Below are 72,089 nucleotides of genomic sequence, written 5' to 3'. Positions count from 1 at the left end.
TTCTGCCTATTTCTTACACCGATACACATGGCGAAATATAAACTCAATCACATCATCCTGTGTTGCTGTGTTCGCCACAACTTCTAAGGAGAAATTCTTTCAACTATGCTGCCTCAGTTGGGCCTGAGGCCGGAATTCATATTAATGAACCAACCCTGATGGCGCTTGAAACTGGCCGTCCTGGCTTGCCTCCCCAGAGTGCCAGCGAGGTCCGTATAAGATACATGGAATGCTTTGCGGGTAGGGGGCCATCGATATGCCAGAAAATGTCTGAGACATTTTTAAAATAAAAATATATTTGAAACGGAACAAGTATTTGCTTTGATTTACTGCTTGGCTTTCTTTTAGCTGTCTCCTCGGTTATCTTTTATTAATGTTCTAATTTTTTGGCCTTTTTCTTCAACAGTGCAAACGAAATTTCGTTGACACATGAGGTGACAATCTCTTCTTCGGCTAACTATTATTATTATGTTGTGGGTATGCCACACACACACCTTGTTTTTTTTTGTTAATGTATGTAATGCATAACTGACAAAAATATTAATAATTTTCAACACCATGACCGAAATTTGGGTAGTCATGAAAATGGCGTGATTGTGTAAAATTAGAAAGCACTGTTGGGTGTTATTTACTAAACGAAAATACACTTTGCACTACAAGTGCACTTGAGACTGCACTGAAACTGCACTTGTAGTGCTAAGTGGATTTGCCTTTAGTAAATAACCCCCATTGTCACTGAAAACAACAACTTTACTACAAAAAATGCTTTTGAGCATTGAAAGAAGAAGCCACACATTGTTGATTATCAATCTTTTTAATCAAAGCACAATCACATGTGTATTTCTAAAAGGGTTTTTGAACAAACCAACATGTTTGTTGTATAACATTTTTAAAGGTCACATTAAGTAGAAATTGCCTTTTATTAAGGTAAAACAGGCATGTTTAAACCCATAAAACAATACACAACTCTGGAACTTACAAAGTTCAACTTTTATAAAGTGAAGGCAATATCAGACATGAGTATGTACAAACTGTGTTTGATATTGCGGTCAGCAGATGGGGTGATGTCACCCCTGTAAAAGCCAAATTTAGAAGATGCACACAAATTGCCTAATGTCAAGATGTGCTAGCTGCCATCATGGGGGATCAATGGACGTGTTTTGTGGGTGCAACCCCTTCCTCTCAGCTACTTTATTATTGAGGAAGGGGTTGCACCCACAAAACGTGTACATTGATCTCCCGTGATGGCAGATAGCACATGTTGACACACTGTGTGCATCTTCTAAATTTGGCTTTTAACATACGTAAAAAAAATTTTGTTACAAAAAAGAGAATAAATTTAGGGATTTCTGGGTGTTTTAGATTCTCCCTAAAACATCAATGATGTTCTTTATTTTGTTTTGAACATCATTGATGTTTTGCTTTATGTTTTCTAAATCTCGATTACACCCCATTATCTCCCGATGAGGATCTGGGCACTTTCACTGGTGAAATGACATTCCTCTTCCACAACATCCCGATCACCTACAAAAAAACAAAAAAACACACCATGTATTATAAATATGCAGGCATCCATCTCTTACCTGAAGCTGTGGTCACAGACACTCACCTGTTGGGGTGAAAATTTCTACAGTGTCTCCCTCCTCCTCCTCTGGTTGGGTTTGGGGGACATCCCCTTCTTCCTGAGGTGGGGGGGTCCCTGGTGTCCTCTGATGAGTGGTGTCCTCCGAGTCTTTTCACCCCTATGTGAACAAAAATAGGTATACTTAGCACTCAGATATTTGATGGCAGAAATAGGAATATGAAACATTGCCTGGAAGTGGGGTACAATTGTCTGTTTTGTCAGAGTTCCAAGCTAAAGAAATTTTTTTTGTCCTTTGTAAAGCTTGAATACTTACCTGTTTTGTGTAAGCTTCACAGATGGAGACACCCCTATAGTATCCACCGGAGAACCTGTGTGGGCCCCCTAATAAAAAGGGTGTTATTTTGTCCCACACTAGTGCTCCAGCGTCCAGATGTGTACACAGCTGCTGAGTGTCCTCTCCTTACACAGAATCTAGTTAGCATTTCATTCTAGTTACAAACCCATCTAGACAACAAACTTTTTTTAATAGAAGTAGGCCCGAAAAACCGTATTGAACTGCATCTGGCCAAAACATCGTATTTTAGTGGCCGAACGAACAATGTTTCCTACGATTAATGTGCCCATGAACATGAAAGTTGCCATTTTAAAATGTACAACAGTAAAGAAAAGCACGTGGAGCAGCACGAATGTCATAAAAAGTAAGAATAGGAACACAGGAAAACTACTTACTTTTTTGCAGCACTCTCCTGATCCTTCTATACTGATTGTGCTCACTTAATTTGAGGTCCGATCACCATTTCCTCAGTTGATCCTTGGATCGCTGTACCCCAAAATTCTTCTGCAGACTCTTTACAACTTTAGTCATGATTTTGGCCTTTCTCACATTTGGGTTGGGGTAAGGTCCATACTTCCCATCATAGTTGGCCCTCTTCAATATGTCCACCTTCTCAACAAAGGCCATATTTGAGGCCTTAAATAGCCTCCGGGATTGTGACGTTTCTGGCTCCGGGCTTTCCTCCTCCTCCTCGTTGCTGCTACAGTGGGGCAAAAAAGTATTTAGTCAGCCACCAATTGTGCAAGTTCTCCCACTTAAAAAGATGAGAGAGGCCTGTAATTGTCATCATAGGTATACCTCAACCATGAGAGACAAAATGTGGAGACAAATCCAGACAATCACATTGTCTGATTTTTGAAAGAATTTATTTGCAAATTATGGTGGAAAATAAGTATTTGGTCAATATCAAAAGTTCATCTCAATACTTTGTTATATATCCTTTGTTGGCAATGACAGAGGTCAAACGTTTTCTGTAAGTCTTCACAAGGTTGTCACACACTGTTGCTGGTATGTTGGCCCATTCCTCCATGCAGATCTCCTCTAGAGCAGTGAAGTTTTGGGGCTGTCGCTGGGCAACACGGACTTTCCACTCCCTCCAAAGGTTTTCTATGGGGTTGAGATCTGGAGACTGGCTAGGCTACTCCAGGACCTTGAAATGCTTCTTACGAAGCAACTCCTTCGTTGCCTGGGCGGTGTGTTTGGGATCATTGTCATGCTGAAATTCCGATGGAAAAAGTCCGATGGAGCCCACACACGGTCGGAATTTCCGACAACAAGCTCCGATCGCACATATTCCATCAGAAAGTCCAACCATGTGTACAGGGCATTACTATGCCTTGTTTGGGAAACCCACATGCTTGTTTTGTTCAGGGAATGATCTGAAACAGAAGACTACTTACCTTACTCAAACTGTCAGTTCTTTCCCCCCTTCTCCAGTGCCAGAATGCAAATGTTGACGTCCTTATGTACAATGTATGATCAGCGGTGGCCACTGCTCTGGCATTGTACATGATGATGTTGGAGACGAGCAAGAAGAGTGTCTTCACAACTGGTACCATTGGGGAGGAAAACTGTGGGACCATGGAGTAATCCTCTAATTTAGATCATTCCTAGACAAAATAAACATTATATTCTGAATTAACTGAGAATTGGGGGGATTTTGTTTATTTGATCTCTTGCCTGGAGTTAGGCTTTCAAATTGTGCCAACATGCTTGTGTGTGTCTGAATGCCAGGCAGTTCCTCCACCTTAAACCATCGCCTATGTGGCCAACCCCATAAGTCTAACCCTGACACAACTCCTTTCTTGGTCAAAAGGATCACAAAAACAAATTATTATTTTTGTTGCAGCAGTTAAGAGAATAGAGTGGAGAAGGTGGAACATTTACATAGACGCTGTATTTACTTTATTAAGTACATACTTATGCTTGACAGTAGCTAAATGTTTTAGCAATTTTTACCAACCAATCCATATATTACAGCTCATATGTACAGTATATTTTCCACCTAAATGTAATCTTGCTCTGTCTCATGTTAAATTACTAGTTCTTCATTGTCTTTAATTCTCTCACACACAGTATCTAACCAGCTTCCTTTTCATTCAGGCACTTTATTTCAAACAGGTGACCTGCTTTTTTCAGTCCACAATGTTCTCTTTTCCATTCCCACGAATTCCTTTGGAGAGGTTTACACAAAATTTGCATTCATTCCCTGGTCATCCAAGACTGTTATATTGTCCAAACCCCCAAGGATTTTCTTTCTTTACATGTTTTTCCTTCTTTCTTTTGTTTCTCTTTTTCTACTCCACTAATTCCCTCTGCACCCGCTGTCTGCTAATGTCTACCCCCCTCTCTATTAATCTCAGATTGCTCAGTGGCCAGAGGAGCTCAGGGGAATAGAATGTGTTGGATTTTATGTTCTGGCTCACAGAATAGAGCCTGATTATGTCCGGTGTTGTCACTTATTTTCTGTCGCCCTGATACATTAGTACAACCTGTATTGTAAGACAGTGAAGAACTATTCTTGAGATAAGACTGTTTTGGCCAAAAGAACTAACCACAGAATTATGTAGTTCTTATATACAGAGAAAATAGATATTAGGGTCAATTCAGAAAGGACATGGACTAAACAAATCTTAATTTTAATACTATATTTTATCTCCTTATATTCTGTCAAAAATGTTTTGTTCACCCTTCAACGTTATATATACCAGTCATTATGTGTTTGATATTTTTTCCACAAACAGTAGTATTTTATCTCCAGTTGCTTTCATTTACCTCCAGCTTTCTTTTTAATGCTAGTGAAATGCAATATGAGTCTCAGAAGCTTGGTAGTTGAGAGAGTTTTCTTCCTGTATATTGACTTAGATTAATGTGTCCTGCCAGCATGGTAAGCAGAGTTAGAAGGGAAGAAACACATAATGGGACTTCCTTTATTGGAGCTTTATAGTCAAGGTAGTGCAGTTAGTGGCTGCTGCAGAGCATTTTAAGGAGCCCTCAGTGTTCCCACTCAGTAAGATTTATGTGTTGCTGCCCTATGTGTGTGCTTTCAAAAGACACAACCACAACTAATACATTTTATGTGATCTGTAGGTTGACAGCCCTATCCCCAGGTTTGAACCCACAATTAAAAAAAATGTATTTAATTAATCTACCAAATCTCCACTAACCTCACTTCTTGTATAAAGCACAGTATTAGCTAACTGCACTGCACTGGAAAAGAGGATTGTGAGGATAATGAGGTTTTATAAATCCCAAACTGTGTGGAGAGAATGGGGGAGTAGTACTGAATATCATTCCACCTTCATTTTCTCCTGAATTGACTAGTAATTGACCATAATTGCCCCTTGTGAACAAGGCCTTAAAAAAAATGAAGGCCATCATAAACCTTCACCAACCCATCTTCAAAAGACTCCTGAGGACCTGTCAAAAAAGTGGGGTCATACACAATCTGTGAGTAGCTCAGGAATACACATCCGTGAGTCTGGGGGATTTTGACCTAAAATTGAACATTCCTATATCTCAAATCCTCAACTCTAATAATATTCCATAACTCCTACTGTAATAAAGTTACGTTCATGAAAAAGGTTATGCCAATGTATAATCAGTAAGACACCAAACACGTCTATATTTTATTGTCTAGAAGGCTAATAAGACACAATAGACTCGCCGAGAAAAAAGATACATAAGATCTAAATCATATTTGGTATCTAACAAATCATAATTTCATTCTGCTGAATGATATGCTAGTTGTTGGATTGTGGAACTCTAGATGTGTTCAGGATAATTAGCATGAAAATTGTGTCTTCTGAACATAATAGAATATGCTCTCTAACAAACCCTTTGGACCATTTGGATGGATGAAGTTGGCTCTGTGATACCTTCTCAAAAGTCAAGAATAAACTGTTGCATTAGTACAGGGGTAGGTGACCCCCGGCACAGGACCCACAAGCGGCACGCGAAGCCTCTTCTGCCGACACTTGACTCCCTCCGCATCAGCAGAGCAGCGCAGGGAAGTTTCAGTGAGACACTAATGCATTCCAATTTCAGAATTCCCCATGCCTACCTGCACTGAGGGGGAGGCACTGTGCCCCCCACACATTGTAAAAGATGGGAAACATTGTTTGGTTCTCTAGCTTTGCTGTAGCTGGGATCATCAGCTTTTGTGATGGGGAAGAGATTAGGTGCAGTTCTGCTGGGGGGCAGTCCCTGTTTCCAGATGGACTGTCATTGGCCACTGCTAAAGCCATTCACAGTCCTGCTAACCCTGTCCACCATCTGGAGGAAGATGACTTGCTTGATTGCCACTACCAATCTCAGAAAGAAGGGATTTCACTGATTGAGAAAACCACAATCAAGTGACAGTTTGTGGAATTACTGTTGAGCTCCTGGGAACTTTGTTGACAATATTCCTGAACCTTTGCGTCACTTACTACTAAACCCCTACACTCTGTGTCCCTTTAAGCCACAGCCAGTATTCAGCGCAATGAAAAACACACCCAACTTTTGCTATGGCGCAAAGCGCTGCACTTTTTCTCAGCTGCGGGGGCACACAGGCCCACTGCTTTCAGAAAATGCCCCTGATCTGAGCTCATCATTGCGCATCCATTCTAGATGCTTGTATGTGACATCACATACAAGCATCTGATGAGTATGCCAGGACAGGTAGATGTGTCTCATCTCTGCTTCCTTTCACCACTCTGCATATCACGTGTATCATAGATGAGAAGAGGGTACAGCGGTGGGGAAAATGAGCAAGAGAGGTTCAGATGTGGGACAGAAGAGCAGGAGGGTACAACGGAGGGGCAGATGTGCAGGGAGGTACAGTGGTGGAAGAGATAAGGGGTTCAGCAGTGGGACAGAAGAGCAAGGGGCTACAGTGATGGGGCAGATGAGCAGGGGTGTTCAGTATTGGGCAAGATGAGAAGGGAGTAATGCCCTGTAAACAAAATGTGTGATCGGAGCTTGTTGTTGGAAATTCCAACCGTGTGTGGGCTCCATCACGCATTTTCCATTGGAATTTCCGACACACAAAGGTTGAGAGCTTGCTATAAAATTTTCCGACAACAAAATCAACAAAAAGATCCTGTGTACAACAAATCCGATGCACAAAGTGCCACACATGCTCAGAATAAATTAAGAGACGAAAGCTATTGGCTATTATTATTATTATTATTATACAGGATTTATATAGCGCAGACAGTTTACGCAGCGCTTTACAACATTAGGGCAGACAGTACAATTACAATACAATTCAATACAGGAGGAATCAGAGGGCCCTGCTCATTAGAGCTTACAATCTAGGAGGGAGGGTCAAGTTATACAAAAGGGTAATAGCTGTGGGGGATGAGCTAATGGAGAAAATGGTGCAGTTGTTAGATGGAGGCAGGATAGGCTTCTCTGAAGAGGAAAGTTTTCAGGGATCGCCTAAAAGTGGATAAAGTTGGAGACAGTCTGACAGATTGGGGTAGAGAATTCCAGAGGATGGGCGAGGCTCGGGAGAAGTCCTGGAGGCGGATATGGGAGGAGGTGATGAGGGAGCTAGAGAGCAGGAGGTCTTGGGAGGAACGGAGATGGCGATTAGGTTGGTATTTTGAGACTAGGTTAGTGATGTAGCTGGGGGCAGAGTTGTGGATGGCTTTGTAACTTATTGTTAGTATTTTGAATTTAATTTGTTGGGCGAGTGGTAGCCAATGGAGGGATTGGCAGAGAGGGGTAGCAGACACTGAGCAGTTTGTAAGGTGGATGAGTCTGGCAGCAGCATTCATGATGGACTGAAGGGGGGATAGTCTGTTTAAAGGTAAGCCAATGAGGAGTGAGTTGCAGTAGTCAAGGCGAGAGATAACCAGGGAGTGAATCAGGAGCTTTGTAGTTTCATTGGTTAGAAAGGGACGTAGTTTAGAGATGTTGCGGAGGTTGAGGCGGCAAGCTTTGGAAACTGATTCGATGTGGGGCTGAAAGGAGAGTTCAGAATCTAGGATAACACCTAGCACCCTGACATGTGGGGACAGGTGGATGGTTTTGCCATTGCTCTTGACAGAGAAGTCAGGGGAAGAGGAACGTGGGGGAGGAAATATTATAAGCTTGGTTTTGGACAAGTTGAGTTTGAGGAAGTGGTGTGACATCCATACAGATATGTCGGTTAGTAAGTTAGTGATGTGTGAGGAGACTGATGGAGTGAGTTGAGGGGTGGAGAGATAGATTTGTGTGTCATCAGCATAGAAATGATATTGAAAGCTGTGAGAGGCTATCAGCTGACCCAGGGAAGAGGTGTAGATTGAAAATAAAAGAGGTCCAAGAACAGAACCTTGGGGGACCCTGACAGAGAAGGGAAGAGGAGTGGAGGAAGTAGAATTGTAAGTGACACTGAAGGTGCGTTGGGATAGGTAGGATGAGAGCCACTGAAGAGCACAGTCACGGAGACCGAGGGAGTAACGTTTTTTGAGGAGGAGGGGGTGGTCAACCATGTCAAAGGCAGCTGAAAGATCCAGAAGTATGAGTACAGAATAGTGTCCATTGGTTTTTGCAGTTAGTAAGTCATTTGTGAGTTTTAAAAGAGCAGTTTCTGTGGAGTGTTGAGGGCGAAATCCAGATTGAAGGGGATCAAGAAGGTTGTTTTTAATGAGGTGGTCACTCAGTTGGTTGTAAACCAGGCGTTCAAGGAGTTTAGAAGAAAAGGGGAGCAAGGAGATTGGGCGTAGGTTGTTAAGATTGGTAGGGTCCAAGGACGGCTTTTTGAGTATGGGGGTGACCAGTGAATGTTTTAGAGCATCGGGGAAGATGCCAGAGGTGAGGGAGAGATTGAAGATGTGGGTTAGAGAGTGTAGGATGGGGTCAGAGGGTGACCGTAGCATTTGAGAGGGAATAGGGTCCAGGGGACAGGTGGTTAGGTGGGCGATAGAAAGGAGTTTAGCAACTTTGTCTGTAGTAGTGGATTTGAATAGGGGGAGTGTTAGTTGTACCTGTTGACATGGGGTCTTAGCTGGGGGAGATACGTGTAGAATGGAGATTTCATCACGGATTGTATCAATCTTGTTTTTGAAGTGATTAGCGATTTCCTGGGCAGTGAGTAAGTCAGTGGGTGGAGGCGGTGGAGGACAAAGTAGAGAGTTGAAGGTAGAGAAGAGTTTACGGGGATTGGATGAGAAGGTGTTAATAAGAGTTGTAAAATAGGTTTGCTTGGCAGTGTGGAGGAAAGAATAGTATTTTTGGAGGGCAGATTTGTATTGGTTGAAGTCTTCGAGAGACTTAGTCTTGTGCCACAGACGCTCAAGAGCGTGACTACGTTTTTTGAGAATTTTAGTGTCATCTGTTTGCCAGGGTTGTAGGGGTCGAGGCCTGATTCTGCATGTAGTGAGGGGAGTGAGCTTGTCCAGGGTGGAGGACAGAGATTTATTGTAGATGGACATGGCTTGGTTGGGGCAGGACAGGGGAGAGATTTTGTCATAGAGGTGGTCAGTAGCAGAATAGAGGAGAGAGGAGTTGAAGTTGCGAAAGTTTCTACGGCTACTGCCCCGTTTATAGTCCCGACGTACGTGTTTTACGTCACCGCGTTTAGAACGATGGGATTTTCCTACAACTTTGTGTGACCGTGTGTATACAAAACAAGTTTGAGCCAACATCCGTCAGAAAAAATCAATGGATTTTGTTGTCGGAATGTCCGATCAATGTCCGATCGTGTGTACGGGGCATTACAGTGCTGGGACAGATGAGCAGGGGGGTACAGTGTTGGGGCAGATGAGAAGGGAGTTCAGTGGTGGGACAGAAAAGCAGGGGGGTAGAGCAGAGGGGGAGATCTAAAAGGAGGTGTATTAGTGGGACAGATGAGTAGAGGGTTACAGTGGTGGGGCAGGAGAGCAAGGGGAACAGAGGTGGGGCAGAAGAGCAGGGGGGTACAGAGGAGAGACAGATGTGCAGGGGTACATTGGTGGGGCAGAAGAGCTGGGGGGTACACAGGTCAGACAGATGTGCACGAGGTACATTGGTGGGACAGATGAGAAAGCAGGTTACAGTGGTGGGGCAGATGAGCAGATGGGTTCAGTGTTAGGACAGATGAGAAGGTGATTCAGTAGTGAGACAGAAGCGCATGGGGATACGGCGGTGGAGCAGATGTGCAGGGAGGTACATTGATGGGGCAGATGAGCAGGGGGGTTACAGTGGTGGGATGGAAGAGCAAGGGGGTACAGTGGTGGGGCAGATGTGCAGGAGGTACAGTGGTGGGATGGATAAGAAGGGGGTTCAGCGGTGGGACAGAAAAGCAGGGGGGTACAGTAATGGGGCAGATGAGCAGGGGGTTACAGTGGTGGGACAGATGAGCAGGGGGATTCAGTGTTGGGCCAGATGAGAAGGGGGTTACAGTGGTGAGAAAGATGAGCAGGGGAGGTTCAGTGTTGGGGCAGATGAGCAAGGGGTTCAGTAGTGGGACAGAAGAGCAGGGGGGTAAAGTGGTGGGGCAGATCTGAAAGGAGGCGCATTGGTGGGACAGATGAGCAGGGGGTTACAGTGGTGGGGCAGAGGAGCAGGGGGGTACAGAGGTGGGGCAGATGTGCAGAGGTGAAAGGAGATACAGTACATCAGTGCATGAGCAGGGGGTTACAGTGGTGGGGCAGAAGAGCAGGGGGAACAGCGGTAGGACAGATGTGCAGGAGGTACAGTGGTGGGGCAGATGAGAAAGGGGGTTACACTGGTGGGACAGATGTGCAGGAGGTATAGTGGTGGGGCAGATGGGAAAGGGGGTTACAATGGTGGGACAGATGAGCAGAAAAGTTCAGTGTCAGGACAGATGAGAAGATGGTTCAGCGTTGAGACAGAAGAGCATGGGGGTACGTCGATGGAGCAGATATGCAGGGAGGTACTGTGGTGGGGCAGATGAGAAAGGGGGAACATTGGTGGGGCAGATGAGAGTGGGGGGGGTTACAGTGGTGGGACAGAAGAGCAGTGTGGTACAGTGGTGGGGCAGATGTACAGGGGGTTACAGTGGTGGGACAGTTGAGCAGGGGGGTACAGTGGTGGGGCAGATGTGCAGGGTAGTACAGTGGTGGGGCAGATGTGCAGGAGGTTACAGTGGTGGGGCAGATGTGCAGGGGGTTACAGTGGTGGGGCAGATGTGCAGGAGGTTTACAGTGGTGGGGCAGATGTGCAAGGGGTTACAGTGGTGGGGCAGATGTGCAGGCGGTTACAGTGGTAGGGCAGATGAGCAGGGGGTTACAGTTGTGGGACAGAAGAGCAGGGAGGTACAGCGGTGGGGCAGATGAGCAGGGGGGTACAGTGGTGGGGCAGATGAGCAGGGGGGTACAGTGGTGGGGCAGATGAGCAGGGAGGTACAGTGGTGGGGCAGATGTGCAGGGGGTACAGTGATCTGAGGTGTGGAGTTGCAGGAATTGGGGCTGAGCTGAGGTGTGAGAGTGCAGGATGTTAATTTCTCACTACAACTAAATTAGTTTACAGCATTTACTTTATAAAAAATCCTTTTCGTGATTGAGAGTGTGAAGTTGACATTTTTTTGTTATAAAATCGACACACTCAATTTCTTTGAAAACATTTTTCGGCACACTGTGCTCAAAAGGTTGTCTACCCCTGCAATAGAGGATGCTGTAAATGGTGCATGTTTCCTACGAAAACGTGGCTGAGGCTACTATGTGAGTGTGTGTAAAGGTTTAACTGATCAGTATACCTGTCTGTGACGATTATTCTCAGTTTGCTGGTGCTTAGATTGTTGTTTTAAAAGCTGGAATATCTCTGCATAGTGTAAGGAATGAGTGTGTCATTGCTACAACTGTAAACCAGCTTGAGGCAAGTGATATCTATACAGTATGTATTATTTAATTACTGATGTACATCCATGTCCATGTACTTATGGTTAATATTATATCCTGGCTGCAGTAATTCATCTGCATAAACAAACAAAAAAATTCCCAGCACATTTACCAGCTAGCCTAAAAAAAAAAAAAAAACCCAAATTGACCTTGTCTAACAGTTCAGCTGGATTTGGCATGGGGACACATTTGATGTCTCTTAACGTGAAGTGTTAGACAGGGTCAATTTTTTTTTTTTTTTTGCAGGCTAGCTGGTAAGCGTGCTAGGAAATTTTTGTCTGTTTGTGTTGTGTGTTGGCCTTTCTTGTGCACCTTACTGCAAAGGCTAGTTATAAATTGGGGTGCTTTCCATTTTTTTGTATAGCTTGTTCGCTGGATTTGGCGTAGGGACACATTGAATATGATGCCTCCAGCAGCCATTGTGCTCTTTCTGGGGGGCTTACTACAAGAAAACCTGTCCTTAATTTATCCACTTCTATATATTCTCCAATTTGGAGACTCTCAAGAATATAGACTTAGGACCACAGTACACATAGGAGCCTTGATGTAGGCACTTTCCACATATATTTCCAAATGTGTGCAACTAAAACCTCTGTTTTAACGTGAATTGTTGAACAGGGTTTTTTTTTGCAGGCTTACTGGTAAGTGTGCTGAGAAATTTTTGTCTGTTTGTGTCGTGTGTTGCCCTTCTATGTGCACCTTGCTGTGAGGTTAGTTAGAAATTGGGGTGGTTGCCAACTTTTTGTATGGTAGTTCACCCAATTAGTTTGTTTAGATTACTGGTTCATTTCTCAGGAGGGGAATGGCCTCTGCTCACAGAGAACATGTCCTTCCACTTAGCAGGCTTGTTTCTCTTATTTGCCTACAGGTTTAGTGCACTATCCTGTTTGGGGAGGGCTATTTATCATAACACCCTCTCCAAAAAGGGCTACAGATGTAATAGTGGGTTTGAGTTCATATGTGTGTCCTAACTGTTTACATGTGCATTTTGAAGGTATGCAGCTGAATTACTTATGTGTGCATATGCTGCTTTTTTAAAAATTGTTGTATCCATATCTAAGAATCTTTGGTAAAATTTGATTGATTAATTGATTTATTAATTGATACAAACAACACCACATTTTTCCATGCTTTTTTCATAATTGCCTATATCTGTTCCAGGCCAAAAAAAGTAATAATCTTCCGGTACAGAATTGCAGCAGGGTTATACCCATAAGATCTTTTGGATCTCTTCCTCACTTTTGAAAATTCCCAGTCAATTAAAGGAGAAGTATAGCCAAAGCTAGTTTCCTATAGATCACAGGAGTGCAGTTCGCTCTGCACCCCTTTGATCTGTTTTCAGCTGATAGCGGGCTGAAGACTGCTGTCGGCAGACAACACAGAGCTGATCTAGGCTCTAAAAAGATCACGACCCTATGATCGGAATCCGCCCAGAAGCCTGGACTGACAACTGGCTTAGCCTCTGAAAGCCTAAGCCAGCCCCTCCTTCCAACTCCACAGCCCAGCACTCCAGTGACCGGGGGTGGGCAGAGCAGAGAGCCAGAGACTGACAGTCCTTGGCTCTCTGCTCGAAGAATGCTGAGAACTGAGCGATCAGTGGTCTTTGATTGCTCAGTTTTCACTGCAGAGCCGGCAGGGGACAGATGCATTATCAGATCGATACCACATCCACATAGAACTTCTCTTTTGAATTTCAGTTGGGATGTGAATATTCTTGTTTACTGAGTATTGTATGGTCTTTTTATTCAGTGTTTTTTAAATGTATACTTTTTTAAACTTATGTTATATCTCTTTATTTTACTATATATATACATTTATGTTCTACAAATAAATAGTTAATACATAACAATACTGTCCCAGAGCACAATGGGTGAGTTAAAGAGACACTATAGAAGACCCTGGTGGCTTGGTGGCTCTGTTTGTCTGACTGGCACTTCTGATTGATTAACCAAACTAGTCACTCTGTTCGGTGTATAAATGGCATCCTATGGTCTGTGATTGGGTTTTTCTCAACAGGTTGTTAAGAGAATTATGAAAACATGTTAAAGGGATTCTAAAGTTTTACCTGATAACCAATAAAAATATACACATTTTAATATACAAAAGTTTATATTTGAAACAAAGAACAAACATTTTTAGGAAAAATATAGTTTTGTTACTTCTGGACATAAAACATGAAAAAAGTAAATATGTACAAAACAACTACAGTTTCTTTAAGTGTATTCTACTTTTTTAGGCTTTCTGCTGCAAGTTAATCCACACAGAGGGTTTTCAGCTACATGTATCTTGTTTAGAATTAATTTAGTTTATGTATTTTTTAAATTATGACCAAAGGCTTATGGTGCTCCTGTTATAGAAAGGTTACAACCACTCTACATTGTGTAATTGTTCTAAATGTAATGCCTGTTGCATAGCTGGATAATTAAAAAATAAAAATAAAAAATCCTCAGAATTTTGATTTATGCTTCTTTCATCTGAAGTACATTTTTCGAGTTGGACAGCTCTTCCTCGCAATACTGGCAACTCTGTCCATACTATATTTCCCATAACTCCACTGAATTAGCATTACCCAATGTCTGCAAACGCATACCATGGTGCATCAGTTTTGGGAGCTCACGTATGTGTAATGTCACCTCATCATATTGTAGTTTCATCCAGAGCAAACGCAAATGGCGATAACACCAAGGTGTTGCAGCATTGTCACCTGCTGGAAGCGATGACATATGCTTCACATGTATGCATAATATAATTATTAGGATTGAGGGAACCAAGCAAAGTCAGTGCAAACCCTGAACATAGTGCCTGAACTCTACTGAAGTTTATGGGAGCCGTTCAGTTGGAAGCAGGCCTTTTGATGCAGCCTAAAAGGCATTAAAAATTCACAATTCCCTAAATGAACATGCTTAAGTGGATGCCTTAAACTTATATGTGAAGTTGTGCACCAGTATGATGTACTCCGTTTAGAAAGAAAAACTGCTGCCACCAAATGACATTTCCTGGCCAAATTTATATGTTTGTAAAAAAAAAAAAAAACAGCACGGGGTCCATCTCAAATCCATACCAGACCCTTATCCAGTGGATAAAGGTCTAGTATGGATTTTGAGGGAGAACCCCCATGCATAATTTTTTATTTAAAGGAACAGTTCTCCTTGTCTACACAAAAATCACGTAACAAGAATGGTCTGGTAAAGATTTCGAGCAGGACCCCAGGCAAAAAAAATCATCCGGCGATGCAGATGCAATGTCAATCATGATGAACAATGACCCACATCATGATGATCCTCTCTGTACAAAACTGTACAAAAGCATGGAGGTGGTAATATCCTGTTATGGGGGTGTTTCTTTGCAGCAGGGACTGGGGCACTTGTCCGGATAGAAGGAAAATGGATAGGGGCAAAATACCATCACATTTTTGAGGAAAATCTGCTGCCCTCTGACAGAAAGTTGTCAATGGGAAGAAGGTTTACCTTCCAGCATGACAATGACCCAAAAACACACAGCAAAAATGACCACACATTGGTTGAAGGAGAACAAGATGAATGTCCTTACATGGCTTATTCAAAACTCAGACTTAAACCCCATTGAAAATCTGTGGAATGACTTGAAGACTGCAGTCCACAAATGGCCACCATAAAATTGAACTGGACTTGAGCAGTTCTGCAAAAAACAATGTGTATATATTGCAAAGCCTAGATGTGCAACGTTAGTAGAGACATATTCAAACAGACATGTTGGTGTTATATCTTTCACTTGGATGTTATAACTTGCCCTAAGTAAATACAGCTGGATAAAACAAAAACTGTCTCTGTCATCACTTCAGGCTGCAAAGCAAAAAAATGTGATTATTTTAAAGGAGGGTGATTATTTTCTATACCCATTGTATATTGCAGGTTATCAATTATTAGATGTGGTGGCTACATTAGTTTTCTTTTTTTTCCCCTCTATTTTCACCTGGTGATCTGTCCATTAACACACTCCCGGTATTAGGGTGCCTACACTTTGGATGAAGAAGCAACAAATACACCTTTGGAAAGCAGCATTGTCAATCTAGGGGAAGGGGAGTGCTAGATGTATTAGCAGATTTAGTTACACAAAATAAATTAAAGCCAAACTCCAGTTAAAACTTTTTAGGCAGTTGCAGTAACCATTTTTTTTCCTTTTGAGATAAAGGTTTTACATAAGTAATTAAAAGCTCATCATTGTAAGCACCCCTGTCAGAGTTAAATGTTTTTCTCAATCCTCTAGGTGCTACATCTGCTGAACAGCTTACCAGGTGAAAATAAAACAAAGAAAGTCTAAAAAAGGAAACAAATACAGCCATCACATCTAGGATTTGCTAAGCTACAATATATTAAATGTGGCCTTTTGGGTTTATTACCTCTTTAAGGGCCCTTTCACATGGACCTGTCCATGTATGGGCTCCGCTCTGCTCAGCGGAGGATAGCTCCGTCGATCGCCGCTGAGAAGGCAGATGACAGGTCTGTCTCTTCACACTCTGCAGGGACCGACCTGTCAGAGTGCCGCTCTCCTCTATGGAGGATCTGATGAAGACGGACCGTAGAATCTGTTTTCATCCGATCCGCAGACAGAAGGAAAAGTAGGGTTTTTCTCCGTCATCAGAAACGGAGCATAGTGGAGACTGATGTCAGCGGATGTTCATCCGCTATCCCATAGGGATACATGTATGTCCGTTTTTCATCCGGATGGATGAAAAACGGACATATGGTCCGTCCGTGTGAAAGGGGCCTAAAGCAACTGTTTTGTTGAAGGTAATCATGCCAATTTGAAAGAGTACTGTATTTCATTTTAATATACAGGATCTTCTTAAAGTGGAAGTAAATCGATTTAACAGTTTCAAAAAACAGTTACATTACAGGCATGCTGGGAATGATAACTGTCACATTGGTTGTGCTCTCAACCAAACTTTCAAACCATCCAATGGCTGGTGTCATAACTGATCACATGTGCAGCATCATGGCAGTTGAAGATTAAACAGAGGCCAAGATGGCAGCTTCCTTGGCTGAAAACGATAGGAGGGGTTTATTTCCACTTAAAGAGGAGTTCCGCCTGGGGAAAAAAAGTTTAAAAGTCAGCAGCTACAAATACTGTAGCCTCTGACTTTTAACCACCTCAGCCCCGGAAGATTTGGCTGCTGAATGACCAGGCCATTTTTTGCAATTCGGCACTGCTTTGCTTTAACTGACAAGTGCGCAGTTGTGCGGCTTTGCACCCAAAATTGATGTCTTTTTTTCCCCACAAATAGTGCTTTCTTTTGGTTGTAATTGATCATCTCTGCGGTTTTGATTTTTTGCGCTATAAGCAAAAAAAGAGCGCCAATTTTGAAAAAAACACAATATTTTGTACTTTTTGCCATAATATCCCCATTTTTTTAAAAAAAGCAAATTTTTTCTCAGTTTAGGCCAATATGTATTCTTATATTTTTGGTAATAAAAATCGCAATAAGCGCATATTGATTGGTTTGCACAAAAGTTATAGCGTCTACAAAATAGGGGATATGTTTATAGCATTTTTATTATTATTTTTTTTTACTAGTAATAGCAGCGATCTGCAATTTTTATCAGGACTGTGACATTATGGTGGACACATTGGACACTTTTGACACATTTTTGGGACCATTGGCATTTATACAGCGATCAGTGCTATAAAAATGCACTGATTACTGTAAAAATGTCACTGGCAGGGAAGGGGTTAACACTAGGGGTGATCAAGGGGTTAACTGTGTTCGCTCACTGTGTTCTAACTGAAGGGGGGAGGGGACTGTCTAGGGGAGATGACAGATCGCTGTTCATACTTTGTATGAACAGACGATCAGTCATGATCTTCTCCCCTCAGAGAACTGGTGTGTCGCGAGCCATCGCAGGAGCCTGGCAGTCATCGCGACCGCTGGGCACTCGCATTGGCTCCTTGGGCTAGCAGCAGGCGCATGAGCGCGGTTCCGGCGTGCCCCTAGTGGCCACAGGGCGAAGCGACGTTACATAACGTCGATTCGCCCAGCCGTGCCATTCTGCCGCAATAAAACTGCGGCGGCTGGTCGGCAAGTGGTTAATATATGGACACTTACCTGTCCAGGGAGCCCGCGATATCAGCACCCCAGATGATTTTCGTATTGACTCCCGGGTGCTGCCGCCACCATTCCTTGTAAGAGAAACCAGCAGCAAATCCTCTACTGTATGTGCGCGAAGCGCGCTGCAATTTCTATCTGCCCGGCGGAGGAGGAAGGAGGAGGGGCCAAACTTCTAAGGAACGGAGCGGTGCAGTCTCCCGGAAGTGGGGAAGGGTACCTGTCAAAAACAAGTATCTGTTCCCCCCTCCCCCCTGAAAGGTGCCAAATGTGGCACCGGATGGGGGGGAGGAAGCAAATAAGTGGAGGTTCCACTTTTGGGTGGAACTCCGCTTTAAGTATCCAGCTGGAGAGCTAAGACATGAACTTTTTTAGGCTCTTAGTCCTACAGGCATATACCTCAGGCTGCCCTCTGGTGCTGCAGTAGAGCAATTTGCTCCAAATGGCAGACATTGTCTCAGGTTTAATTAAAGTACATGTGAACCCTCACCTTGTAAAACAACCCATTCAGTTTAAAATAGAAATGAAAGGCAAAACATTTGTGTAAACATATAAAAAACATTATAAATATCTTTTTTCTATTGAAAAATCTGTTCTCAGCTTCCTAAGGAGCTCAGCGAGCTAGGGGGAGGAGAAACTGCAGCATACTGGACTTCCCAGTGAATGGCCGTGCGGGGGGGGAGGGGGGTTGGCGTGTCAGCACAAGTCTAGTTATTGAAGGAGAGCAGGCTGAGTTCCCGGCACAACCAGAAAACTGACTATACTGTAATGCATAGCATGGTTAGTTTTTAATAGGAAAGCAGAGGGTCTGGCAGGAATACCACAGATTTCACACACAGGAAGCAATGCAAAGAGAACAGGATATTTTTTTATACAAGTACATGGTATAGCAGGCACCGTTAAGGAATATGAAATATTGGAGTAACATATTTTTTAAACGTAAGACTGCAGCAACAAGCTTTGTAAACACACTCCAGTTCACCAACACTCTCATAAATAATTTTTGGACAAATACCATAGATGTCAGATTGTCAGACCAGGCCTTAAGGACTTACTGCATGTTCAAAAATTATATAATAGCTTAGGTGGTGGTGACTATAAAAATATTCATTATTTTCCATACTAATAATAGGACAGAGGTACAGTATCTCACAAAAGTGAGTACACCCCTCACATTTTTGTAAATATTTTAATATATTTTTTCATGTGACAACACTGAAGAAATTACACTTTGCTACAATGTAAAGTAGTGAGTGTACAGCTTGTATAACAGTGTAAATTTGCTGTCCCCTCAAAAAAACGCAACACACAGCCATTAATATCTAAACCGCTGGCAACAAAAGTGAGTACAACCCTAAGTGAAAATGTCCAAATTAGGCCCAATTAGCCATTTTTCCTCCCCGGTGTCATGTGACTCGTTAGTGTTACAAGGTCTCAGGTTTGAATGGGGAGCAGGTGTGTTAAATTTGGTGTTATCGCTCTCACTCTCTCATACTGGTCACTGGAAGTTCAACATGGCACCTCATGGCAAAGAACTATCTTAGGATCTGAAAAAAAAGAATTGTTGCTCTACATAAAGATGGCCTAGACTATAAGAAGATTGCCAAGACCCTGAAACTGAGCTGCAGCACGGTGGCCAAGACCATACAGCGGTTTAACAAGACAAGTTCCACTCAAAACAGGCTTCGCCATGGTCAACCAATAAAGTTGAGTGCACATGCTCAGTGTCATATTCAGAGGTTGTCTTTGGGAAATAGACGTATGAGTGCTGCCAGCATTGCTGCAGAGATTGAAGGGGTGGGGGGTCAGCCTGCCAGTGCTCAGACCATACGCCGCACACTGCATCAAATTGGTCTGCATGGCTGTTGTCCCAGAAGGAAGCCTCTTCTAAAGATGATGCACAAGAAAGCCCGCAAACAGTTTGCTGAAGACAAGCAGACTAAGGACATGGATTACTGAAACCATGTCCTGTGGTCTGATGAGACCAAGATAAACTTATTTGGTTCAGATGGTGTCAAGCGTGTGTGGCGGCAACCAGGTGAGGATTACAAAGACGAGTGTGTCTTGCCTACAGTCAAGCATGGTGGTGGGAGTGTCATGGTCTGGGGCTGCATGAGTGCTACTGGCACTGGGGAGCTACAGTTCATTGAGGGAACCATGAATGCCAACATGTACTGTGACATACTAAAGAGCATGATCTGCTCCCTTCGGAGACTGGGCCGCAGGGCAGTATTCCAACATGATAACGACCCCAAATACACCTCTGACAACCACTGCCTTGCTAAAGAAGCTGAAGGTAAAGGTGATGGACCGGCCAAGCATGTCTCCAGACTTAAACCCTATTGAGCATCTGTGGGGCATCCTCAAACAGAAGGTGGAGGAGCACAAGGTCTCTAACATCCACCAGCTCCTTGATGTCCTCATGGAGGAGTGGAAGAGGACTCCAGTGGCAACCTGTTAAGCTCTGGTGAACTCCATGCCAAAGAGGGTTAAGGCAGTGCTGGAAAATAATGGTGGCCACACAAAATATTGACACTTTGGGCCCAATTTGGACATTTTCACTTAGGGGTGTACTCACTTTTGTTGCCAGCGGTTTAGACATTAATGGCTGTGTGTTGAGTTATTTTGAGGGGACAGCAAATTTACACTGTCATACAAGCTGTACACTCACAACTTTACATTGTAGCAAAGTGTAATTTCTTCAGTGTTGTCACATGAAAAGATATAATAAAATATTAACAAAAATGTGAGAGGTGTACTCACTTTTGTGAGATACTGTATATAGAAGTTACAATTGAGACACAATTATTATTTTAGATTATTATTATTTTTTTTTTTTTGCAAGCCTGAAGAATGCAAGCTTTATATGCTCATGCCAACCTGCTCTTTATACTTATTATTACAGTTATTGAGGCGTTGAGAGAAAATGCCATGAAGACAGTGAAGAGAGGAATAAAACCAGAGATAAAGAGGAAATGTTCACCCAAGTGCTTTAAAGGGATTAAAGATGGGCTCAGTTGGCAGGAAGTTTGGCTGAATAGAGAAGGGGAGGCCAGCTGGTCTAACAGTGGGGGATATGTGCGCCATGAGCCTGGCAAGTCAAACATAATCGCTTAAATAATATTATCTGTAACCAGGACCTCTTGATCTCCTCTTCTTCCAATCTGTGAGAAGAATGAACGTTAGGCCTAGGCTCAGCTGCTGCAATGCCTGAAAATTAAGAAGACGGGTACCATGGAAACACAGCATCTTTAATATGCAGCCAGTGCAAGGCCTACATTCTCTGCTCTGCCTGCTTTGAGGACATTAAGATGTAAATTCTTACAGAAGAGTAACACAATAGAAATACAAATCTAACATTTTGCCCCTGTGGGATATAATATGCTGGCGAAATACACATTTAAAAGAGATATTGCAGATTTTGGAGCGTTCATTTGCTTTCCAGTACACAGATAAGTATTTTTTCTGTTAAGTTTAGCAAGAACCTAGTTCATTGCCCTTGAAAAACTTAAATATGCAATGTACAGCTCATAACATGATATTTGTTTTAATATTTGGCAAAAAAAACTGATTTGCAGAGACAGTGACATTTTGAAATGTGATAATGAGGGCTTATAGGGTTTGATTAACTAAAGGCAAATAGGCTGTTCACTTTGCAAGGGAAGTTGCACTTTGCAAGCTTAGTGAATGAGGTGAAGCTCTGCTGGCTTCCATCATCCAATCATGTGCAAGACATCATTGGTAATTTTTTTGCAAAGTGAATTTTCACCGCATTCACTAAGCTCTGGAGAAAATTTCCTTGTAAGGTGAACAGCCTAGTCCCCTTAAGTAAATAAACCCCATAGTGTTCTATTATAGTTTAGACCTTACAGTGCAAAATAAAAGAATAAAGTGTAAGTGTATCTACAACAGGTTTTCCCATTTTGGATACAGTAGGGAACAGTTAAAACCAATGTCATATTTTTTTGCCATCTCTATTTCATTAGGGGGGGTGGGGGTCCTCTTGTTTTCCTGTCATGTAGACATAACAGGAAGTAAGTGTACATCTCTCCAAAGTGAAGAAAATGTTCTTTTATATAGTCGGCACAATTATGCCCATTAAAATAGTTCTCTTTTCTTCCTGTTCTGGTGATTACTCAAAATTTAGAATTTTCCCTCACTTTTACTTCTGCTGACAGCAATCAGCAGGACAACTAAAGAGAGCAAATCTCCCCAGCAGGGAAACATACAGCAAAAAAATTCTGACAGGGGTTCTTACTCCTCACCACTGTATTTAAACCTAAGAAAAAAATGTTAGGTTTAGATACACGTTATACTGTGTTCCTCTACTACCCACTGCAAATCCAGGGCAAATAGAGAGCATGATGGAACATAGCAGCTTCACAAATCAGTGGGTCAAGTTCATAGATGGCAACCATCAAATTTAAAAGGTGCAAAAAACAAAGGCATGCAGTAACACAAACCCAAAATCGAAAAACTCCACTAAGTACAAATTTATATATAACTTGGACATATACTGTAATATATGGAGAAATAAACACATGTTATGGTATCCCCATGAAAGGAAACATGGGAAGTTTCTAACTGTTGCCACTTTCCATGAGCATGTCCATTTTCATGTCAAAACTGTAGATCTGATTACAAAACAAAATTATCTTGGAAAAGGAACCACCGTATTGTACCTAAACATACTGTACCTTATTTTGTAAAGAAAGTATCAAGGTGTCCCATGGGTTCATGAGGCAGTAGCATACAACTACCAATTTTTGTTCAAATAAACAATTTTGAGATTGTTGATCTGTGCGGTCTTCCACAGTTTTTGCTGGTTTTTCAATATATGCAGACCTATGAACGGCATATGGGAGCAAGCATGGGGGGGTCCATGTGGCCTCTGTTATGTTGGGGAGACCATGCAAAAAACCTAAGGACTGCATTGCAAGGCAAAAGTATGCCATTTGGGATAAGCAGGTGGAATTACCATTGGTAAGACACTTTGTGGAAAGAAGTCATACTGTTTCTCAGATATATAGCCAGTATATGGCTATTGATCATATTCCTAAATTAATGAAAGGTGGAGACAGGAAGCTGATACTTAAAAAGAAGGCGGTAAAGTGGATAAATTATTTGAATACTTTACAGCCATTGGGGTTAAATGTCAACTTTGATCCACCAATAATTTCCACTCGCCTGTTCGCATTGGTGAGTGGAATTTAGCTGAGGGCGAGTAAGGAGCCATATCAGAGGGGGAGGATGCTGCCGGCAGGTGGGGTTAAATGGGAGCCGATTCTGCGATCAGCCAGTAAACTGTGGGGAAGGGAGAGGAGAGGAAGAGGAGAGCTTGCCAGATCACACAGAGAGGGGATCTCCGTTGTGAAACAAAGTGCAGCCTCCTGGACCAGCTCCTATGATAGACAGCGCACTGGTCCAATGCCAGGAAATTGAAGTAGTGTGACGTCTAGGAGGCAGGGTTTGTTTAAAAGCGGAGATGCCCTCTCTGTCTGATCCAGCTGGCTCTCCTCTTCCTCTCCCTTTCCTGCAGTTTCCTGCCATTCGCTGTGAGGAGAATCGGCTCTCATGAGGCTACATTGATGGGCACTGATAGGCTGCGCTGATGGGCACTGGTAGGCTGCATTGATGGGCACTGGTAGGCTTGCATTGATGGGTACTAATAGGCTGCATTGGTGGGCACTGAAAGGCTGCATTGATGGGCACTGATAGCTTGCATTGATGGGCACTGATGTGGCTGCACTGATGGGCACTGATAGGCACTGATAGACTGCATTGATGGGCACTGATGAGGCTGCACTGATGGGCAATGGTGAGGCTGTGTTGATGGGCACTGATGAGACTGCACTGATGGGCACTGATGAGGCTGCATTTATGGGCTCTGATGAGGCTGCACTAATGGGCACTGATGAGGCTGTATTGATGGGCACTGATAGGCACTGATGGGCTGCATTGATGGGCACTGATGAGGCTGCACTGATGGGCACTGATGAGGCTGCACTGATAGGCTGCACTGATGGGCACTGATGAGGCTGCATTGATGGGCACTGATGAGGCTGCATTGATTGGCACTGATAAGTCTGCACTGATGAGGCAGCACTGATATGCTGCACTGATAGGCACTGATATACCACACTGATGAGGCTGCACTAATGGGCACTAATGAGACTGCACTGATAAGCACTGGTATGCTGCACCGATGGTCACAAATGAGGCTGCACTGATATGCTGCACTGATAAGCACTGATATGCTGCGCTGATAAGGCTGCATTGATGGGCAATGATAGGCACTTATAGGCTGCATTGATGGGCACTGATGAGGATGCACCGATAGGCACCGAAGAGGCTGTATTGATGGGCACTGATGAGGCTGCACTGATGGGCACTGATGAGACTGTACTGATGAGACAGCACTGATATACTGCACTGATGGGCACTGATATGCTGCACTGATGAGGCAGCACTGATATGCTGCACTGATGGGCACTGATATGCTGCACTGATGAGGCTGCACTGATGGGCACTAATGAGACTGCACTGGTATGCTGCACTGATGGGCACTGATATGCTGCACTGATAGGCACGTATATGCTGCATTGATGGGCACTGAAAGGCTGCATTGATGGGCACTGATAAAGTTGTTGTTGTTAATATTTATGTTTGTAACTTAATTCTGCATAAAACATTTAACAGTGTCATTTTATTAAATAATTTATGAGGGCATGTTTAGGGGCAGAATTAGAAGTGGGGCAGGGTAGGGGTTGGGTGGGGCAACTGGTGGCGAGTAAGGGCTCTTTCTCACGGGGCGGATCAGTGATGATCCGCCCCGTGAACACCCGCTTGCTCAGCGGGGATCGCTCCGCCGATCCCCGCTGAGCAGGAAGATGACAGGTCCATCGCTGCACACTGTGCAGCAACGGACCTGTCAGAGCGCTGCTCTCCCCTATGGGGGGATCGGATGATGACGGACCGTAGTGTCCGTCGTCACCCGATCCGATCCGAAAACGGATGGAAAAGTAGGTTTTTCCTCCGTTACACTTTTCGGATCGGAGCGGGGTCGGATGTCAGCGGACATGTCACCGCTGACATCCGACGCTCCATAGGGATGAATGTATGTCCGTTTTTCATCCGAAAACGGAAGGATGAAAAACGGACATACGGATCCCTCGTGTGAAAGAGGCCTAACTCTTAAAGCTTGGATAGTAGCTCAGGACTTGAAATTTTGAGCCCTGTCTAAAGTATATCTTTAGTAACAAAAACAACAAATTTAAATTTATAACAGAATATCCTTTATTAAGCACACGCATATTATATGTAAACTATTTTAGCAAAAACATACTAGTGTTTGAGAGAACAGAACTAGCACTGTACCATGCATTGTCTGAGTAAACATCCTATGCAGACAAAGGAGGGTATAGCAGAAATCACGATGTAAGTCAGAAGCAGTGAGTACATCAAGTCTGATAAAGATAAAAATAATCAATGTCAAATATAAGCAGACGAGTGGTGCTAGTGAGAAGCATGTATGAGTGCTTCATCTCTGTATTGTCTCTTGCATTAAAAACGATGCACGAGTGCTTCATTTCTGCATTGTCTCTAACAAAAAATAATCTGTCATACGCAGGCACATATAAAGGGAAATCACAGTGAAAATTGCTGTTGTGTGAGCAGGTGTTTTAGCAGTGAACTTGTAAAATGTTATAGATAGTCAGAATCTGGGATATTTTTAACTCTGTCAGGCTTTGACACTAAAACAGAAGTCCAACCCAAACTGTTTTCTTTGTTTTGGAAGAGAAGGACTGGGACCTCTGTATGGTTTTTACTGCTGTCTGAGCCCACATTTATCCCAACTTCCTCTTTTGGTGTCTGGTGACATCTGGGACAGAGAGCTATGGGAAATGTTCCCAGCAGAAACACAGACATCAATAAAAACCTTTTTATTTCCAGTGAGGAGGATTCAGAGCTTCTGCAATAGCTTTACTGCTGGCTGTGTCCCACTTCTAATGTGACTGCTACCCCTTGGAACAAGAAATAAGCAGAGATCTTCCCATTAGGGGAACAGAAGTTCTAACTTTCCCTGTTGTATCCAAATTGTAACAAACGTTTTATCTAAATATAATAATGTGCATATGCATAACTCTTATTTACCAATCAGTTTGAAAAAAGGCTGAACAGTGAAAAGTGAATGGTGCTGGTCACTGTGGATTATTGCATTGTGTATTGTTTTCAGCACAAAAAAAGCCTGCTTGTGCTTTGTGTTGAAAGGAGTTTTAGTTCTTCGTACTTCCTGAGCATTGTTGTGTAGATAATGCTATGATGCATTATGATAAGCTCAATGTCCAATAAGCCATCTGTTTTAAGAAGTGCAGGAATGCTTTTGCATCATGTTTATGGATGTCACTTTCGAAAATTATAGTATGTTACAGATTAAACTTTTTCCGGGTTGTCAAGGTGTCATCAACGCAAAAGCTATAGCTACTTCTGGTTTTGTCTTTCTATTATCTCATGTTCATGTAGTTTTACTCAGTACTGGAATTTTTTCTTGAAAAAATAATTGTAGAATCTATATCAATACAAAATTAAGGCATATTTGACATGTTCTTGGATGATTCAATGAATTCTTCTCCATGCTCTATTCATTAACACCTTTCTACAAACTAGAGAGAATTAAGTTTTTCAAATGGAAGTTTAATATTCAAACCTGGGATTGTCCCTAGTAAACTGGGACATATGCTAGCATTGTTCACTAGTTTTTTTTTGTATATCTCATTGAGACCTCACTGTATTTTACTAGACTGAAATCTAACAGGACACAGTAGAACCATTTCTGGAAACTGTCAGCTGTATAAGAAAAGTAGGCACTGTGTGACACTTTAAACACACAATACCAATTCAGTCTTTACATTAAATGACTATCAGTCATATCTGCTACCATGTTCATAAGGCTCAGTCTACTTTTCTTCTTTAACGGGACTCTCATGTAAAGCCTCTGCAATGCTTGGACTCTTTTCTTTGACCTCCACAAGTCCTCCCGCTGCAATGTGCCCAACTTTAGCTGCTCGCAATCCAATCAGAGCAGGGGGTGAAATGACCGCAGCTGTAGAAGTTATGTTACCAGTTGCTGGCGGTGGACCACTAGTGAGGTAAGCTGTGTATTGATTCCAAAATGATAAAGGGCTAACTCCAACAAGTTGTGTAGGAATATCCCTGGAGAGGAAGTCTTGCAGTTTCATTGGGGTTCCTGAGAGCAGAGGGCCTAAGTTATCCAGAGATAAACGTCTTCCTCTTCTTGAAGAAGTATTATTCCATACATGAGTACTCATATGTACCTGGAGAAGAAAACAGAGGCTGTAGAACATTGCACTGTAAACATATTTCAGTTATCAATTGCTGACCTGTTAGGGGAATTTATATCCTAAAGAGAACTGTGCACTCCTGCTATGGAATGGGTCTTCCTACGCCTCAGGGTATAAAATGGGTGTTTCTACACTTTCTATAACTGTAGAAATGTTTTATGTGTGCCTATCCTTTATGTTGCACTCTCCCTAAGGTACGGTAAATTATATAAATATTCAACACAGAGTTGGCAAAAACTCTCCCCATCATCATGCTACGTTACTGCCTAGATCCTTAAGGACATTTACACAGAGATGAGCACTGCAATAATGGTATTTTTAAGGCTTCCTTCAGAAGGATAAAATATACTGATTTCTAAATGTATAATAATGCCACCTTGCAACTTTGCAACTCAAACAGTAGAAGCCTGCAAAAAAAAAAAAAGATGACTGATATATATACCTTTACGGCAGGTGGCGATTACAATCTTTGCTCTCTTGCAAAACTATAGCCACTGCTGGAATCCAACACTTCTGGGCATGTCATATAGTCTGTCCCCCGCTGTTCTCTGTGTTTCTTCCCACTCAACCATATTTCATTAGTGTTTTCTGTAGTGACATAGAGGACCACAGTAGGTACCACAGTGCACAATGGAGGACTAAACATTCAACATACCCAGAAGTGTTAGATTCTAGCAGTGTCAGTGCAAAAGACCAACAACTGGGGTCACAGCAGAATAAAAAAGTAAGTATGAGTCATCTTGTTTTGTAGGCTGCTTCTGCTTGAGTTCAAGTTGTCTAGTGACAGGTTTGATTTAAAGACACCATAAATGTCATAATTTATGTTTACAGTTTTTATGTATTATATCTAATCGGTCAGTCTTAGATGGAATGCTGTGTGCTTATTACCAAATCATGTATCTTAGTGTTTGTTACAAAGTGGAGATCTTCTAGCTGGAGAACCTACCTTAAGGTTCCCCCTTGTGGTGAACGCCCTTCCACACATATTGCAGGAAAAAGGCTTCTCTCCTGTATGAATCCGCTCATGAATCTGCAATGCACTGGCCGATGAGAACATCTTCTTACAAACTATGCACAGATGCTGCTTAGGGCTGCGTCTCAAAGGAGGGGAGAGGGATGAGGCCAGCGGTAGCCCTGGGAGCTGAACCAGTGCCAGTGTCTGGGGTGGGCTTAAAGCTTCACTCTTCAGTAATATTTGGGCTGGAGGTGGGCGTTTGGGGCTGCTCATTGGCTGAGGAGGAAAGGTTTGGCTCACCTGGTGTGCCTGTAGCACATGCTTCTTCAGAATGGATGCCTCCAGGAAGCTTTGTTTGCAAACCAAACAATGGAACAATCCATCTTTGGTGTGGCATTTCTCATGCTCCCCCAGTGACTCAGTGCTGGGTAATTTCTCAGAACAAAAATCACACACATGGGCTTCCTCTTTATGGGGACTTCCCTCAGCTGTGGTGCTTATTTGTGTATCTTGATCTTTCTGTTCTGTATCGATTTTTCCATTAAGACTTTTCTCATCTGTATTTTCTGGATTCTTGTTTTCCTCAGCTTTGTCTTCCTCCTCATTACCTAAATGAGAACTATTTGCTTTCTCTAGATGTGAGCCTGGTTCTGTTGACGTGCTAAGTGGTTGATCTGGGGAAACAGTTGATTCTGTGGCAGGAAATGGCAAAGGCTGGAGAGCAGCAGAAGGTGATGCCCTGTCATCGTTGTTCTTCACAACAGAAGCTGTGGAGTCATCATCCATGCTTGATATTTCGGACTCTACTAGTGCTGCCTTTTCACTTTCAGATTCACTTACATCCAAGGAATCATCTTCAGTACTAACTTCATCTGAAAAATCTGGAATGCTTTTGTCTTCTATGGTTTCTGTTTTGCTGCCGACTCCAGGTGATATGTCTCCATTTGGAATCTGCCCACCAAGATGCATTCTTATATGCTGCTGGAGAGTGACAGCATTGGTAAACTTTTTCTGGCAAATTGGACATGAATTTTGAGGTTTTGATGACAAACTGGTTTTATGACCTACAAAATGGGCTTTTAAATTTCCTTTAGTTGAAAATGCCCGTCCACATATTTTACACTTAAATGGTCTTTCCCCTCCATGTTGGTTATAATGGAGCCTAAGTGCCCTGGGACAACTTAATACTCGTAAGCAGATGACACACTGGTTTGGAACTGTTGCCTGCTTGTCAATTTTTTCAACTAACTGTTGTAATTTTGAAGTCTCTGAGTATGCCAGTGGTTCAACAGTGTATGAAAAAGGGAAGCTTCCAGATTTAAAATGGCTGGCTAGCAGTGCCCAACTTGGAAAAGAGGTAACCAGCTTGCTAAGTTGCATCCTACTACTGACGTCAGCTGTCCCAGTGGATGACCTTTCAAGGGGAGGGGTATTTTCATCAGACTTTGCTTTTGGACATACATTAGAATTTTTCAAAGCAGCATCATTTGCTTTCACAAGTACCAGTTTGTTAAGTGCTGGTAATCCTTGGTTTGATGAACTTGAGAAGAAATTTAAGCCTTCTGTTGACATTATTGGAGGTACAACTGGTTTCTTTTCTATAATTTCTTCCTCTGCCTTCTCTGGAGGTACTGACATGCCATATGGAAGTCCATTACTTGTCAAAACATAATCCAAATGCTCTGGAACAGGATGTGGGTTCATTTGTATATGAGGGTACTTTTCCCTATGTCGATGAAAGTGTACTTTCAGGTTGCCTCTAGTAGTAAAACGGTTTCCACATATGTTACATTTGTATGGTCGTTCCCCAGTGTGAGAACGTAAGTGTATTTGTAAGGCGCTGTCACTGCCGAAAACCTTTGCACAGAAGCGACATTTGTGCTTTCCTGATGATCTTTCCAGTTGGCTTTCACCACGTAGCGACTCATTGTTCTTCTGCTTTAAATGGGGTGGGGTCGTTTCTAATACCCTAGCCCCTAAAAATAATCCAGATGGTAAACTTGGTGAAAATACTGCATGTGGTGAAATCAGCGGGCTTGCTGGTGAGCTTGGAAGTGAAGATTGTCCTAGAACTGGTTTTTCACAGATGCCCCCTATCAATTTGTCTTTTAGGTTTGGAATGCTCCTAGCCCCAAATGCTTGTCCTATAGGATTGTAGAGGTGAAGAAAAGTCTGCTTGGAGGGCTCATCTCTGCAAAATGTCTTTGTTGATTCTGGAATAGATTCAGATGGTTTTGATGGACTGAAGACAGGTAAGGGTTTTGTTGCAGTGTTCCTTTCTGGTTGTGATGTTGTTGGATTTGAAGGAGTCATGGAAAGGGATCCAAGCATTAGTACTTGTTGACATATTTGCTCTGTTATTTGCATCTGATGTATCTGCCTCTGCTGTAAAACTCTAAGTTCTTCCAGAATCATGGGAATGTTTATGGGAGCTGTAGCAGTCTGACCCCCAGGGACGGCTTCTTGACTCATAGGAGCCAGACCTACCTTTGGTCCTGGCAGACCATCCATTACTAACCCCCCATTAGGAATAAGGAAGCGCTGAGAGGGTCCCACACCCTTTTTGTCCATCTCTGGTCTCACAGATCCCATCATTTGATAATGTGTTTCTTGGTCACATTGTCCAGTCACCATTGTTTTCTTTCCTGACCCAGCAATTTCTGGAGAGTTAGGTTGTGAGGCAGAGTCCTCAATAATGCTTTCTTGCTGGTTCTTTTTAGACTCTCCCTGGTTCTCTACAATCACAACAATTTGGTTGTCAAGAGAACAGCATTCTTTATGTCGGGTGAAATCAGAGGGTTCGTCAAACTGGGCGCAGCATTTCTGACACACTTGAACTTCTTCACCTGCTGTGTCCCCTGTAAAAAAAAAAAAGAGATCTTTGAAATGTAATAACATGTAGCACTACTTTATACATGGGTAAAAATATGTTGTACAAGCACATGGCAACCTGCTGGGCAACCATAAAACAAATAAAATGCATTTGGTAAAGATTTTTTTTTTTTAATGTTTACATTATAAAAGTACAATTCAGTTAAACGTGAACACCAACCACTTTAATTTTTCCTTGAACCCCCATTTCTCCACCCCCCACACAAACACACACACTCTCTCTTCATTTAACAGGGCTCTCTTTGTATCCCAGCTTTTGTCAAGCATTAATACTCTGGAGAGAAAAGCCAGCTTCACAGCTCCTGGTAATTGATTTGTATTCACACAAGAGCCAAGGGGACCGACTTCCAAGCATTGATATGGTAATCCTTTCATGGTAACTGTCCCTTGTTCTGGCTAATTTACTCCCGGGTTCTTCGAGCTTAATTAAACTTGTTGAATTGGCTGGGGGTATGGGGGACTTTGAAACACAGCTTGGGAAGAGAGAGTATTCACTACCAAAGAAATGATTTGTGGAATTTGCTTTCATCTGCTATATGACCGAATATGTACCCTATACATAGACTATACCTTAAACTAATGGCCAAGACAACATGAAGATTAATAGGTGCATTCCTGTTTATGTGTCCCTCAATCAAATTCTGTATCTAAAGGATTGTGTCATTTGTAAATGCAGAATGTATATACAAAAAATAAATCAACGTGTGCAAGGGCCTATTTAAACCTGCTTGTTTTCCTGTGGTAAAACACATACTACATGGAAATCTGTATGCTTTAAAAGGGAAACTTTAAGGGCCCATTCAAACCTTTGTGTGTGTTACTAAACCTGATGCAGCTGGGAATGGGTACTAAAGGTCTATACTATATTTTTTGCATATCAGATGATCTAATTTGTTTTGCATAACTTAGTCAGGGTTACAACCAAAATGTGGAATTTTTCTCTGCTTTTTGTGCTATAAGTAGAGTCATTGTAATGTTTTTGACCCTTGCCTACTTTGGTAGTACCCAGCCTATTTAGTACAAACATAGAGAAGACGTGCATAAACAAAATTCCACTTTTTTTTTCTATGCAGTTCCCTAGAGGTATCATTGCTGTAGCATGTATACTATGCTGTAATATGTAAATATTTCTTTTCTCAGTCATACATTTCATATCACAGCCCTTTACGTGAAGGTGCTGCTACAAGTACTGAACTGATTCCTTTCATATGATAGCCACCTAGTATATATCTCCCTGCAAAGTAATACTGAAAATATGTTTTTTCTAAACTCCATTCCAAATGTGCCCCATATCATACTGTAGCATTTGTAGCATATCTAAACCCAACAAAAAAATGAATACATTGCAGCTTACCAGTCAGTAAATCTGGTCTTGGCATTAAAGTGGTTGTAAAGGCTCAAGGTTTTTTACCTTCATGCATTCTATACATGAAGGTAAAAAAAACCCTTCTGTTTGTAGCACCCCCCCTCCAGCCCCCCTAATACTTACCTGAGCCCCAACTTGATCCAGCAATGTGCACGAGATCAGTGGCTCTACCGGGTCCCTTTCTGCTCATTGGCCGAGACAGCAGTGGGAGCCATTTGCTCCCGCTACTCTCAGTTGCTACATAAAGTAGCAACTTGGGAGTGAGCCTGCTCGGGTGCCCCATAGCAGGAAGGAGCGGCCAGGAGCACCAGTGGGGGACCCGAGAAGAGAAGGATCGGGGCTGCTCTGTGCAAAACAGAGCAGGTGAGTATGTCATGTTTGGTTTTAAAATAATATGGCTTTAATTTTCTTTTTAGGCTTTTTTCTTTCATTTGTACCTGGTGATCCAGCCAGTGTAACACAGGTCCTGGGTGTCCCCACTCTATGGAAGAGCAACTGAGCCACCCTTGGACAGCAACACTGGCAATCTGGGGAGAGGGTAGTGTTAAATGGACTAACCCCCCTAGCGGTATTCCCGAGTCTGGCTCGGGGTGGAATTTCAATACCAAAAGCGGTATCCCCGAGCAAGACTAGGGATCGCATTGTAGGATCCTTGTAGAGGATACTTACCTTGTCCCCTGGATCCTGCGATGTCTCCCCGCCGTGATCTGCGAGCCGCCATGTCTTGCTCGATTCACAGTGCCGAGCTCCGTTCCCTGCGAGCGTTGCGATGCACGGGTACGGAGTTCGGTGCCAAATTCAAAAAGTAAAACACACAGTATAGATACAGTATACTGTAATCTTACAGATTACAGTACTGTATCAAACAATTACACATCCCCTTTGTCCCTAGTGGTCTGTCCAGTGCCCTGCATGCAGTTTTATATTATAAAAACTGTTCTTTCTGCCTGGAAACTGGAGATTGTCCATAGCAACCAAAACTGTCCCTTTACATCAAAAGGCTTTAGACCAGCTAGAAAACAGTGATAATAAATTAGGATCACTTGCAGAATTGAGTGATAGTGATTTGTGGGGAAATCCGTCATCAAACACTGAAAGTAACGAAAGCGACAATTCTGCAACTGAGCAAATTTCAGTGTTTTTGATTTGATTACATCATTGAATAATTTTCATTATTATTATTTTATTATTTGTTATAATTATTTATAGTTATTTATTATATTATAATTTTTTATTTCGTTTTTCAAACTTTATCATACCGGGATGTCTACTAGACTCTTGTTTGGACAGATTTAAGTGAATTATTCCTAAGAATTACAGGCCTATAATATAAAACGCCAAATTTCTGTGAAAAATAATTGTACCGCTTTCAGCAGCTAAAATCTGAAATAATCATACATCCAGGGAGGCTAGCAAACCTAGGTGCACTGGACAAATAAACAAAGATGAACTTCAGCTTCTAAAGCAGTTACAACAACACCTTACATACATACCATACAGGTTTTACAAAACCATACAGGTTTTACAAAACTTAATAAAAGCTAACCATGTAAGCATGTAAATTAGCCTTTCTTATCCCTTTTACCCCAGAGGAACCCTTGATATCATTTTCAGATCTAGGGGAACCTCTGCTAAAAACAATATATTGGTGACCAGTGGGAAGAGTGCACCCCTTACAGTGGTGGTCAGAATGCAACCCTTAGAAACAGACAAATAAATAATTGGTGTTGGGCTTTCAAGTGCCATTGGCCTCAGAACTATGCAAGTACCCTCAAATCAGCAGTCAATTAACCACAGCTCAAGGAACACCTAGCAGCCTCCAGAGCAACATTAGGGTTCTGCAGAACCTTGGTTGAAAATGGCTGATGTATATAATGATGTCTAATAGAACAGTTTCCAAACAACCCTTACAATCCAACACTTTTTGAAAAGAATGGGAAAAACCTGACAGAGGTTCCATATCATTACAACTCTACTCCAAAAGGGGTTTCCATGCAGTCCTTTGTAAACTGATTTCCCACCCTTAACATCCCTGTAACACCCTATCAGATGGGCAGAATTTTAACTATTGAGATCACAAGCAGATTACATTTAAAGTGGTTTTAAAGGCAGAACTTATTTTTTATTTTCTATGCATTAAATTAAAAAAACCTTGTGCAAACAGCCCCCCCCCCCCCATACTTACCTGCGCACGATCTCGACCCAGCAATGTGCACGAGAGCAGAGGTTCTCTTTGCTCTCTCTCTCCTCATTGACTCAGACACAGCAGTGGGAGCCATTGGCTTCTGCTCCTGTCAATCACAGCCAGTGAGGAGGGAGCAGGGGATGGGGCAGAGCCGGCTCAGGAGCAAGCATGCACGAGTGCCCCCATAGCAAGCGGTTTGCTATGGGGGGCACTCGGCAGGGAGGGGGGCCAAAATTGCCAGCACTGAACCCCAGAAGAAGAGGATTGAGGCTGCTCTGTGCAAAACCATTGCACAGAGCAGGTAAGTATGAGTAGTATGGTAGTGTATGGTCCTGGTTATCTTGACTAGGATAGAAACAGTGTTATTTCTCAAGGTTCTTTGCTGCTGAGATGGGGATGGCTGGTGTGGATAGTATTGATCGCTGCATTGCTGAATTGAGGAGGGGAGTGGGACTACATTTTGACTTTAGCTGGAGATTGTGGAGATTTCCAGGTACGGTGTGCTTCATTTTCTGGGATGACAGGGCAGGAGTATTTGCATGATACCTATAGGGATCAAAGGGAGTCATAACCTAAGGACAACCACATTGCTGAGCTAGAGAAGGAGAGGGAGTGAGAACAAGAAAAATGCACACGTAAACTTGCTGGGCCAAGGATGGAGACAAAGGGACATTTCCAGGGACATTTTGAAGAGATGGGCAAGAGGGGTATATGCAGTCTTTTAAAAGTATCTGTCTGTGCAATGATTGGGTTTTGACACTGCAAGATTCTTTAAAGCCCTTTATGTATATTTTGCAGGGTTTTTGGAGTACTATGGTTATAGTTAGCCAGGCTAATGGCCAGTACACACGATCCGAATATCGTATTGAAAACTGTCGTCCGAGGAAGAATCATACGATTTTCGGATCATGTGTACACTACGTTCGAGAGCCGATCACGACAGTTCATCCGATATTATTAGATCGGACAAGCACAAAAATTTTCCTCGTACGATACCAGATCGTACGATTTTCATTTAGTCAGTATAGTTGCCGTCCCAAAATACAATACAAATACATTACAACACATGACATCACTTCTGATTTTTTTTTTCTCGTACGAGAATTTTCGTGACTTTAGTTACCTATTCAATTTCTACTTGCGACTATTAAGCAAAAAAAGTCGTACAATCTATCGTACGATATTCAGATCGTGTGTACGGGCCATTAGGGTAGATACAGAATCTGTGTTATCAACATGGCTTTACTGAAGACCTCACACAAACATATGACGCAATAGGGTTGATTTACTAAAACTGGAGAGAGCAAAATCTGGTGCAGCTGTGCATGGTAGCCAATCAACTTCTAACTTCAGCTTGTTCAATTAACCACTTAAAGCGGCGTTCCACCCATTTAAAAGTCAGCAGCTACAAAAAGTGTAGCTGCTGACTTTTAATTGTCAGACTCTCACCTGTCCCACGGTCCAGCGATGCGGGTGCAGGAAGCCTCGATCCTCTCCCCCTCCTCTCCACAGCGCTGGCATCCTAACTGTGGGCATACAGCTGTGGCTTGGCAATCTTTTGGGACCTGTGACATGTCCCAGAAGATTGCAAGGGGGGGGGGATGAGAGGTGATCTTCCTTCCAGCACCGCGATGCCAGGGGAGGAAGTGGGAGCTGGGTGCCTCTAAAAACAGGGTACCCGCTCCCCTCCAAAAAAAAAATGACATACCAAAAGTGCAATACTTTCTGTCACACCGTATTTGCGCAGCGATCTTACAAGCGCACTTTTTTGGAAAAAATACACTTTTTTTAATCAAAAAAGAAAACAACAGTAAAGTTAGTACAATTTTTTTATGTTGTGAAAGATAATGTTATGCTGAGTAAATTGATACCCAACATGTCACGTTTCAAAATTGCGCCCGCTCGTGGAATGGCGATAAACTATTACCCTTAAAAATCTCCATAGGCGGTGTTTAAAAATTCTACAGGTTGCCAGTTTTGAGTTACAGAGGAGGTCTAGCGCTAGAATTATTGCTCTCGTTCTAACGATCGTGATGATACCTCACATGTGTGGTTTGAACACCATTTTCATATGTGGAAGCTACTCACTTATGCGTTCGCTTTAAAAATTTTATTTTATTTTTTCTTATTTTTTTTGCTTTAAATTTTTTATTTTGACACTGTCTTTTTAAAAAAAAAATTTTTGGGTCACTTTTATTCCTATTACAAGGAATGTAAACATCCTTTGTAATAGAAAAAAAGCATGACAGGACCTCTTAAATATGAAATCTGGGGTCAAAAAAAAAAATTCTACTTTAAGAAGTATGGGCGGAAGTGACGTTTGACGTTGCTTCTTACCTCCCATGCTATAGAGCCGAGCGGGGGCCATCTTCCCCTCAGTCAGCAGCCAGGCATTCACGGGAGAGGACGCGATTGTGAAGACTGGAGGGAAGGGGGTGGACACCTCTTCCACCGCCGATAAAAGTGATATCGTGGCGAATCCGCTGCAGAGACTACTTTTCTCTTAAAAACAAACGCACAGTGTTCCCGAAAATACTGGGGTTATGGCAGCTAGTTGCTGCCATAACCCCTGGTATTTAGCATCAAAGTACTGACGTACAGGTATGTCATTTTGCGTAAATTGGTTGCGCTTTGACAATAAAAAAATCTGGAGACCTATGCAGAGCTGCACCAGATTTTACACACTCCAGTTTTAGTAAATCAATCCCAATATGACTTTGCACATAAAAACACGGGCCTAACTAACAGGCCCTTGCAGCAACAGAATATTGCCATGTGACTTGAGGTAAAATTTGTAGTTTAGTAGCTTAATAACTTTTATTTTCTTAAAAGAAAAACTAGTATTAATACTTTACTATAATATAGATCTATTTTGTGTTAAACCATACTCACATCAACATATGCAACGGGTATTTTCTAGCTGTCTTAAAGGGCTTCCCATTGTCTTGAATCATACTTTTTTTGGCCATGGCACTGATGTAGGTTCTATAACTTCTGCTGGTTGCCATTGCAAGCTTGCTCTGTCTCCTGCATGGAAGATTGGCATCGATTTGACAACACAGGTTTAGTTTTGCCTTCTCTGTAACTTCAACATTGTTTTGGGAGCTTTCTTAGGTATTTTAGGTTGAATTATGCTGTTCTAGACAAAGTTTATATCAAAATTCTTCACATCAATAGCTGATCAGGCATAACATTTGTACCCGAGATGGTTTGTATGCCATAGCTGGAGAAGCAACATGTGTGGTATGCCACTTATGTTGAACAATGTTTTGAAAAATCAGTTTTACCACCTGAATGATGTACTAATGCCGCATACACACGAGCGGACTTTTCGTCCGGACTGGTCCGGCGGACCGAGTCCGGCGGACAATTCGACCGTGTGTGGGCTTCATCGGACCTGCAGCGGACTTTTTTCGGTCTTAAAATCTGAAGGACTTTACATTTGGAACATGTTTCAAATCTTTACGTCGGAACTCCGCCGGACCCAGTTCCTATCAAAAAGTCTGCACGTCTGTATGCTAGTCCGACGGACGAAAACCGACGCTAGGGCAGCTATTGGCTACTGGCTATCAACTTCCTTATTTTAGTCCGGTCGTACGTCATCACGTACAAATCCGTCGGACTTTGGTGTAATCGCATGTAGGCAAGTCCGTTTGTTCGGAAAATCCGTTGGAAGTCCGCCGAAAGTCCGTCGGTTAGACCGTCGGACCAGTCCGGTCAAAAGGTCCGCTCGTATGTACGCGGCATTAGAGTAATGAGCTGGCGGTGGCTACTCACCTTTTGCTGCTCACCACCAGCTAGTTGTTCACTTTTTTGGTTACTGTCTCCTGTTTGCTCCAAACATTTGCCTAGTTTTTTTGACTAAGCTTGGATGCCATGTGCTCAGACTTCTTGTCTGCACTTGACTAAAGCTGGCTACACATTATACAACGACCTTGTACAATTTCCCTTTAGATTTACCAATACTATATAATTTGAGGTCAAACCTAAACACTTTTAAATTGAATGCAGTCAGACAGGCCCTTGCACTACATAGTTGAAGGTAAATCTAAATGAAATTGAACAAGAAAATTGTATAATGTGCAGCCAGCTTTAGTCTCTGCCTCGCCATGTATGCTGTCACCATTGTGGAAAACCCAAGGATTCCAACCTAGAAACTGTTACACAGCCATTCCCAAGCTTCTTTGTAGAGGAAGTGTGACACTTAGGCAGACATAAGACACTGCAATTTTTAAGTGAGTATAAACTGACCACTGGAGACACAGAGGATTCACAAAATATTCAGCCTGTCTGTTGAATTGAGGGTAATCTGGAAATGAGTGAACTAGATAAATTCCTCACTGGGATGTAAAAGTATGTATTCTTCTGCTGGAGAAAGGTGTTGTGCCTGTAATGCCGCGTACACACGATCGAACTTTACGGCATACTTGGTCCGGCGAACCTGAGTCCGTCGGACAATTCGATCGTGTGTGGGCTCCAGCGGACTTTTTTTTCTCAAAAGTTTGACGGACTTAGATTTGAAACATGTTTCAAATCTGTCCGATGGACTCGAGTTCGTTTGAAAAGTCCGCTCGTCTGTATGCTAGTCCGACGGACAAAATGCGATGCTAGGGCAGCTATTGGATACTGGCTATGAACTTCCTTGTTTTAGTCCAGTCGTACGTCATCACGTACGAATCCGTCGGACTTTGGTTGATCGTGTGTAGGCAAGTCCATTCATTCGTAAAGTCCGTCGTAAAGTCCGTCGAAAAGTCCGCCAGACAAAGTCTGCCGTGAAGTCCGCTCGTGTGTACGCGGCATAACAATTTCTTTTGGAATATCATGACTTACGTACAGTACTAAAACCTGGACATGGCAATAATATTGCAACCAGTTTTAGTGGGAAGACTTCTAAATACCTTGAAAAAAAATTATTTGCAGTCAGCAGGAATGTGTACCTTATACAATCAAATTAATATCTTTGATCAGCTTGGCTTTACTAGTTAAACCATTTGTGCTGCACAGTAGTCTAAAGCCTCGCACACACGGTCTGATTGTTGGACGACCGAGCGTCTGATTTTTGTCAAAAGGGCGTTTGCAGGATTTTGTCTAGCACGCTAACTATCCACAAATTGTCATTTGACAAACACGAATGTAGTGACGTACTATGAGACTATAAAGAGGAAGTTCATTTCTCAAGCGACACCCTTTGGGCCCCTTCTGCTAATTTCATGTTAGTAGAAGTTTGGTGAGCGTTGATTCCCGATTTTCAGATCGTACAAAACAAATGCCTTTTAAAATACGTTTGGCATAACTACATGCAAAGCAGCTTCATTATTATCCCATTAAAGAAGATGAGAATTTTGACATTTCATCAATTGCCGCATCACAAATGTTAATTCTAGATTACGAACAGTAATTTACAAGTCCGAACTCTTCACAGTCGTTCCTTGATTCCGAGCATGCATGTTTGTACTTTCGACTTTTGTGTGACGGATTTCTGTACATCCGAAAATCAGACGTCGAGTTCACATCAGACAAAAATTTTATAGCCTGCACATCCAGCTTTTGACGAGTCAAATCGTCTGTCGAATGCACCGAAGTAACGATCCGAAAATCTGCAGACAGCTCATCCTACGAATTTTCCCTTCTGATTTTCGTACCATGTGTACGAGGCCTAATGGTTTGCACTTTTGATGTGCAGCACAGGGATTCTCTGTTCCAGTCAGAGGAAGGACACTATCTGTACTGAGTTCATGTTCTCCCTGTGCTTCCATAGGTTTTCTACCACACTCCAAATACAGACTAGGTCAATTGGCTCCTGCCTACATTGGCCCTCATTGTATGTACAGTGGGGGAAATAAGTATTTGATCCCCTACAGATTTTGTAAGTTTGCCCATTTACAAAGAAATGAAGGGTTTATGATTTTTATCATAGGTGTATTTTAAATGATAGAGACAGAATATCAACCAAAAAGCCAGAAAAAACACATAAAACAAATGCTATAAGTTAAGTTGCAGTTCAGTGAGTAAAATAAGTATTTGATCCCCAAGCAAAACATAACTTAGTACTTGGTGGAGAAACCCTTGTTGGCAAGCACAGAGGTAAGACGTTTCATATCGTTGATTACCAGGTTTGCACACATCTCAGGAGGGATTTTTGTCCACTCTTCTTTACAGATTTTCTATAAATCCTTATAGGTTTCTTGTCTGTCGCTTGGCAACTTGAAGTTCCTGCTCCCTCCATAAATTTTCTATAGGATTAAGGTCTTGAGACTGACTAGGCCACTGCATGACCTTGATGTGCTTCTTCTTGAGCCACTCCTTTGTTGCCTTGGCGGTAAGTTTTGGGTCATTGTCATGCTGGAAGACCCATCCATGACCCAACTTCAGTGTTCTGACTGAGGGAAGAAGATTCTCATCCAATATTTTACAATGCATGTCCTGTCCATTGGCTCCTCAATGCGGCAATGTTGGTCTGTACCTTTATCAGAGAAACAGCCCCAAAAAATAAAGTTTCCACCTCTGTGCTTGACTGTAGGGACGGTGTTCTTAGGGTCATAGTCAGCATTTTTCTTCTTCCAAACACGGCGAGTCCCCCTCCTTAAGACGGCACATGTACAGTCATGTCAATGAACATCTAAATGATTCAGAGAAGGATTGGAAGAAAGTATTGTGGTCAGATGAGACCAAAATTGAGGTCTTTGGCATTAACTCGACTCGCACATGTTTGGAGGAAGAAAAATGCTGACTATGAGCCTAAGAACGCCATCCCTACAGTCAAGTACGGAGGTGGAAACATTATGCTTTGGGGCTGTTTTTCTGCTAAAGGTACACACCAACTTTGCCATATTGAGGGGTTAATGGATGGGGCCATGTATTATAAAATATTGGATGATAACCTTCTTTCCTCAGCTAGAACACTGAAGATGGGTCATGAATAGGTCTTCCAGCATGACAATGACCCAAAACTTACTGCCAAGCCAACAAAGGAGTGGCTCAAGAAGAAGCACATTAAGGTCATGGAGTGGCCTAGCCAGTCTCCAGACCTTAATCCTATTGAAAATTTATGGAGGGAGCTGAAACTTTGCGTTGCCAAGCGACAGCCAAGAAACCTTAAGGATTTAGAGAAGATCTGTAAAAAAGCATGGACCAAAATCCCTCCTGAGATGTGTGCAATCCTGATCACCAACTACAAGAAACGTCTTACCTCGGTGCTTGCCAACAAGAGTTTTTCCACCAAGTACTAAGTCATGTTTTGCTTGGGGATCAAATACATATTTCACTCACTGAACTGCAACCTAATTCATAGCATTTGTATCATGTGTTTTTTTCTGGATTTTTGATTGATATTCTGTCTCTATCATTTAAAATACACTTATGATAAAAATTTTAGACCCTTCATTTTTTTGTAAGTGGCCAAACTTACAAAATCTGCAGGGGATCAAATACTTATTTCCCCCACTGTATGTGTGGTAGGGACCTTAGATTGTAAGCTCGTGGCAGTGGTGTAAATGTACAATGTATAAAACCTTGTGTAAAAGTGTCAGGGCTAAATAAATTGATGTAGTAAATACATTTGTTCTATATCTTTGGACATTGGCCAACATTGGTCAACACATTACCTTTCTTAACCTCCCTGACCGAATTCCTGAGTGTGGCTCGGGGTTAAATTTCAGCACCATTAGCGGTAACCCCGAGCCACACTTGGGATTACATCTCAGGATCCTGGTGCAGTGTTACTTACCTTGTCCCCAGGATCCTGCGATGTCCCCCCGCTCTGTCTGCGGGCTTTGTCATCTTTCAGATTACAGTACTGTATGAAATCATTTCACATCCCTTTTGTCCCCAGTGCTTTGTTCAATGCCCTGCATGCAGTTTTATATTATATATACTGTTCTTTCTGCCTGGAAACTGGAGATTGTCCATAGCAACCAAAAAGTGTTCCTTTATGTCAAAAGTGGCTTTAGACCAGCTAGAAAACAGCGATAATAAATTTGAACACTTGCAGAATTGAGCGATAGTGAATCATGGGGAAATTTATTTTTTATTATTATTTTTTTTAATAATTATTTATATTTATTTATTATATTATAATTTATGATTTTGTGTTTCAAACTTCATCATACCCGGGATATCTACTAGACTCTTGTTTGGACAGATTTAAGTGTGTTATTGTTAAGAATTACAGGCCTACAATATAAAACGCCAAATTTCCATGCAAAATAATTGTACCGCTTTCAGCACCTAAAATCTGAAATAATCATACCGCCAGGGAGGTTAAGGATACTACATGCCATGATGAGCTGTATGTCCCTTCTTTAGCACTGCAATCTTTTCAGTCACAGTTCTGTCACCTTATATAATGAGGACTAGGGATGAGCTTCGAGTCGAACATTGGCTGTTCGCAAGTTCGCCGAACAGCGAACAATTTGGGGTGTTCGCGGTAAATTCGAATGCCGCGGAACACCCTTTAAAAGTCTATGGGAGAAATCAAAAGTGCTAATTTTAAAGGCTAATATGCAAGTTATTGTCATAAAAAGTGTTTGGGGACATGGGTCCTGCCCCAGGGGACATGGATCAATGCAAAAAAAAGTTTTAAAAACGGCCGTTTTTTCAGGAGCAGTGATTTTAATAATGCTTAAAGTCAAACAATAAAAGTGTAATATCCCTTTAAATTTTGTACCTGGGGGGTGTCTATAGTATGCCTGTAAAGGGGCGCATGTTTCCTGTGTTTAGAACAGTCTGACAGCAAAATGACATTTTGAAGGAAAAAACTCATTTAAAACTACCCGTGGCTATTGCATTGCCGACAATACACATAGAAGTTCATTGATAAAAACGGCATGGGAATTCCCCAAAGGGGAACCCCGAACCAAAATTTAAAAAAAAAAATGACGTGGGAGTCCCCCTAAATTCCATACCAGGTCCTTCAGGTCTGATATGGATATTAAGGGGAACCCCGGCCAAAATAAAAAAAAAAAAAATGACGTGGGGTTCCCCCTAAATTCCATACCAGACCCTTCAGGTCTGGTATGGATTTTAAGGGGAACCCCGCGCCAAAAAAAAAAAAAAACGGCGTGGGGTCCCCCCAAAAATCCATACCAAACCCTTATCCGAGCACGCAACCTGGCAGGCTGCAGAAAAAGAGGGGGGGACGAGAGTGCGGCCCCCCCCTCCTGAACCATACCAGGCCACATGCCCTCAACATTGGGAGGGTGCTTTGGGGTAGCCCCCCAAAACACCTTGTCCCCATGTTGATGAGGACAAGGGCCTCATCCCCACGTTGATGAGGACAAGGGCCTCATCCCCACAACCCTGGCCGGTGGTTGTGGGGGTCTGCGGGCGGGGGGCTTATCGGAATCTGGAAGCCCCCTTTAACAAGGGGACCCCCAGATCCCGGCCCCCCCCCCTGTGTGAAATGGTAAGGGGGTACTTACCCCTACCATTTCACTAAAAAACTGTCAAAAATGTTAAAAATGACACGAGACAGTTTTTGACAATTCCTTTATTTAAATACTTCTTCTTTCTTCTATCTTCCTTCATCTTCTGGTTCTTCTGGTTCTTCTGGCTCTTCTGGTTCTTCCTCCGGCGTTCTCGTCCAGCATCTCCTCCGCGGCGTCTTCTATCTTCTTCTCCTCGGGCCGCTCCGCACCCATGGCATGGGGGGAGGCTCCCGCTCTTCTCTTCTTCTTTTCTTCTCTTCTTCATTTTCTTCTCCGGGCCGCTCCGCACCCATGCTGGCATGGAGGGAGGCTCCCGCTGTGTGACGGCGCTCTTCGTCTGACAGTTCTTAAATAACGGGCGCGGGGCCACCCGGTGACCCCGCCCCCCTCTGACGCACGGGACATGACGGGACTTCCCTGTGGCATTCCCCGTGACGTCACAGGGAAGTCCCGTCAAGTCACCGTGCGTCAGAGGGGGGCGGGGTCACCGGGTGGCCCCGCCCCCGTTATTTAAGAACTGTCAGACGAGGAGCGCCGTCACACAGCGGGAGCCTCCCTCCATGCCAGCATGGGTGCGGAGCGGCCCGGAGAAGAAAATGAAGAAGAGAAGAAGAGAAGAAAAGAACAAGAGAAGAGCGGGAGCCTCCCCCCATGCCATGGGTGCGGAGTGGCCCGAGGAGAAGAAGATAGAAGACGCCGCGGAGGAGATGCTGGACGAGAACGCCGGAGGAAGAACCAGAAGAGCCAGAAGAACCAGAAGAACCAGAAGATGAAGGAAGAAAGAAGAAGCATTTAAATAAAGGAATTGTCAAAAACTGTCTCTTGTCATTTTTAACATTTTTGACAGTTTTTTAGTGAAATGGTAGGGGTAAGTACCCCCTTACCATTTCACACAGGGGGGGGCTGGGATCTGGGGGTCCCCTTGTTAAACGGGGCTTCCAGATTCCGATAAGCCCCCCGCCCGCAGACCCCCACAACCACCGGCCAGGGTTGTGGGGATGAGGCCCTTGTCCTCATCAACATGGGGACAAGGTGTTTTGGGGGGCTACCCCAAAGCACCCTCCCAATGTTGAGGGCATGTGGCCTGGTATGGTTCGGGGGGGGGGCGCACTCTCGTCCCCCCTCTTTTCCTGCGGCCTGCCAGGTTGCGTGCTCAGATAAGGGTCTGGTATGGATTTTTGGGGGGACCCCACGCCGTTTTTTTTTTTTTTTTTGGCGCGGGGTTCCCCTTAAAATCCATACCAGACCTGAAGGGTCTGGTATGGAATTTAGGGGGAACCCCACGTCATTTTTTTTTTTCAATTTTGGCCGGGGTTCCCCTTAATATCCATACCAGACCTGAAGGGCCTGGTATGGAATTTAGGGGGACTCCCACGTCATTTTTTTTTTTTAATTTTGGTTCGGGGTTCCCCTTTGGGGAATTCCCATGCTGTTTTTATAAATGAACTTCTATGTGTATTGTCGGCAATGCAATAGCCGCGGGTAGTTTTAAATGAGTTTTTTCCTTCAAAATGTCATTTTGCTGTCAGACTGTTCTAAACACAGGAAACATGCGCCCCTTTACAGGCATACTATAGACACCCCCCAGGTACGAAATTTAAAGGGATATTACACTTTTATTGTTTGACTTTAAGCATTATTAAAATCACTGCTCCTGAAAAAACAGCCATTTTTAAAACTTTTTTTTACATTGATCCATGTCCCCTGGGGCAGGACCCAGGTCCCCAAACACTTTTTATGACAATAACTTGCATATTAGCCTTTAAAATTAGCACTTTTGATTATTCATGTTCGTGTCCCATAGACTTTAACGGTGTTCGCGTGTTCGAACGAACTTTTTTCCTGTTCGCATGTTCTGGTGCGAACCGAACAGGGGGGTGTTCGGCTCATCCCTAATGAGGACATTGGCAATTGAAAGTGAAAGATGCAATGGTCAAAATCCCTGTATTCTAGGTTAAAAGGCATTTGTAGGCCATGCAATTTTATAACTGGCATAAGAATGATATTTTCTGCACCTCTTCTTTTAGGGTTTGTAACAGCTCGTCTGTATTATTTTCTGTAGACTGCATGGAGTAACCCATTTGGTTCATGTAGCTTGGTGCTCACTGTATTTTCTGTAACTCTACACGTGCATTACCTAGACTAGGTGCAGCATTCTCATTAGTAATAAATAATGTTGACATTTTAGATCTCATTATTTTTTAAATTCTAGGACAGTGTTTTTCAACCCTTTTTTAGTCAAGGCATCCTTTAAAATTATGCACAATCTGAAGACACCCCATTCTTAAATGTAAAAATGAAACTGATCCTTTTACATATTGCAGCAGCATTCGCACACATAGGACACCCAACATTAGAGGTGTTTGATTCTTCCACCTTGACAAACTGGTACTGACTAATATTCTGACGGAAAAAGGCTGTTCTAGGACATACTAAAGAGATCAAACAACAGCAACGAATTCTACTGGTGACTTGTAGGTGCCTACAAACTCTACTTTCTGAGAACAACATGTGTGTCTTTTGTTACAGGTTCTTTATTGGTCTGTAGTGGTATCTGTGATTCAGCAGACTGATATGGTTAAAGTGGTTGTAACCCTAAAAAAAAAAAAATTGATCCTGTTCCTTTAAAGCATGAATAACAGCACAGTGCTTGTGCTGTGTAATTTGCCCCTTTATATAAGCTAAAATACCTGGTTTATCCTGCCTGGTGCTGCTCACCCCTCTGTAAACTGACCACGTTTATCATGGCTGCTGAGCCCCTGATACTGTGGTCAGTGTACATGCCACCATCATCCAGCTGACTCTCCTCTCTCCCCCATCCCTCTCTGTCTGTCAGCTAGTCTGTGCCGATCTGCTCCCCACCCCTCCCGCTGCTAAAATGACTGTGTCTTATTCCTAGAATTTACTGTGACAGAGTCCTCAACACATTTAACATGCCCCCGCGATACAGAGTATCTCACTTCACTAACGCAATGTCCAGTTGTGTTGGTATTTTAGTGCCACAAATAAGGCTCACTCATTATCTTAATAAGAGTGTAGTGCTACCCCCGAAGGACCTGCTTGGTAATTTGGGTCCTCTGTTCTGCGCCTTGACTCCAAGAATAACCTGAGACCCTCTGATACACCTAGTTAGAGCATGCACTTAATGGGAAAACAAGTGCGGATACCTTTAACATGACTGCGAAATGACTCCCAAACTCAACATTCTGGATCCCACTCAGGCTGCCAATATGCAGCAGTGATGGTGTACACTGGACGGCGATGTTCACTCTCCAATCTCCCTCACAGCAAGTGGAAGAAGTGTCCTGTACAGCCTGAGAAAATGCAGCTCTTTCCCCTCCTCCTTGCAATCTCCCTCTGGGAAATGCAGTTGAAAAAGTCCTTGATTACAGTTGGGTTCCTCTCTTCTGGACTACAGTTCCCACAGTGCAGTTCTGCCTGACTCAGCCTATTAAACTCTTCCTGGTCAGCAGCTCCCTCCTCTGATATAGCTGTTAACCAGTTCAGCACCGCAGGGCAGCAGCTGCAGAGAGCAGCTGCAAACAGAGTTTCTCTCACTCTCTTTTCTTAGCCAAGCACCTGACTACATGAGAAAAGTCCCAGTTCCAGTGTTTGACATTAACTGAAAGTTTGCCAACAGAGAGTTCTCTAGCGCTTATGCTGCTACCCTTTTCTTCATGATGGGACTGAAGATTTTAACATGTAGGAACCCTATAGTGACAAGAGTCACCTCCAGGGATGTCTCCATGGCACTTCTGCCTGCCTATGACTCTATAGGGGAGACTGACAGGCAATCAAAAGGCATCCCAAGGGGCAGAGCTTCCCTTTAAAGTCTCACATTATCTGTCATTGGGGGTTATTTACGAAAGGCAAATCCACTTTGCACTACAAGTGCAAACTACAAGTGCAAAGTGCACTTGAAATTGCACTGAAAGTGCACTTGGAAGTGCAGTCACTGTAAATCTGAGGGGTAGATCTGAAATGAGGGGAAGCACTGCTGATTTTATTATCCAATCATGTGCAGGCTAAAATGCTGTTTTTTTATTTCCCTTGCATGTCCCCCTTGGATCTACAGCGACTGCACTTCCAAGTGCACTTGTAGTGCAAAGTGGATTTGCCTTTAGTAAATAACCCCCATTGTGTGTGCTAAAAACAGATATATTGCAAACATAGTTTTTTTTCTTAGATACAGTATCAGTGGTTCCTGAATGCCTGCACACATCTCTTATGGCAGCTGCTTAGGAAATTCCATATACTATATCCACAGAGTTAGACAACTGAAATGCGTCAAGTGTATTTTGCAGTATAATCAACATTTTCTCATTATCTGTATTTTAGTACAGGCATACCCCACACAATGGGGTTTATTTACTAAAGCTGGAAAGTGCAAAATCAGGCTCACTTCTGCATAGAAACCAATGAGCTTCCAGGTTTTATTACCAAAGCTTAAATGAACAAGCCGAGGTTAGAAGCTCATTGGTTTCTAAGCAGAAGCCCAAGAAGCCCAGAAGTTCCCAAGTCCTTCGCTCTTTACTGATGCTTCCAGAATATATAAAAGAATACCTGGGGTCAGGGGTGTTGCTAGGACTACAAAAGATCCGGGCTAGAGCCCACAGCAACTAAGTAAAGAAAGTCATACGCTTGGGCGGGCATACACATGTATATAATATATGTGTGTGTGTATGTATATATATATATATATATATACTGTATATTACATATATTATCATTTCATCAGGGTCCCCAGAGAGCCTCCCCCTTACATCAGAGTCCCCAGAGAGCCTCCCCCTTACATCAGGGTCCCCAGAGAGCCTCCCTTTTACATCAGGGTCCCTAGAGAGCCCCTTCCTTACATCAGGGTTCCCAGAGAGCCCCTCCTTACCTCAGAGTCCCCAGAGAGCCACTCCTTACATCAGGCTCACCAGAGAGAGGGCAGGCAGTGAGAGATGATGTCATCTCTCTGCTGCCCGTGGCTGCACATTGAGAGCGGGGTGGGTGGTGAGAGATGATGTAATCTCTCTGCTCTCTCGCCCGCTTGGCTCTCCCGTGCTGCCTGCCCGCGCTCTGGTCCTGCCCGCCGCACTCGCAGCCCATCTGCAGAGAGGCCACAACCACGGCCGTCTCAAAGAGACTCGGGGCTATGGGCCCCAGATTCAGGGCTATGGCCCCAAAAGCCACCCCCTAGCAAGGCCCCTGCCTGGGGTTCATGCTGCTTCATCTATATGAGACACATTTTTATATCTGTATATAATAGTTCTTATTAATAAAGGGGGTTATTTACGAAAGGCAAATCCACTTTGCACTACAAGTGCACTGAAAGTGCACTTGGAAGTGCAGTCGCTGTAAATCTGAGGGGTAGATCTGAAATGGGGGGAAGCTGTGCTGATTTCTATCATCCAATCATGTGCAAGCTAAAATGCTGTTTTTTCTTTTCCTTGCATGTCCCCCTTGGATTTACAGTGACTGCACTTCCAAGTAGTGCAAAGTGGATTTTCCTTTCGTAAATAACCCCCAAAGTGTCCCATCTTTTTTGGCTAATATTCCATGCTTGTAGAATCAAACCACTTCTGATACTATACTATACCAAGGTCAATTATATCTTGAATATATGCTGTATCACACCAAAAACAAAGATTCCAAAAGCATGTGAAATGTGGTCAGTGTAGGCAATGGTAAACACTGAAACTATAAGAAAATGGCTCCTATAGAAGATCTCAAGAGAAAAGACAGCAAACTGTTTGCATGTGAGGATGTAGGATAAACCAGCAGGTTCCATTAGCAACAGAACATTGTGAAATTTTACGGTTCATATCATTTAGAACTTCTGTTGTAATTGCTTAGTGGGAGTGCAGACTGCTCAGTAGCAGCTCATCATAGCACTGGTTGCAATGGACAAGTCATTCACTTTAGTTCCAATTTTTTACTCATGTTTTCAGTGGTCTCTGTTGTCTCTAAATTTGAGTAGATTAAAAAACCATCTCAGAAGTCCCTCTCATTTCTGCCTTTGTATGCAGTGCAAAATCTTCTCTTTATGACTGTTGAATAAAACAGACTGACTTGTTCAGCTCCTGTTGTGCCAGTGCAAGCATGAGACAGGCCCTATTACATGTGACGCGGAGTTAATGTTCTGACAAAAACCCCTGTCATGTGTGTGACAAACATTATGTAAGATATCTGTAGGGGTTTGTGTGCATCAGTGACAGGGTAAGGGAACCTCACTTGTGCAACACTTTGATGGTTCGAAATCCAGCTTCCCAACTGTGGAATCTAGATTAAACCAGACTTTCTCTGTCCTGCGTGTCTTTTTACATGATCTGGACTGAGCTGAAGTCCTCCCTTTCTTTCCATACAAACCATTCAGTCCCATGGTACTCCAGGCTATAAAATGTGTATCTGACATGTTTTCTGCAATCAGCAGCACTAGTCATAGATCAAATAGTGTTGATTGCATGAAATACATTAACAACATGTTTGGCTATGCATTTTATCTAATATGAATACATTCCTAGCCTGAAGTGAGGTCATCACTGACCTAACTGATTATAATGTGAGCCAGAAATGGGCTAGACCTACTTCAGCATTGCTGATGCTGGGCCAATTAGCAGTGACTACATAGTGTATTTGGATCCCTTCCATGCATGCCAGATGCATGGAAGGACTAATATTGCAGAGTGAGATTTCCGTTTGCTAGAGTTCTACATGTGATATGATTATTGAACACTGCTGCAATAGAGGACTAGCTACTCAGTGCTCAAGCTTTAATGATTCTTGGTAATTTTTATTTTTTTGTGAAAGTTATTCAGTTTATAAACTGATTATTCTTAAAATTATTGATATTTTTTTATTACTGTTTTACTTTAAAATTAACATTTTAATACCATTATGCTTTAATGTCTGCAGTGCATTCTGGGCTTCCTAATGAGAAAACCTAGTGCTAGCTTTGCACTTGTTGACTGCTCCTGCAGACTGAAGAACAGAACAGTCTTTACTACAAAGCAGGAGGGGGTTGTATCACTGCTATGGTTCATTCAGCTGACCCATTCAGCTGTGTCTGTAAAACTTGTGTTCCTGCTATTCAGATCTGTATGCTGAACTCGGCAGTATATCAGCTATCTCTGGCTGGAAAAGGTACATGGAAGGTACATAGAAATATTTACATGCAATGTTTCATGTATACTTGACTAGAAAGACATAGGGGTTAATTTACTACAGGGAAATAGACTGTTCATTTTGCAAGGAAATTTTCACTTTGCAAGGGAATTTTTCTTTAGCTTGGTCAATAAGGTTAAGCTCTTTTTTAAACAACTATATGACAGTAGTGTACTCAAGTCATTTGATTATCTGTGCGGGGAATTCTCCTTAACACTAAAACAATTTTATCAATACCTCCAACTCAGGCACGCACTACAAACCCAGGCACAGACTGTTAGTTTATCTGTCGCTAAATCTTTACTTCTTCAGGAGGTTTTACAGGCAACCAACCATAGGGTTGTAATATCACAAACTTACTCAACACTAATTTCCTCAATTCAGAACCCTGCTCTTCTCAAATGTAGAACTCATTGGTCTACTGATGTGGGAGATATAGATGGAGACCAATGGGATTTGGCTTTAGAATCAATCCCGGTGGTGTAGGTGTCGGCAGCTCATAAACCATCACAATTATTCATATCACATAGGTCCTACTGCACACCAGTTCAGTTGTATGATTGAGGAAGAAGAGACTCTCCCTTATGCCCAAAGTGTACCATCCATAGGGGAGACTTCATACATATGATCTGGCGCTGTCCAAAGCTTACCAGATATTGGACAGAGGTCACACAGACTATCCCTATTTTGGCCCAAATGCCCATACCATCTACCCCATTAGTGTGCCTCCTAGGCGCGATTGACGCTGAAATGTATGCAAATGGTATTTATATTATGGTAACCAGACTACAGGCATACCCCACTTTTAAGTCCACAATGGGATTTATTTACTAAAGCTGGAAAGTGCGAAATCAGGCTCACTTCTGCATAGAAACCAATGAGCTTCCAGGTTTTATTACCAAAACTTAATTGAACAAGCTGGGGTTAGAATCTCATTGATTTCTATGCAGAAGTGAGCCTGATTTCGCACTTTCCAGCTTTAGTAAACAAACCCCATTGTGTACTTAAAAGTGGGGTATGCCTGTACTATACCTGGCTAGGAAACTTATAGCATGCTTCTGGCTGGCATCTGCTGTGCTTACAAGGGCCCAATGGATTACCTATGTTAACTCTCTTCTCCTCAGGGAACAGTTGGCATATCGACATCGTAATGCGGTTAAAAAGATTCAACCTTATATGGCAGAACTGGTTGGATAGCCCTAACCTTGCTCCTCCACAGTTAGTGATGGATAGATTGCTCCGGTTCTAGACCCCTTTAGTGTTTCTTGAGTTTCCTCCCGAGCTTGGGGCTTCTCCTACAATATATATGACATGCAGGTGAAACATCATTTGGTGCACTTGCCTACAAACAAGCTCGAAGGAAGGTGCTTTTTCTCTTTTTTTCTTTTTTTTCTTTTGGTTCATTTTAAGTTTTACCAGTAATAAGATTATATGAGCTTGGTGCCAGGTGACTGCATACTCTGCATTTGGTTATATACACATACGTTTCTGATGCTATTTATACCTTTTTACTATACTGTACAGTTACCAATTATCCATGTCAATAAAAAAAGTTTTGATTAAAAAAAAATAAAAATAAGGTAAAGCTCCCCTGACTTTCCCTGATTGAGTATTGTTTAGAAAGTGAACTTTCTCCACATTCACTAAACTAAGAGAAAATTCTCTTGCAAAGTGAAGAGCCTATTTGTCTTTAGTAAATCAACCCCATAAAGTGAAAAAAAAACAAAAAAAACACAAAACCTGAAAATAATACACATGAATATCGTTAAACAGAGATGTCAGTGTTCATGCGTGACCTGATGTATATCTGAGAAAGGGCAGAACTCTACAAACTCTTCCATACAACCACATACAGGTGAGGAGGCCTACTCCTTTCACGGGATGCTCATAAACTAAGGGAGTCTTATTGCCTGTGAGTTGAAGATCTCTTGATACTTTCTTACTTAGCCCCCCTCCTCTCCCTCTCTGCTCTTTCCCCCCTCCTTTACCCTCAGTTTTTCCTATTCAGATCCTGGGAAAAAGATTTTGCAGCTGGCTGAACTAAGGTTGTGAGTCACAAAAGCCCCCTTCTCATCACAGTGACAATGCAAAGAAAGTGTCCCAACCCAATGAGCTGAGAATGGAGCCAACCCCCTGAATTCCCATCCAAGCCTTGCTGCTGACTGTACAAGCCAAAGGGACTTTATCTCACCCACACTGTGTGTGGCCTTGCATTAATATTATGTATTTGTGTGGTGCCAACATATTCCACAGTAGCATGCAAGACGAGATTAAGAATGGAATCCCCAACTCTTTCTTTGTATACTTGTATATTTAACACTTATGGGCCCAGCAGTGCTAGTACATGTGCTGGCAGAATTCATTTTTTATTAATTAAGAAACGAGTATGTATTGTTAATATTAGACAATGATCATCCTGTTCCAAAAGCAGTAATAAGACATCATTAGCCAATGTATAGGTAGTGTTTACTAGATTGGATGAGATATAGGGAATCCATAGCTATCAAGACAATTTAAAAATAGACAGCGCAAAAGCATATCTATTATTTATCATTCTTTTTTAACAATGAAAATCCTATTCTTATCTGGGGTCAAGCCTTCACAACACCTCATGGGTCCAAAATCTTGTGCAGGGCCTGCCAATGCTCTGCTTACTCCCACTAGCATTGCGTTGTTCGTAGACAGCACGTGCCTCCCTCAATGTCTGACCTGACAGCATGCTGTCCACTGCCAGTGGTGCTAACAGAAGCTGAGCAGGCAGAGTGACATTGAAGTCTTTGGATGAATTAATTGATCTGGTGAACTCATAGAAAAACAAATCTTATTGAAATTAGGGTTTATGTGAGATTCCCTTTTCTAAGCCTAATACAGCAGACCCTAAAAATGAATGCAAGGTAAAGTTAGGAGGTGAAATGAACATGATGTTATTTGTTCTGAAGTACTGATATATACCACTTGTAATTCCTCTTGTGTTCTTTCTTTTACCCAACACTGAGATTTTTGCTTTATTTTGTTTTATTCTTTTAAAAACGTTGTTGCTAGTGTTTTCTATTTTATAACGCTATACTTTGTGTTATCTAATATTTAATTTTGTGTTATTTAATAAAGTGGTATATTTTGGAAGCTAGACAAACATATACATTTTGCACTATAAAAAAGCCTGTTGGCAAGTTCAAAGTAGCACGTCTCACTTGTCTCCACCAGCAGTTGTGATGCGAAAAACAAATTCTAGTAATTGCATGTGGCTTTCATGGTAATCCGAGAATGAAGAAACTATACACTGGGGTTGATTTACTAAAACAAGAGAGTGCAAAATCTGGTGCAGCTCTGCATAGAGACCAGTCAGCTTCCAGGTTTTATTGTCAAAGCTTAATTGAACAAATTGAAATTAGAAGCTGATTGGCTACAATGCATGAATGCACCAGATTTTGCACTCTCTAGTTTTAGTAAACTAACCCAACTGTATTTCAAAGGGTTGAATTTTGAGAGAACACAAATGGCATAATAGAGGCCGATTTACTAAAGAAGTTGAGAGTCTTCAATTAAAAAAATGTGTGACTATTTTCTGTAATTAATTAACCAGTCATGTGCAAAGCAAATTCCTGATTGACTTGACTTAAATATGTGCAGATGCTTTTCACATTATTGAATATTTGAAGTGAATATTCAAACATTTTTTTCCATTTAAGATCCTCAAGCTTTTAGTAAATCAGCCTCATTGCCTGTAATTCAGTATAAACGTATACTTTCAATATTGGGCATATTATACATTTTATTGGCCATTTTGTGTATACAGTCTAACATATGCCATTGTTTTAAAAGATGTATGAATGTGCAATGTGAAATTAAACTGACACTGAATGATATCCTTATTCTTCAACAACATCAATGCACATCCATTACCTAATGACCCTGTAATCTACTTTTCATGAAGTGGTTTCTTACTGTTTTCTGCCTCCTTGTGATGTCTTCCATGAGCTCCTGAACGTCTCTCTCTTTCCATGTGTTAGGAACAAGCAGTGCACATTAGTTGTGGTCATGTGCACTTTTCTATGCACACTTCAAATCCCATAGTCCATAGTCCCTAGTACTATCTCAGGAGAGGGTAAGATAGGATGGCCTACATACAGTCAGACTATGGAGAATGAACATAGCCACCCTCTAACAGGATGTTGGATCAAAGCAGATAAAAAAAAAGAATTTGGAATTTTGAAGGAGACTGAGAAATAGTAGATGCTTTTAAGAATATACACGTGAATAGTTTTTTTTAAAACCAGAGTTTAATGTCACTTTAAGGTATCCTCCTTGCCACATTTTTAAGCCTGTTTGCAAGGTAACACTAAATCAGTTATTAAGTGTGATACAATATTTTTTGATATTTGAGTTAAATATATATGTTATAAACTCGGATACAGATCTATTTTAAATACATGATTGTGCAAAGCACTAACAAAGGTGTAGTTCATGAAAGTAAAGTGCCCCCCTACATAATGTCAACTATCTTTTATATCTTGTTATTTCTCAGTAATGCGTGGTTTCCTATGTACATTGCTGTTATTTTAGTGTGTAATATACAGGTGTGACTGTTGCTTTTGCTGTTCATAAAGAGAGAGAAATCTGAGATCAGTGGTGTGTAATTAAAAGCAAAATAACATAACCATACTACTTAGAAGAGAACAAATCCAAGAATATTTTTATAGTGAAAATAAATGTCATGCATTTTTCTGTCTTTACGATATTGATTATTTTTTTATATTATTATTGTTTATTTATGTTTCTAACAAGACACATGCTAAAAAGTTCATCCTAATAATATATATGTATTTTTATATATTAAATATTAAAAGTCCTTACAGTTAAACGATATTTTTAATCTCATGTTAGTGAGAGATTTTCACTTGTTGGCCCTTACTTTATTTGGAGCACATTCATTATGACGTGCTATAAATATGGTTATTGCCAGCAAGGGATTAGATTGTTTAGGACTATGAAATAAAAATCACCCACAAAGTTTAGCCCTAAGAAACTCTAACACAATTTTTTTTTTGCAAAATATAAAAAACGTCACTCTTCCTTTGTAATGCACGCCCAAATGCCGCGTACACACGCTCGGAATTTCCAACAACAAATGTTCGATGTGAGCTTGTTGTTTGAAATTCTGACCGTGTGTAGGCTCCAAAAAATTTGAGAGCTGGTTCTCAAATTTTCTGACAACAAAATCCGTTCTCGTAAATTCCGAGCGTGTGTACACAATTCCGACGTACAAAATTCCACGCATGCTCGGAATCAAGCAGAAAAGCCGCACTGGCTATTGAACTTCATTTTTCTCAGCTTGTTGTACCTGTTGTACGTCACTGCGTTCTTGATGTTCAGAATTTCCGACGTTTGTGCGACCGTGTGTATGCAAGACAAGTTTGAGCCAACATCCGTTGGAAATAAATCCAGGATTTTGTTGTCGGAATGTCCGATTGTGTGTACAGGGCATTATTGTTGAAGCACCCATCAAATGTTGTCTGCCTAAGCCCAATTAATTTTATATGTGTATAAACACTTTACATCTTGGTAATAAATTTGTGGTTCAAACTGTATTGTTTGCTATTTAAAAACAAAAAATGCTTTTATGTATATGAGATAACCTCAATGCAACTTTTTTCATTGTATATCAATAACATGTTAACCACTTGCCGACCGTGTCATGCAGATATACTGCGGCAGAATGTCTCTCCTGGGCGAAATCCCGTATGGGTAAGTCCTACCCTTTTTCGGCCACCAGAGGGCGTGCGCGTGCCGGCTGCATGGCGGGGGACCCAATGCACATGGCCAGTGGGCATGATCGCTGCCAGCCACGCGCTATCGCGTGCACGAGTGCCAGCACGGGGATTTGTGTGTGTAAACACACAAATCCCTGTGCTGTCAGAGGAGAGGAGCCATATCGTTTGTTCCTACTAAGGCTGCTCTCCTAGTCAATCCTATCCCCATACAGTTAGAACACAGTGAGGGAACACACAATTAACTCCTTGATCGCCCCCTAGTGTTAACCCCTTCCCTGCCAGTGACATTTACACAGTAATCAGTGCATTTTTATAGCACTGATCGCTGTATAAATGCCAATGGTCCCAAAAAAGTGTCAAAAGTCTCTGATCTGTCCGTCGCAATTTTGCAGTACCGCTAAAAATCGCAGATCACTGCCATTACTAGTAAAAATAATAATAATAATAATAAAAATGCCATAAATCTTTCCCATAATTTGCAGACGCTATAACTTTTGAGCAAACCAATCAATATATGCTTATTGTGATTTTTTTTACCAAAAATATGTAGAAGAATATATATTGGCCTAAACTGATGAAGAAATTTGTTTTTTTTTTAAATTGGGGATATTTATTATAGCAAAAAGTAAAAAATACTGTTTATTTTTCAAAATTGATGCTCTTTTTTTGTTTATAGCGAAAAAAATAAAAAACGCAGAGGTGATCAAATACCACCAAAAGAAAGCTCTATTTGTGGTCAGGAAGGGGCTTCTGGGGCTGAAGCAGTTAAAGGAAACCTGTATGGATTTGTAAGCTGCCTGTTCTGACCTTGAAAAAGTATGTTTTTTAAGAGGCTCTGACTTCACTATGATGTCGCTTGCTGCATGTTTCTTTTGGGTCAGTGACCCTGAAAGTATTTAAGCCATTCAGGCAACCAGGAAACCTGTGCTGCAAGATATGAGTAGATTACCATTGTCAAATGCTATTTACCTGGCTGTCATACTAATTCAATGACTTCAATCATTTCTGGGTAACTGCCATAAAATATGCATGCAGATCTGATATGCATTGCATGCAGGTATTCTGCATTCACGTCTCTCGCTGACTTCCCTTGGTGCATACTAATTCATAACATACTTGGAAAACTTGGAAAACTAAAGGAGGAGTTGACGTAAGTGTTCCTGCAGACCAACAGTGTGTAGAGAAAGAGTGTACTGTTACAGTCGTTCTAAAGCCTAAACATTTTTACCCTTAATGGATTCCTTGCATTAGGTAAAAAATGTTTAGGCATCAGCATCCCCCCCTTTTACTTACCTGAGCCCTCATTTTATCCAGCACTGTGCACGTCTGCAGCTCTTCTCTCACCTCACTTCCGGGTTAGTCTGGCTTTGCTGGGGCAACATTGGCTCTCAGTGCTGTCAATGAAAGCCAGTGATGAGGGAGCGGGGGGCGGGGCCGAGTAACGATGTCTGTGTCAATTGGCACAGCAGCGGGGCGTGGGAATGAGCACACACGAGTGCCGCCATTCGAAGCTGCTTTCCATGGGGGCACTTGTGCATGCTCGCTCCTGAGCCCTGGACGGTGAGGAGGGGCCATGAGCACAAGCAGGGGATCCGAGAAGAGGAGGTATGCGGCTACTCTGTGCAATTCCATTGCACAGAACAAGTAAGTATACACATGTTTTGTTTTTTGTTTTTTTAATTTACCTTTTACAATCGCTTTAAGCAACAGGTAATAAAACCTGCATGGTGGAATAATTAAGTTAGTTTTAAGGCATTCATAGATACTTTTGTCAAAGTTTCCTGAGATTGTCAGAACACAGGAAATGTAAAATTTAGGTGGTATGGATGAGCAGCTAAATTTTCTATTAAACAGCTGACTTCCTATCCAGTAATTCCATAGCAGAAGACCACCATTTGGTGTCTTCTATATCACATGACGCCAATCATGCACCCATACAAATAAGTGGCACTGAAAAGTTACATTAATGTCAAATATTCTGTACTTCAATAAAAATAGTTGTGTATGTTATTAACAAAACTAATTTTAGGTTTGTGTTTCTTTAGGAATATAGGGGTTGATTTACTAAAACTGGAGAGTGCAAAATCTGGTGCAGCCCTGCATAGAAACCAATCTGTTTCCAGGTTTTTTTTTTTTTTGTCAAAGCTTAATTGAACAAGCTTAAGTTAGAAGCTGATTGGCTACCATGTACAGCTGCACCTGATTTTGCACTCTCAAGTTTTAGTAAACGGACCCCACAGTGGTCAATCCTGACATACATCTGAAGATAAAAGTCAACAGTTTTACATACAGTATTGAGTTGTACAGCTTGAAGCAGACCGCAATTCTAGTGTTGGGTAACAACAGAGGCAACAATTCACCCATTATTTGATTTACATATATTTATAGCAAATGCTGAAAAGTTATTGTTTTAGAGAAATGTAAATATGTACAGAAGGGGAAGGAGAAATTTCAGGAAAATGTCATCCTAGAGCGTAAAACCGACTTTGCAAAATTAGGAGCTGGCCAAATTACAGGAATTAAGTGCTTTATGAAAAAAATAATAATAAACAGTAAAAGCAAATATGTTCTGAAATCTTTCTGTTGCTAAAATCATATGATAAAAACGCATCCTTTAAAAATGGGGTCAGGTTTTCCTAAGTACATGACCGGAGCGAAAAAATTAGGATGATTAACAAAATGATATTAGTTATAACTTTTTGATTTAGAGACTATTGTCTTGTTATTATTACTATAGTTGATTGTGCCATTATGGAAAATGGTTTTTCCCCCTTTTTTGTTGTTGTTTTTTGTTTTTTTTTCTTTCTTTTGAAACAAATAAAAGTAAACTTAAAATATAAAAAAAAAAAAAAATCGGGTCAGCGTGCATGGCTTGACGATCTTGGGGCAAATGGCAGAAAAAAAATAAACATGTGAATGGCCACACAACAAGTTAAATATACACACCTGCTGGAATGATCTATCATGGACAACAAACACCAGTATTCATGTGTATGTGTGTGTATTACTGAGCTGGATAAGAACTGGGAATGTTAACTGTTTATGAGCTGGCATCACAAACTGTTCAAAGCACAGAAAGCTATTGGGAGCAACTTTCCCATAAATATTAAATGGACACTTTTGACTTGTTAAAAACGATTCTCTAAGAAAAGTCATGTAAATTGCAATTCTCACAGTCACTAAAACATTTCCATTTTTGTGCAATAAATACAACTATTGCAAATGCAATTGCAATAAAACAATGAAGCATGGCTGTGTGCGATGCTTGGTAGGTATACACAGATACCAATAATAGATAGATAGATAGATAGATAGATAGATAGATAGATAGATAGATAGATAGATAGATAGATAGATAGATAGATAGATAGATAGATAGATAGATAGATAGAAACCATAAAATGACTAATCTATATCATTTCCATAAACCCCATTATCAATCTAAACAAATATGTGGCCTCCTGCCCTGTAAGACTGTAGAAGCATGATCCCCCAAACATGGAGCATTATAAAAAAACAGCGCAGCAACATTGCAAAGTGAATTGTTGAATGGTATATAGTTGCTGACAAGTGATACACTGGTGTATTATAGTTTATACTTATCTGTCTAGTTTCTGAAGTCAATACAATAAAGCTACAAGGCTGAACTAAAGGAGTTAGGAAAGTTTGCACTATAAACTGTATAAACTGTATAAATATTTACTTCAATTATCCAATTGAAAAAAGCGAAATCCTGTTCACTTTGAACACCCAACCATGTGCAGATGAAATAAATAAACAGGAATTTGCTTTTCATATGATTGCGTTCAATCTGATTTTATTGAAATGTAAAACTTAGGTACAGACAAACAGCAAGTACGGACTTTGAAAAGCAACAGAAAATCCCAGTGTAAAGTTCAGTTACACAGATGCAAATTACAAGTGAAATGCAGAAACATGCTTTTCACATGATTGAATAATTGAAGTGAATGTTCACACAATTTATTGAGTGAACATTCCCGGTTCCTTTAGTAAGTTGGCCTGTATATCATAGCACGTGACAATGGCTAATACACAAATGCCTGAAACAATTATGATATACGCATCCTAAACCTATACAAATATAAAATACATTCACTTCAGTGACATGCATTTAATTGTCATTAAGCTCATCTAGAATCTGATTTGTAATACATTCAGTACGTATACCACACATAATGTACCAGGCTTTAGGCTGGATTCCCACCTATGCATTTTAGTGCTTTTTGCATTTTGCAGATTTGCACTACAGAACGTGTTCCATTGGAAACCATGTTAAATGGACTGTAGTGCAAATCTGCAAAATGCAAAAAGCACTAAAAATGCATAGGTGTGAATCCAGCCTTACACACAGATACAATGCAAGGTGTTTTTTTTTTTTTTAAGATACATTCTTCACAATATAAAGTACATTTAGTTGAAGGAATTCTTATTTTTCTTGTATATCCTGTTTGCTAACATCTACCCCCAACAGGGGAGCTACAGATTACAGTGGCATTAAAGTATACAGACTCCTAAGCACATAGCATAGACACACACATTTCTCTCTCTCTCTCATTGCCTTGCCCCAACTCCAGGGACTGTCCTTACCATTCTCTGAAGAGGTTGAGTTGTCACAGTCGGAGATAAGCTGTTGAGGTTTCCTTTGCTTCCTGCGTGACATTTCAAGCACTGGAAACACTGCTTCCCCAGAACAAGTGTAGAACCTGATATCTGACTGCTCCTTCACAGTGGCTTGGATTCTTTGTCTTTTGTCCACCTTATCGCTCACTGCCGGATGACATTTAAGTCACACTTATCAGAACCTCCATTGTTCATGATCTATCTATCTATCTATCTATCTATCTATCTATCTATCTATCTATCTATCTATCTATCTATCTATCTATCTATCTATCTATCTATCTGTCTTTGCTGTGTTTCCCTACCACTTACGAGAGTACCAGGAACTTTCTTTGTCTTCCTCACTCCCCCTGAGGCATATTTAATCTCCCTTTCCTTTATCTGAAGCTCTTGTCCCAAACTCTCAGGCACATCACAGTTGGTCAGCTACTAATCAGACACTCCTACATTTCCCAACTCCCACTTATTGTGACAAATAAGGCAAGAATTCCATGAAATTGACTGATTGCCCTGTGAAGTGAGAGCCTAGCCCTCCCCCGGTGTCACCTTCTTTTCAGGATAAGAAGATAGTTTGAAGAATGTAGCTTTGTGAGGCATCTCTTTGCCCCTAATATTATTTCATGTTGTGGGCGTAAATGGTGATAGAGTTTTTAATGTCCTACATAGCAGCAATCTTGGCAGAATGTAACATTTCTAACTTTCTTATCAAGTAAAGTTGTGACAAAACGAGACAAATCAAGCTACCTTTTGGTTCACAATGTCTATCCAACTTTTTGTTTATTGCAACCCCTTTGTCTGCAGTCGTGTGCAGCCAAGTGCAGAATTACCACTGGAGATAAGACAGATTTTCGCGAAGATGAGGAAGTTTCTCCAAAAACAGAAGCACAGTAATGAAGTGGTCAGGGGCAGGTTTTATTCTGTCTCAGTTTCAGTGGCCGCTTGTTCATTAGGGGTGCCCAGGCACCGCCCTCTCTCTCCACTCCACCCCCTATATGCAATGGATAGATTCATGCATAGCAGGCTTTTTTTTGAAGCACATGATTAGAGCCAGAGGCTCTAATATGCTTCGAAATCGGGTGGGCTCGGGTCGCAGAGGATGCGCTCCGATCCCTCCCAGGTGTGTTACAACAGCGAATGAATATTCGCTGTTGAAACATTGATCCTCAATATGGGCCAATCAGAAGCGGGTGTGAGACCCATTTTCCGACTGGCTAAAAAGAGAAGACTCCTGATTGGCCCCCGAGGAGGAGGGAGGAAACGGAAGCCACCACCGCTGTGATGACCCAGAGAACGGGAGGCGGCAGGAGAACAGCAGGAAAATGGGAGGCCGCCGAGCAGGGGAAGCCGCTGGTGATGGGGTAAGTGCTCTTGACCGACTCGGGGGGGTGGCATACTATTTGCTGCCCCCCCCAGAAAAATTTCCACTGGCCGCCACTGCTCAGTTTCTCTTTGAGCAGCTGAGGGGGAGAAAATGCCCTCCAGTATGTGTGGACTCTTTCAGGTAAAAGTCCAGTTCAATGAAAAATTGTTTGTCTGTTGTCACATCCTTTCCCATTAGTAATCCATTAAATACCATTTTTTTAAATGTACATTGCAGTCAAAATTAAAAATGTAACCTTCAGATACATTAAGGCTGGGCTCCGCAGCCGCAACGGAGATATGTGAACTGGCTCCATAGAGAGCCGGTTACAATCTCATGTCATGTAAATTGGATGCGGAGAAACCCGCATCCAATTCTCATTGGTGTGAACTCAGCCTACAGGAAGAACAGATTACCCGCTCACTATTTAAGTCTTTTATTAAGGTATTTTTCTGATGTATCAATGTACCTCACATCTTTTTTTCCCCCCTGAAATCAGGTACTCCTGGAACACATGTGCTGGAGATGCTGGTACAGCCTCCTTTCAGCTTCTTGAAGTCTAATTTAAAAACCACCAGTGCTGAGATATTTCCCACAGGCACAAATCAGATTCAATCATGCACTAGAAATTTTAAAAAGTAATTTGTGATACAAGAAGCAGAAGGAACACAGGGTTATATTTATTAAAACTGGTGCACTCAGAATCTGGGAGAGCAGTGCATGGTAGCCAATCAGCCTCTAAATTCAGCTTGTTCAGTTAAGCTTTAGCAATAAAACCTGAAAGCTGATTGGTTTCTATGCAGAGTTGCACCAGATTTTACGCTCTCTGGTTTTAGTAAATAAACCCCACAGTTACAAAGCAAAAACTTCAGGAAGTGAACTCCCTCTGCCCACTTGGTAATCCTTAATGGAGATTTGTGTTGTATTCAGCAGACACAGAATTTAGATTAAGGTTGAATTATTATTATTATATAGGATTTATATAGCGCCAACAGTTTGCGTAGCTCTTTACAACATGATATGAGTGATCTTTCAAGTTCTAACCAGTTGCTATTTTACTGTATAACATTAGTAGCTTGGTAACTGCTTCCGCATGTTGTTTGGAACCACTCCTAATATTGCCTACCAAAAAATTGTGCCATACAGCCGATCAATTATAAACAGTGCCAATGTGTGCATGGCCATTCAGAATAATTATCAGAAGGAACAGTATCGAGATCTCCCTTCTGCTTGCATTTTTATTATAGAGTGGGAGATTTAATCTGAGGTTGTCAGAGCATTTACCACTTCTGATTTACTAAAGGAGTTGGGAATCTTCACTCACTAAATTGAGGAAATACTCACTTCAATTAAACCTGTAAAAAGCAAATTCCTGTTTACGTATTTCACCATCATATGGCTAGGTTTTTTTTTAAAACTAACGGGGATTTATTTTGACACAATTGAATAAATAAAGTGAATATTCTCTCAATTTATTGAATGAATATTCTCAAATCCTTTTTGTGAATAAGCCTTCAGCTGGCCATACACTGGCACATTTGATCTGAAAATTCAGATGAAACTCTCCTATGAATATTGTTCGAAAATACTTCAAATTTTGTTTGCTTTTAACATTCGAATTAGAAATGAATAGACTTTCTAGCATGAAAATTGCATACACTGTTAGGAATTTGTTTGTTCAAAAAAAAAATTCCATCTTGCTCCTTTTAATTTTCTTGTCACTGCAAATGAAAACAAAGCCAATTTGTCCCAACTAACAATTAGAAAATCAAATGAAATGCTGACTTAATAGCTAACTTTATAGTCTGATATGGGATCTGGTGGTAGTGCAAGTTAGTCCTGTGAAACTTGTACAGAAGCACATGTAGATATACTGTAAACCCCTGCAATGGAAAATAGATTTATAATGTCCTATAGCATGCTTGTATAATTTACTTTTCCACTATTTTCAGTAAATATGAACACAAATAAATGGTGAACGATTTTATTATTTTTACTAGTAGACAACATTTTAGTTAGTATTTAGTTGGTTGTGTTGGTTTAATACAAGTTCAGCATGGCTTACTCTTTTCTTCAGTGTCTCTTTGATCCACCTCTTATTCAGCAAGTCATGAAGTTCTGGCAATGAACAATAACTCTGCAGGGGGGAAAATGAAGGGTGGGGGGTAGAAATGAGGGGAGAAAAGGGGACAGTGAGCAGAGTTGGGAGGGGAGCCAGTGAGAGTGTCTATGTAGCCACACAGCAGATGTCCTCTACATATGTAATTGAAAAGTTTTGTCACATACACCCGCCTCAACAGGATACTAAGGGATATGTGTTCAACCAATTTGTAGTGCTGCAGGAAACACAGTGACCTTAACCATTTCCATTCTGGAAAGGCCAACATGTTGCTACTGTTATGGGCCAAAAGCAGTTGTGATCCCGTACCTTGAAATGTCACGCAGATAGCAGTGAAAGTGATGAATTTGCAATGTAAACAGGGGGAAAAGAGGAAGGGGTAAATAAATTTGACACACAATTGGTTTCCATGAGGAAAGAGGGCATAGTTGCCAAAAATTTTACTAACCTATTGTACAATTTAATTCTAGGCATTCTGTATATGCACAAAGATTTATCAAGCGTTGCGTAAATTGATGGCGCTATATAAGTACCTGTATAAAAAAACAGGGGGAAAAGAGGAAGGGGAAAATAAATTTGACACATAATTGGTTTCCATGAGCTAAGAGGGCATAGTTGCCAAAAAATTTACTAACCTATTGTACAATTTAATTTTAGACATTCTGTATACACACAAATATTTATCAAGTGCTACGTAAATTGATGGTGTTATATAAGTACCTGTATAACATTTTTTTTTTTAGAAATCATAATAAGTCGAGGAATACAGTCTCATTATTATTATTATTATTATTATTATTATTACTATTATTATTTTATTCATAGGTATTGTTCTTTAGTAAAATGATTTATGTATTTGTTTAGATAGCTTAAACTTTTAGTCTGTATAGTCTTATATACTCTTATAGAAAATACAATGATAACACTGCAAACACATTTGCCATAAAATATTTAAGAAAACATAATTTGACACTGACCATTCTGCTGAGTACTGCGTCACCTGTTGTGGCTGCTGTGGGCTTGAAGGTTTTTATAGCTGGAAAAACTCCTGTGTAATAAAACAAAGTTAGGAGGCATTACACTGTAGAAAGCTAAAAATTTTTACTCAACTATTAGACACAATCCTTGTACACACAAAATTATTTCTCCACGATTTCACATACATATATACCTAAAGAATAGAATTTAAAAAAATTAGAATAGAATTAGAAAAAAATAAGAAAAGAATATTGGCAGAGAACTAAAACTTTGTCCGAGAAATAACTTAAAGAACTTCATTAATATATTCAGAAACTACTGAGCAACCAGCAGCTGTTGTGACAATAAACATTTTGGTCAAGACTAGACTATGTAATGTGCCACAGTCAGCACTATTGTAATGCACAACAAAACACAGTAGAGCAGTTAGGACAATGTAATGTAAAAAACACCATATAGAGTGCAGCAGTCTAATGTCCTGTATACTGCTGGTCAAGGGAAGAAAAATGCTGGACATCTGTGGTCAGTGGGAGGAAAAAAACAGTCTACCATCTGTGGTCAGTGGGGGGAAAAATCTCCCCAACCAGTGCTGCTGCGGGAAAAACCAATAGTTGTGTTCTTTGGAGTAAAGTCGAGGAATTGGTGCTCCGTGAGGATAAAAGGGAAACATTTATGCTCAGCGGGGAGTAGGGGATGGAGGCAGAGGTTCTCTATGGTGGCAATGTGGGGTTGGTCTCAATGGAGGGACAGGAGGATGGATGGGTGCTCGTCGGTGGTATGACAGCACTGGTTCTCAGTGGGAAGAAAAGAGGGGGCACTGGTGTTCAGTAGGGGAGAGGACAGGCATTGGTACTCAGTGGGGGATTATTGCTTAGTGGGTGAACAGAGGGGGCATGGAAATAGGAAGCCAGCAAAAAGTGGCTGCTCATCACCTTCCACAGGAGGAAGGCTGGAACAGAGGACCACAGGGATGTAAATCCTGCACTTAGGACAATTTCAGTTTGCAATTTACAATCTGATCCAGATAATAACTATATGTTTACCTCAATTTCTATGCAGACATCTGGAAAACCAGTGTGTTAACACATCAATGTCAAATCATGCAGACAAACCCTCAGGTTCCAAAAGTTGGAAGGAACCAAGGTCTAAGTTTGTCAGTTTTAGGTAATTTTTAATGGAGAAAGTGATATTCTTTATTGGCTAACTTAAAGTGATTATAAACGATCACCTTGTAAAACAACAAATTCAGTTTAAAATAGAAACGAGAGGCAAAACATTTTTGTATAGATATTAAAAAAAACATTATAAATACTTTTTTCCCTTTTTTATAAGCGATCACATTCCCTCTGTTCTCAGCAGCATAAGAGCTGGTGGGAGGAGAAGCAGCAGCACGCTGAGCTTCCCAGTGAATGGCTGTGCAGGAGGGGGGGGGGCATGTCAGGACAAGTCTGATCATTGGAGGAGAGCAGGCTGAGTTCCCAGCATAGCTAGAAAACTGACCACGATGTGCTCTTCTGTTTAGTGTGGTCAATTTTTAATAGGAAAGCAGAGAGACTGGTAGGAACACAAGGAATTTCACACAAAAGGAAGCAAAACAAGGAGAACAGGATACTTTCTCATACAAGTACATGGTACAGCAGGCAAATATCAGGAGTATGAAATGTTGTGGTAACACACACTTTAAACTATAAAAGATGCAAGTATTCAGGAAAACTTTGTTTCCTTTTTTCCTGGCTGGGATATATAGACTGATCAACGATTTCCCAAAAGCTTGCATCTTTAAATAGGAACTTCCCCCTTATCATGCAAAAGTATAGGCCTGGAGCTGAAGCGCAGCATAAGAGTAGGGCCAGCATGATGGGGTTTTCCCTATAAGGCTATAGCAAGGTGGGGGTTGTTAAGAAAGTGATACAGTTGGTAGGAGGGTTAAGTATCAGGAGAGATATGATAAGAGGTACCCATTGGAGGATCATAGGGTGGGGCAGGGTGTGGCTGGGTGGTCCTAATGGGTTGCTAGGTGGGTGTTGGTCTGTCAGTATCACTTGGAATTTGGACAGCAACCGAGGAGATTCCCTGAGTAGTTTAGCTGTGTCTGGCAGTTAACTGAATTAAGATGGAGGATCTTGACAATATGCTGGCCAGGATTCGCGCTGCGGCGGTTGCCAATGGACCGCAATGGCTACGTGATCAATTGCCCCTTCTATTACACGCGCTAGGAGGTCAAGGCCTCCTGAGCGTTTGAGCCCTGAAATGACTCAGAGGGTCGCCGCGCTGGGAACCCAGTAATGGACCCTTCAGCTTCCGCAGCCAAGAGAACGCCTTCTCAGCAGGCTAGCGGAGCTGGGAGGAATCCTCTTCACAGGCATCCCCCGGGGGTAAGAAGTGGGTCAGCCACACGATCCAACCCCCCTTCTACAGCTTTACGGGACCATACGGCTGCCTCTGCCTCTGCGGGTGCTATGCCCACCATTAGAGCAGCCCTGCGGGGGAGAGTGCGTTCACCCAGTGCCAGCCTGATGCCTGGGACGGCCAGGACTGTCCACAGAAGAAGCGAAGGTTACCAGAAGGGAGCCTACAGCTCAGCGGGACCTGCGTACAGCTTCTGTCACAAGCCCTAGGCAGAGAGCGCAGCAGGGGAGGAGGAACTCGAGGGAGACCGGAGCGGCGGCCTCCGGTGACGTCATCGGCCGGCACCTGTCAGCGGGGCGAAGTACGGGCGTGATACATGAAGAGGCAGAGCGGTCGGAGGGAGAACTGTCAGCGTTTGAGGATGGGGGCGGATGCCGGCCCAAGGAGAAGAGAGGATGATCAGCTGCAGGGATCCGGAGTGACAGCTGAGCGGTCTGGGCAGCCTGGTAAGTATTATCCATGTGTGTCTTATGTGTCTGCTGTTATGTCGTCTGAGTCTGATGTCAATACAGGAATGTTGTCACAGGAACAGGTACAGGAGAAGGGGGGCTCTGTGTCTGAAGGAGGACAGCATTCTATGGGGGGGATGCTGTGATGGGCATAAGGCAAGACTCTGCTGTTCGGGAGATAGCCTTACAGGACACGGCTGTGAGGGGGGTCCTTGCTAGGGGTGCCGTTGGTGGTGCCGGCAACGGCAGCCGGGATGACTGGTGTGGCTGGACTGCTACAAGCATTCATGGCAGGTTTCAGTGAGGTGCTAGCCAGGTGCGACACGGGGACCAGTGCGACTGGGGTTGTTTCCCCGGCGTCAAGTGTGACTGGGGTTGTTTCCCCGGCGTCGGCATGGATGGCTGTGCAGTCTCCGATAATTTCATCAGGGGATGTGGCCAGCCAGGGCTCGCCTGGGGGGCTAGCGGGAGGGGTATCGGTGACATCCCCCCAGGAGGGGGCAGGGCAGGCGGTGGTGGCTATGTCATTCGCAGAGGCATCATCGCAGAGCTCAGTCAAGGCGGCTGAGGAGGGAAAGAAGTCCATGGGGGACACCGAGGGTGTGCGTTTAACGGACGCGGCAAAATGCGAAGTATATGTGTACTTCGAGGTACCGCTGGGTTCTCACTTAAAACAGGAAGTGCGTGACAGGATTTGGAAAGGTGAGTACGTGGAGATATTCTCCCTGTTACCCCTAGAAAAGTTTAATCTGGACAAGGTCAAGCCGGATGAGAGTAAGAAGGAGGAAGAGGAGAAGAGGCGATACCGGCTTATTCTCAGGACTTTTGGGAATTGGCTACAGGCGTTCAATATTCTTGCCAGTGTCATAGGCGAGAAGTCTCCAGATCAGTGCTCCGCGCTGTTTTGTTACGCAGATGCTATTGGTGAGGCGCAGAGGGTGTACGGGGGAGTGTCCCGGTTGCGTTACGATGAACAATTCCGTCAACGCAAGGCGCTCAGGCCATCAATTAGGTGGGGCCACAAGGATATCAGCTTGTGGATGAAGTTGATGGCCCAGGCGAGGGCGACAAACACCCCCTTTTCAGGGGGGGCTGGTGGGGGAACAGAAACCGCGTCACCATTGGCCGGAAAGTGGAAAGGTTTCTGTTGGCAGTTCAATGAAGGGAACTGTAGATTCGGGGGATCATGCCGGTTCCGACATGAATGCTCAGGCTGCAGGGGATCTCATCCACTTGCGAAATGCTTCAAACACAACAAAGGTAAGTCTGGTGAAGCTGGCAAGAGGGAGGACGCCGGTGAAGGTGGAAAAACTGGCTCCATTCCTAAGTAGGTATCCTGATCAAACGGCGGCACGGCTTCTTTTACATGGTTTTTCTGTAGGTTTTAGGATCCCTTGCACTTTATCCGGTGTTCCTCCTGTCCCTGCTAATTTGTTGTCGGCACGACAACACCATTTGGTGGTGTCGGAGAAATTGGCTAAGGAAGTGGCTTTGGGTAGGATGGCAGGCCCTTTCGAAACAACCCCTGTAGCGGAGTTGGTTGTCTCTCCTTTGGGAGTGGTTCCCAAGAAGGAACCCAATTCTTTCCGGTTGATCCACCATCTTTCATATCCGCATGGTTTGTGGGTTAATGATGCCATTGACCACGAGTTTGTACGGTCTCTTACGCATCTTTTGACAAGGCGGTTAGTTGGGTTCGGAAGTTTGGCAAGGGGGCTCTTTTGGCGAAGACGGATATAGAATCGGCTTTCCGCCTTCTTCCGGTGCATCCCGACAGCTTCCGTTTGTTGGGCTGCATGTGGGAGGGTCATTATTTTGTCGATCTCTGCCTGCCTATGGGTTGTGCCGTATCTTGTTCACTTTTCGAAACATTCAGCTCCTTTTAGGAATGGGTGGTGAGGGATGTGTCCGGTTTGCATGCCATAATTCACTACTTGGACGATTTCTTGGTGATTGGCCCTTCGACGGGCAGGGGGTGCCATATTCTATTGGCCACGTTGCAATACGTTTTTGAGTTATTTGGTGTACCTTTGGCGCAAGAAAAAACTGAAGGGCCGGTCACCACGCTGAAATTTCTGGGGATTGTGATTGACACGGTGCGCATGGTGCCGGCTCCCCTTTGATAAGGTGAAGGACATGCAGGCAGCAGTGTCCTTTGCCCTTTGCAGCAACAAGATTCGCTTGCGTTCATTGCAGTCATTGTTGGGCAAGTTGAATTTTGCGTGCCCATGGGCAGGATCTTCTGCAGGCGTTTGGCTTCGGCCACGTCGGGGGTCAAGGCACCGCACCATTATGTGCGTTTGTCTAAGGCACACAAAGACGATTTGCGGGTATGGCAGTTGTTCCTGGCACAGTTAAATGGTAGGTCATTGTGGATGGATGAGATGGTTTCTGCGTGCGACTTGCAGCTTTATACGGATGCGGCCGGGGCAGTCGGTTACGGAGCAATCTTGGGGAGTCAGTGGAGTGCTGGTGAATGGCCGGACTCATGGCGCAAGGCGGACTTACTGGGCTGTTGGAGCTATTTCCCATTGTGATGGCGGTGGAAATTTGGCTGTTTGGTTTCAATTGTCTGGGGTTGGGGATGTTACCAAGCATGCTTTGGTGAAACGGGTTATGCGGGGCTACAGGCGGGGTAAGAACACAAGGGATTCCCGCCGCCCGGTTTCATTCAGCATGCTAGGGGCTATCATAGGTGTCATGGGAGAGGTTTGTTCCTTGCCTTACGAGGCTGCGCTTTTTAGAACGGCATTTATTTTGGCGTTTTTTGGGGCGTTCAGAATTGGAGAATTGGTGTGCAGGTCAAAACGGGGTAGTGGTGGTTTGGACTGAGCTGATGTGGTGCTTAGGGGTGAAGTGGTGTCCCTTTTAAGGTCCAAAACTAACCAAGGTGGTAAAGCTGCATGGGTTACTTTGGGGGAGGTAAGGGGCTTGCCCTTGTGCCCTGTTCGGGCAGTTCGGGAATGGTTGGAGGTCAGGGGCATGGGCCGCGGTCCTTTGCTCCAACATAGTAATGGGTTTGCATTGTATAGGTTTCAGTTTGGGGCTGTCTTCAAGAAGTTTCTCCTGGCTGCGGGTTTTTCTACACAGAATTACTCCTCCCATTCTTTCAGAATTGGAGCGGCCACTGAAGCGGCCCGATGGGGCCTGGAAGACAAGTTAGTGCGTCAACTTGGTAGATGGGAGTCACAGGGTTTTCGATTGTATGTGCGGCC

General features: G+C 42.4%; 1 protein-coding gene across 3 annotated transcripts; it reads right to left on the bottom strand.

Moving 5' to 3' along the window:
* Nucleotides 1-25,085: 25,085 nt before the first annotated feature.
* SALL2 (spalt like transcription factor 2) lies at nt 25,086-62,248 on the bottom strand. 3 transcript variants are annotated; one of them, XM_073631501.1, is made up of 4 exons: nt 61,872-62,248; nt 61,527-61,706; nt 28,122-30,988; nt 25,086-27,148 (listed from the first exon to the last, which is right to left on the bottom strand). In XM_073631501.1, exons 2-4 carry the CDS (start codon nt 61,597-61,599, stop codon nt 26,771-26,773), a joined length of 3,318 nt encoding a protein of 1,105 aa, XP_073487602.1. In that variant the 5' UTR covers nt 61,600-61,706; nt 61,872-62,248; the 3' UTR covers nt 25,086-26,770. The 3 variants fall into 3 exon arrangements, with proteins under 3 accessions (XP_073487602.1, XP_073487592.1, XP_073487611.1); XM_073631491.1 differs by having other exon boundaries at nt 61,527-62,248; XM_073631510.1 differs by having other exon boundaries at nt 28,431-30,988; nt 61,527-62,243.
* Nucleotides 62,249-72,089: the final 9,841 nt, after the last annotated feature.

Source organism: Aquarana catesbeiana, linkage group LG01 (assembly GCF_042186555.1).
Source record: "Aquarana catesbeiana isolate 2022-GZ linkage group LG01, ASM4218655v1, whole genome shotgun sequence".
Lineage (NCBI taxonomy): Eukaryota > Metazoa > Chordata > Amphibia > Anura > Ranidae > Aquarana > Aquarana catesbeiana.
This window is presented reverse-complemented; position numbering and strand designations above follow the sequence as displayed.

Bases quoted from the DNA above. Each gene is read 5' to 3' on its own strand.
- SALL2 (XM_073631491.1), bottom strand. From the start codon at position 61,599: ATGTCACGCAGGAAGCAAAGGAAACCTCAACAGCTTATCTCCGACTGT. The intron at 30,989-61,526 runs GTAAGGACAGTC...TTTTTTTTACAG, and splicing joins CTCAACCTCTTCAGAGAATG to GGGACACAGCAGGTGAAGAA. The intron at 27,149-28,121 runs GTAGGTTCTCCA...TTTCTTCTCCAG, and splicing joins CCACAAGGGGGAACCTTAAG to GTACATATGAGTACTCATGT.